This window comes from Mustela nivalis (assembly GCF_964662115.1).
Source record: "Mustela nivalis genome assembly, chromosome: 10".
Classification (NCBI taxonomy): Eukaryota; Metazoa; Chordata; class Mammalia; order Carnivora; family Mustelidae; genus Mustela; species Mustela nivalis.
In genome coordinates, this window is record NC_139029.1 from 83,045,072 (window position 1) to 83,106,019 (window position 60,948).

At 39.4% G+C, this 60,948-nt stretch overlaps 2 protein-coding genes and 1 pseudogene across 6 annotated transcripts in view; 2 read left to right on the top strand and 1 right to left on the bottom strand.

The window, feature by feature from the left end:
• The window catches only part of DBT (dihydrolipoamide branched chain transacylase E2), a 54,222-nt gene extending 49,057 nt beyond the window's left edge, over positions 1–5,165 (bottom strand). The window contains exon 1 of the mRNA XM_082686509.1: positions 5,083–5,165. Within this exon, the coding sequence (XP_082542635.1) occupies positions 5,083–5,133 (51 nt within the window). The 5' untranslated portion in view covers positions 5,134–5,165. The remainder of the gene's footprint in view (positions 1–5,082) is intronic.
• A 13,591-nt stretch (positions 5,166–18,756) lies between these two features.
• On the top strand, positions 18,757–44,701 carry RTCA (RNA 3'-terminal phosphate cyclase). 4 transcript variants are annotated; one of them, XM_082686521.1, is made up of 11 exons: positions 18,757–19,035; positions 19,124–19,224; positions 20,940–21,161; positions 26,369–26,492; positions 26,889–26,947; positions 28,310–28,451; positions 29,261–29,385; positions 31,361–31,419; positions 38,325–38,419; positions 40,613–40,717; positions 44,339–44,701. In XM_082686521.1, the coding sequence occupies exons 3-11, from the start codon at positions 21,043–21,045 to the stop codon at positions 44,438–44,440; spliced, it is 930 nt and encodes a 309-aa protein (XP_082542647.1). In that variant the 5' UTR covers positions 18,757–19,035; positions 19,124–19,224; positions 20,940–21,042; the 3' UTR covers positions 44,441–44,701. The 4 variants fall into 4 exon arrangements, with proteins under 4 accessions (XP_082542647.1, XP_082542648.1, XP_082542646.1 ...); XM_082686522.1 differs by having other exon boundaries at positions 21,003–21,161; XM_082686519.1 differs by having other exon boundaries at positions 18,761–19,035; positions 21,018–21,161.
• On the top strand, positions 40,729–44,325 carry LOC309842396 (large ribosomal subunit protein eL33 pseudogene; annotated as a pseudogene). Its single transcript has one exon. The product of its transcript is annotated as a large ribosomal subunit protein eL33 pseudogene (transcript).
• Positions 44,702–60,948: the final 16,247 nt, after the last annotated feature.

The following is a 60,948-nucleotide window of genomic DNA, read 5'->3' on the forward strand; positions in this document are numbered from 1 at the left end:
AAATAATCTTAAATCATGCATCTTAGTTTTACCTTAAGAGATAATCGTAAAGCAACTAATCTTTACAATATATATTTTATTTTTATTAACATTAACATTTGGGAAACATAAAACCTAAAGAAAATTGATAGCTTAAAACTTAGCAGATAGTGAAAGAATTCTCTTTCCCAAACCCCCATTTTCTGTGTCCTTTCTTTCTCCTTCAACTTCCACAATCCTGGCTCTTAATCAACAACAGAATGAAAGGTGTAAATCAACCTCCACTTCATCAGACATTCATAAATTTTAATTTAGGGCAATAAATGGAGGTTTTGAAGAATATGGGTTCACCTTGATATAAAGAAATGGTTTTTTAAAAACCTTGAGAGAAAATTAAACTACTAGGAAGTCCTAGCTTAAACAATGGCAACTTTTATTGAAGAACTACTAATTGGGCAAGGGAGGCAGGAATGCCTACTATGTGCTGGATACTTTAAAGGTCTTTAAATCCATCATCTTCTTTTTAATCTCACAATTACCTTCTGAAATAATGGGCACATTAGCCCTCTTTAACACATGAGAAACTAATGATCAAGGAGGTTAAATGCTTTGTCTAAGGTCACAAATAGCAAACAAATAGCAAAATTCACCTCTGAAACCAAGAAAATTTGACTCTGAAGCTGAGGCTCTTTCTCTCACATCACATTGTTATATATAGTAGAAATAATCCCTGCTTTGAATTTATGACCTAGCAGAAACAAATAAACACACACACACACACACATTCATGCATGGACATGTATGCTCTAGTTTTTTGTAATAAGTATAGGCAGTAGGCGTTAGAGGAACTTAAGCCGAGAGTTTTTTTGTGTTTTAGTTTGGTTTTTTAAGGTTGGCTTGATCTGGGAAGGCTTCCGGGGGAAGAGTTGTGGTGGGCCTTGCATTGTAAGTATTAATTATTAAAGAGCAGCAATGCACTTTTAAAGCAGAGGGAACAGAATAAACAAAGAACTGCTGCCAGAACTTGTCTCTCAGGCAGTGAGTTGCTTGATTTGGCTTGATCAAATTTATAAAAGTGTTGCAGGGTGCCTGGGTGGCTCAGTCATTAAGCATTTGCCTTCTGTTCAGGTTATGATCTCAGGGTCTTGGGATAGAGCCCCACAGGCTCCCTGCTCAGTGGGGAGTCTGTTTCCCGCCCCCCAGCTGCCCCTCCTGCTTATGCTCTCTGCTCTGTCAAATGAAATTAAAAAGAAAAAAAAGGAGGGGGGAGTGTTGGAAGTGGCTCAATGAGGACCGAATTATTGTTGAATATAACGGTCAGGCTAAGGAGTATGAACTTCTACACTACATATTATTGAAGAAAAATGACTAAGAAATTAATATAGTTGCAGTTTATTGGTTAGATTATAACAGGTAAAGCCAAGTAAGAGAGGAAAAAGTTAAGAAACTATTACAGTATTTGAGGCATGAACTACCAGGCTCCTGAAGTGATTTACAGTGGAAAAGGAGAAAGCAACATAAGTACAACAGGCATTATGTGACAGTGACTAATTAGACTAAGAGAAGACTAGACTAATTAGTGAAGCTGCTGAATGTAAAGATAAAAAAGCAACAGATGGGGCGCCTGGATGGCTCAGTGGGTTGAAGCCTCTGCCTTCGGCTCGGGTAATGATCCCCGGGTCCTGGGATTGAGTCCCGCATCGGGTCTCTCTGCTCAGCAGGGAGCGGGCCTCCCCCCTCTCTCTCTGCCTGCCTCTCTGCCTACTTGTGATTTCGGTCTGTCAAATAAATGAAAAAATAAAATCTTAAAAAAAAAGGCGGGGCGCCTGGGTGGCTCAGTGGGTTAAGCCACTGCCTTCGGCTCAGGTCATGATCTCGGGGTCCTGGGATCCAGTCCTGCATGGGGCTCTCTGCTCAGCAGGGAGCCTGCTTCCTCCTCTCTCTCTCTCTCTGCCTGCCTCTCTGCCTAATTGTGATGTCTCTCTGTCAAATAAATAAATAAATAAATCTTAAAAAAAAAAAAAGGCAACAGAAGGGAGAAGGAGAAAAAATAATTTGTCAAACTAAAAAGACTTTTTCTAGAAACAGAATGCAAAAAATAGGAAATGAAGCCAAGTTTTAGTAGATTCAAACAAGGAAATAAATAATAATTAAACAGGTAATTGTTGAGCATTCCTAAAGACAGGGATTGTGCTGGGCTTGGGAATTCAAAGCTAAATAAGCTATAGAATATAGTCCCTAAATTCAAGTTGCTTACACTTCATTACAAGAAGACAGACAAAATAGAAAAGCTCACTATTATTTCGATGGTAAATTCATCAAGAGTCAAATGCTCAGTGCAATAAGGGAGAATAAAACACAACGTAGTAAGACCTTGTTCATGATTTACTACACATATTAAGACCTCCTGTTATTTATACTTTACAACAGATGGAAAAAATAGACTTTTTACTGAGTTGTTCAACAAACATTTATTGAGTGTCTACTCTGTGCTAGGCACTTGGGATTAGAGAACAAAATAGATGAATTCCTTCTCTCATGGAATGTACAGTCCATACCTTCAAAGGAAGACAGTTGGGGCTCCTGTGTGGCTCAGTGGGTTAAAGCCTCTGCCTTCGGCTCAGGTCAGAATCCCAGGGTCCTGGGATCGAGCCCCACATCAGGCTGTCTGCTCCGCAGAAAGCCTGCTTCCTCCTCTCTCTCTCTGCCTGCCTCTCTACCTACTTGTAATCTCTGTCTGTCAAATAAATAAATAAAATCTTAAAAAAAAAAAAAGTCAAAGGAAGACAGTTAAAGAGTTGATCATGACATAGTGTTATAATGGGAAGAACAGAGTATTAAAAACAAACACAAAGGAGGAAACCAATCTACTTCGAGAAAGCAAATTTGAAGTAAGACCTAAGGGCTGAGTAGGAGTAATCCAGGACATGAGGTGTTATTACAGATGAGGACATAGGGAAAGAAAGCAAGAGTCTTTAAAGCAGAGGAAATACATGTGCAAAGGTCTGGAGTCTGAAGTTGAGAGAGGCAGTGTATTTAATTAACTGAAGCTCACTGTATTTCCAATGTAGTTCAGTGTGGGGCAAGGGTGAGGCAAGTGTTAGAGTCGGGGTTGGGGTGGGTAGGTTTCAGCAAGGGATGAAGCCTGAGAGATTTGGAAAGGTCCAGATCATAAATTGCCTCATAGTCTTTTAGATTTTGGACATTTTGTTTGAGGCAGTTTTAAGCAAGGAAATGACATTCTCAAATGTGTATCTTACTTTGTAAGATCACCCTGGTTACACTATGGAGAATGGGTTGAAGAAGCACCAATTGGAGGCAGAAAGTCCAATTAGGAAGGACCAGGAAAGCTGCAGCTGGGGGCAAGGTGGAAAATAATGACTAAATTCTGAAGTTGTATAGGCTAGAATCAAAAGAGAAACAGGTCTAAGGGTTTAGCTCTGGAAACTAGAATCTGATGTGCCTCTGAGGCATTAGGGTAAATGCTGTGAGATGGCTAAATGCTAACTCCTTCAAGACCCCCTGGGCTAACGGTGGCCATGTAACATAGTCCTGGCCAAAGTGTGGCTGGTACCACCCCCTCCCCCTTCCTCCCTCGAATATGAAGTTGTAGTGGCCCTCTTGTAACCATAAGGGAAAGGCCTCATGAATTGTTGAAATGACAACCCTGATAAGTATGAGCCACTTAACCAATGCCAGCTGCCATCTAGCTATGGGATGCATAGTTAGTTAATTTCCCATTTATTGGCTGGGTTTTTATTTCTTGCAGCTGAAAAATACCTACTATGTATGCAACTAGAGCTCTCCAGGACAGCTGGATATATGTGGGTCTGGAGTAGAGCTGGCTTGAAGACTGGAACTTTAGGAATTATCAGCATACAGACAGCAACTAAATTGAAAGAAGTGGCTGAAGTAGTTTGGGAAGTGCAGAGTGCCAAAGTCCTAGCCCTTATAAACACCAATACATATTTACAAGTCAGGCAGGAAAAACAGGAGATTTGGATGGAGTGGCCAAACATCTAGGAAGAAGAATAGTGGGAAGTGGTGTCACAGAAGCCAAGCAAGGAGACCTTTCAAGAGAGGCCAATACCTACCACGGTGTAAATCTCAAGTTACACAGTATCCCTTGAGAACTCCTCTCTGACCCACCAATACCCCTCCTATGTGTTCCTGTAACTCTATAATGTTCCATTATAGCACTTCTCAAGCTGTCCTAATTCTTTGTGGTAACTTTTTCTTCCCTGCCTTCCACCCCAAGGCTGTAATTAATCTGAGACGGCAGGGTTCTCTCATTCACATTTGCTTCGCGAGTGACTAGCACAGGACCTAGTACACAGCAGGCTCTTGACAGATTTTCTAAGCTCAGGGATCGACCACTGTAAGACCTTAGGGAAAAGGGATCCCAGAAGGAAAAACGCTATGCAAATAGGACGAAACACTATGCTTACCGGGATGTCAGGTGATTGGTGCTAAAGGGTTGTTCAAAGGGGAAAACTTCAGGGGAGATGGAGGTAGGTCGCAGCTATGGTGATAAAAAGTTGTAAAGATATGTGGCACAGACACAGGAGAGGAACACAGGTCCACAGAATGGAGCCTGAATCTCCCTGCTCCTTGGAGGCAAGGACCCGTGCTGTTACGGTTTGCTTTAGACTGTAGTTCCTCTAGACTGTAAGTTCTCCGAGTTCCTCTAGACTGCAAGTTCTCCGAGGCAGGGGTCGTGTGCTCAGTGTCTGGCACACAGTGGGTGCTCAATAAATGCTGAATGAATATATATCTCCATATCCCCAGCGTTTATCACAATGCCCAGCACCTAGATGGTGCCCAATGAAAGGCTATCGGGTGAAAGGCTAGATGGCACTGGGTGTAGATAAAGCTGGAAGGAGACGGAGTTGCGACAGAAACGCGGCCAGGTAAGGAGGGAGTGGGTCTCTGGACCCGTCCGCTCGCCACCTTCTCTGCCCTTCGTGTAGCATACATCCTTCCACTTCTCCATCCCACGTGCCCCGACCGCCTGGCTCTCGGACGACAAAGTAACACACCTCTCCGGGAACACTGGCGACAAGTCATTCCTTCCCGACCTCAAATCAGCCCCAAACCCCTTACCAGCCGCCCAGCATTCTGGCTCCAGGTCCTCAGCACACGCACTGCAGCCATCTTACCCGGAAATGACAAATGCTCGGTGGTTGTGAAGAGTTGTCTCGCAGGGCCGACCAATGGGGAGCCGGGAAAGGCACCTCCCCCTGAGCGGCCAATGGCGAGGGCAGGAACGAGCCTCCCACCCCACAGCCAACCAGCGGGCGGGGCGGGGCCTGAGGGAAACACGAAGGGGCTGAGAGTCCGGCACCGAGGTAAGAGAGCAGCGCTGGTGGGGAAGAGCTGGTTGGAGGCAGCTCGACGTGAGTTTCGGGGACAAAGTTGGGCAGGCCATGGCTGTGTCCACTAACCATCATCTTTTTTCATACGTGTAGTAGAAATGGAGACTGTTAAGGGAACAAAAAGGAAGATTATTACTTGGAGAGAGTTACGGTGAAGACCTGATGAATAGGAAAATACCCCCTTTCAGCTTGTATCGTACCTGCCTTGATTACAGAAAATGCGACGTTTCCAAACTTTGCAGCAAGGCTCTGTATCACTAATCGAGTCACAAGTCTATGCTGGGATCCTACCCAGTGACTGGTATTCCTTACTCCATTGAGGGTTCTTAGTGACCGAAATTGCCTTTTCAATTTTTTTTTTCCCTACAGAAGATAAAGGTTACCCTAACGTCTGAAATAAAGATACCAACATTATCTTTTCTTCTTAGAGAATGTTGTCAGATGCAGCTGCCCAGCATATACAATATATATCACAGACATATATAACCTTGATTTACTTGGCTCTTGGAGAATGTCAAATTCAGGTCAAGTTGATTGGGGGGAAAATATGAGATCAGAGTTTTAACAGTCAATCTTTCTCAGAGCAACTAGGACAACAATTACTAGAAACTCCCAGGATGACATTTGCATGGTTTTTGCCCTCCACATGAGAAATAAAATCTGTACAGATGTCTAAAGAATTAAAGACCAAAATATGGGAACAAAGACGTTTTAAATCCTCAATATTCAAGGTTAATAACTGGAACAAATTCTCAGTTATTTCACAAATTTGCTAATATTACCCAAACTCACACTTTTTTTTGCCTTTTTTTTTTTTTTTTGCTTTTCAGTATATTTCTCATACAAACTACTGTAAGCAATACATACGAATCATTACTTTTAGAACAATATCTGAAAAGTCAGAAGAACTTTAATTTTTTTAAACTTTCCAATTAACAAAACATTTTATAAGCACTATTTACTTGATATTCCCAATTGTGTGTGTGTGTGTTTTAAAAAGAAGATGTGGGCGGGGGTGGGGGGGCGCCTGGGTGGCTCAGTGGGTTAAAGCTTCTGCCTTTGGCTCAGGTCATGATCTTAGGGTCCAGGGATCGAGCCCCATATCAGGCTCTCTGCTCAGCAGGGAGCCTGCTCCCCCCCCCCCACCGCCTGCCTCTCTGCCTACTTGTGATCTCTGTCTGTAAATAAATAAATAAAATATTTAAAAAGAAGAAGAAGAAGATGTGGGGTGCCTGGGTGGTTCAATGGGTTGAGCCTCTGCCTTTGGCTCAGGTCATGATCTCAGGGTCCTGGGATCAAGCCCCACATTGGGAATCTCTACTCAGCAGAGAGCTTGTTTCCCCCTCTCTCTGCCTGCCTCTCTGCCTACTTGTGATCTTGCTCTGTTAAATAAATTCAAAATCTTTAAATAAATAAATAAAGAGAAGATGTAATAGCTGTGACTTTGAAGTGAATTATTTTCTTCCTAGGGCCTGTATACCACCTTCTTCCTCTTAACTTTCCCTTTATTTATTTTTTTAAGGATTTTATTTATTTATTTGACAGAGAGAGACACAGTGAGAGAGGGAATACAAGCAGGGGGAATGGGAGAGGGAGAAGGAGGCTTCCCGCTGAGCAGAGAGCCTGATGTAGGGCTTGATCCGAGGACCCTGGGATCATGACCCGAGTCGAAGGCAGACACTTAACAACTGAGCCACCCCTGTACCCCAACATCTCCTTTTCTAATCAAATATTTGAGGTCATAAATTTCTCTCACGGCACAGCTTTCAGCTGCAGCCCATAATTTTGGTGTGTTGTGTTTTCATGACCTGAGCTGAAGGCAGACACTTAACGACTGAGCCACCCAGGTACCCCTTAACTTTCCCTTTAATTCTACCTTCTTCCAAGGAAATACTTGGTTATTCTTTTTTTTTTTTTTAACCTTCTTTTGACCTCAATGGATTGAGTCCACATTCAGTATTGTGTGTGTCCTTATCTTTCACCATCAACTGTTATGCCACCTACTTACTAGTTAACCCGTTTGCTTGAGTTCAAAAGAAACTAAGAACCATTTTTCCCTTTTCCTAATTAATAAATGACTGATTATGACCCATCAGTTCCATTGCTAGGTATCTACCCAAGAGAAATGAAAACATATGTCCACACAAAGACCAGTACAAGAATAATGGCAATAGCATTGTTTTTAATAGCCCCAAACTAGAAACACTCCAAATACTCTTCAACAGGTGAACAGATGAACAAAATGTGGTATATTCACATAATAAAATATTATTTATCCTTAAAAATGACTGAAACACTTGTACATCTATGACATGGATGAACCTCAAGAATATTATGGGAAGTAAAGGAAGCCAGATCTGAAAGGTCATACATTGCATGATTCTATTCATATGAAATGTCCAAAGAAAACAATCTACAGAAACAGAGCAGATTAGTGGTTGCGTGGGCCTGAGAATAGGAGTGGGAAATGGCAAATGACTGGGAATGGGAAAAAGCTTTTTATGGTAATGAAAATTTCCTATTACCAGACTGTGGTGATGGTTGCAGAACTATAAAATGTACTAAAAATCATTGAACTATACACTTAAAACAAGTGAATTTTATGGTATATAGCTCAATGAAGCTGTTAAAGTTTGTGTTACATCGTATATTTACAAAGAATAATATAACATATTGGTAAGTCGCATATAGTAACAAAAACCTGGAGTCCATAACCCAATTTAAGAAATAAAAGCTTTCCTATTCTGGTGAAGGTCACACTCTCCCCTCCTCCTCTTAACCCTTCCTCTCACTGGAGGTAAATTATCCTGCATGTGTGTACAGCATAACTTTGTTTCCATATGTTATATATGAATCTCCAACAAAATCTTGCTTATCATTGCTTATTTTTGAGTTTTATAAAAATGTCATCAAATTGTATCTTTCTGCAACTAGCTTTTATGACTGTACCACAATTTACTTATCCATTCTCTGTGCAGTGAACATTTGTGTTGTTACCAGTTCTTTTCTATTGCCATTACAACTATTACTTCTACTGCTGCTACATACATTCTTTTCTCCTGGTACATGTGCAAGAGTTTCTTTACAGCAGTGCTTCTCAGATTTAATGCTCATTCATATCATCTGGGGATCTTGTCAAAATGCAGATTCCCATTCAATAGATCTGGATGAGGCCCGAAATTCTGCATTCCTAACAAGCTCTAGGTGATACAGTTGCTATTGGTTAGCCAATTACACTTTGATTAGTAGACAAGGATATATGCTTAAAAATAGAATTGTGGAGGGACACATGGCAGGCTCAAGTGATGGAGCTCTTGATCTCAGAGTTTTGAGTTCAAGCCCCATGCTGAAGGGAGAGATTACTAAAACAGACAAACAAACTTAAAAAAATAGAATTGTGGAGACTTGGATTATACTTATCCCCCACTCCTTTTTTTTTTTGAAAGAGAGCATGGGCGGGGAGAGGCGAGAGGAAATCTTAAGCAAGCTCCATGTTCAGCACCTACCCGAACACAGGGCTGGATCTCACGACCCTGAGATCATGACCTGAGCCAAACTGAAGATTGGCTGCTTGGCCAACTAAGCCACCAAGGCACCCCAAGATTATACTTACCTTTAACTTTACCCAAGATAGTGCTATATTGTTTCCCAACATGATCATGCAAACTACACAGCAGCTATTAAGAGATTACCCATTGTTTCTGATTTGATATTATCACACTAAAACCAAAATAATATTTTTCCAACATAGTAGTTGTAAAATGGTATCATGTTCTTAATTTGAATTTCCTGATTGTTAATAAGGTCAACACATTTTCATATATTTATCAATCATTCTTAAAGTGCCAGCTCATGTTTTTAGCTTTTATTCCCCACTATCGTGTGTATGTCTTCTCTAGATGATTAGTGTGGGAGTTCTTTATATATTTTAGATTGTGATGCTTTTTCATTTATTTGTGTTTTTGGTATCTTTTTCCTTGTCTTTGCTCTTTTATAAGAGTCTTTGGTGTACAGAGTTCCTCCTTTTAACATGGTTGAATGTATTTGTTTGTTTGTTTGTTTGTTTCCTGTATGGTTAGTGCTTTTTCTGTCTTAAGAAATACTTCCCAATTGGAGTAGCTGGGTGGCTCAGTCAGTTAAGCCTCCAACTCTTGATTTGAGCCCATAATCTCAGGGTCCTGGGATTGAGCCCCATGTTAGGCTTTGCACTCAGCATGAAGTCTACTTGTCCTTCCTCTATTACAACTCCACTCACTCTTTCAAATGAATAAATAAATAAAATCTTTAAAAGAAAAAAAAAAGAAATGCTTCCTTATCCAAAGTTCTGAAGGCAATCTGCTATATATTTCTTCACATTTAAGTCATTGTTGGTTTTGTAATTTTAAAATTGAAATATCATTCAGATACCATGAAACTCGCCCCTTTAAAGTATATAATTCAATGATTTTTAGTATATTCATAAACTTGTGTAACCATTACCACTATCTAATTTCAGAACATTTTCATCACCACCATGTGAAACTTCATACCCATTAACAGTAACTTCCTATTCTGGAATTCCACCCACCCCTACCCCAAGCTCCTGACAACTACTAATCTATTTCCTGTCTCCACAAATTTGCTTATTCAGTCATTTTATTTCATATAAATGTAATCATACAATATGTGTTCTTTTATGAGTGGCTTCTTTAATTTAGCATAATGTTCTTGAGATTCATCTATATTACACATTTATCAGTATTTTATTCCTTTTAATAGCTCAATAATATTTCATAGTATGGATATAGTACATTTTTGTTTATCCACTCATCAGTTGATAGACATTTGGGTTGTTTCTGTTTGGGAACTACTGTGAATAATAATGCTATGAACATTCTTGTACAAGTTTTTTTTTCTACTTTTTTTTTCTTGTACAAATTTTTGTGTGGACAAAGGTTTTCATTTTTCTTGGGTATATATCTAAGACTGGAATTGCTAGGTAGGATGATAACCCTATGCTGAACTTTATGAGGAACTGTCAGACTGTTTTCCAAAGTGACTGCACCATTTTGCATCCCCATTAGCAGTGTAGGAAGGTTCTGGTTTGATGCCCTCACCAACACTTTTTACTACTGGTCTTTTATTTTAATGTCATGCTACTGGGATGTGAACTGTTATTTCATTGGGGTTTTCATTTGCATTTTCCAATGACAAATGATGTTAAGCATCTTTCTATGTGCTTATTAGCCATTTGAAGAAATGTGTATTCAAATCCGTTATGCATTTTAAATTGGGCTTTTTATTTTTGAGTTGTAAGCATTCTTTATATATTCTAGATACTACACACTTCACAGATATATGATTTACAAGTATTTTCTCCCATTCTGCAGTTTGTCTTTTCACTTTCTTGATGGTATCACTGAAGCACAAAAGTTTTTAATTTTAATTAATTAAAGTTCAATTTAATAATTTTTTTAATTGTTGAAGCTTTTGGTTTCTCAGAAACCATTAACTAATCCAAGGTCAATGAAGATTTATATCCATGTTTTAAGAGTTTTACAGTTGTAGGGGTTGGCTCAGTTAGATCATGCAACTCTTGATCTCAGGGTCATGAATTTGAGTGCCACGTTGGTTATAGAGATTAAGTAAATAAAAATAAAACTTAAAAAAAAGAGTTCTACAGTTTTAGTAGATTTAAGGCTTTGATCCATTTTGAGTTAATTTTTGTACATAGTGTAAGATAGTTAAGTCTTTAAAACATCTTGAAATAGTTTTTATGTATGCTGTGAGATAGAAATCCAATTCCATTTTTCCCTTATGGTTAACCCATTGTTCCAGCTTCATAAACTGAGGAGTTTCTCTTTTTCCAAAGATCTGCCATCTCATCAGTTTAGAAATCCACTTCTGGGCACTATTTGTCACTACACCAATCTCACATTATCTTAATTACTTAGAAATTCAGGATTTTGAGATGACAGGTGCCTTCATCCTCATTCTTTTTAAAGTTATTCTTCCCTTTTTGTTCTTTCATATAAATTTGAGAATATGCAAATCTATCTCTTTAAAAAAGTCCCCAGGGACATTTGATTGGAATTTTCATTGGAACTATGTTTTCAATAATATAGTCCATTATCTTTTTCTTGTAAATCTTGCTAGACTTCCATCATTTGTTGAAATGAAGCCATGATGTGGGCATTCTTATCTTGTTACTAATTTTAAAAGGAAGATGTCTAATGTTTTACTATTACTTACTATTAAGAAGAATGAAATTTACTGTAAGGTCTTCCAGATGCCCTTAATCAGGTTAAGGGAGTTTACATTTATTTCTAGTTTTGACCTTGTTTAACCATGAATTATTTTAAATAGATCTTGATTTTTTTCAAATGTTTTTTCTTCATTTATTGATGAAATCTTAAGTTTTTGATAGATCATCATAACAGTTTTCTAATGTGAAACTAATCTTCAATCCTAACTTGGTCATAATATATAGTATTTTATAAACATTGTTGGATTTATTTGTTAATATTTTCATTGATGCTGGTACATTTAAATCAATCAATTAATTAATTTTTAAAGATTTTATTTGTTTATCTGAGAGACAGAGAGAGCAAGAAAGAGAGAACATGAGCAAGGGTGTGGGAGAAACAGACCCTCCACTGAGCAGGGAGCCCGACATGGGGCTCAATCTCAGGACCCTGAGATCATGACCTGAGTCAAAGGCAGACATTTAACCAACTGAGCCACCCAGGTACCCCTAAATTTATAAGTAAAATTGGTCTATAATTTTTCTTTCCCATGTCATCTTTGTTTGGTTTTGGTATCAACGTCAAACGAGTCTTGGGGCCCATGCACCCCAATGTTTGCAGCAGCAAACTATGGAAAGAGCCCAAATGTCCATCAGTTGATGAATGGATAAGTCTTCTATATATTGGTATATATATACATGGAATATTACTCAGCTATCAAAGAGACTGAAATCTTGCCATTTACAATGACATGGAGCTAGAGTGTATCATGCTAAGCAAAATAATTCAGAAAAAAATACTGCATGATTTCACTCACATGTGGAATTTAAAAAACAAAAACACGTGAACATGTTGGAAGAAAAAAAAGAGAGGGAGAGAAAGGGAATGAAGCAAACCGTAAGAGACTCTTAATGATAGAAAACAAACTGAGGGTTGATGGAGGAAAGTGGGTGGGGAATGGGCTAAATGGATGATGGGGATTAAGGAGGGCACTTGTTTAGGATGAGCACTGGGTGTTATATGTAAGTGCTGAATCACTAAATAAAATAAATAAAATATTTTTAAAAGAAACAAAACAAAAACAAAGTCATACTTGTAAAAAGAATTGGAGTGTCTTACTTCTTTTTCATATTACCTGGAAGAGCTTATATGAATTCATGGTCTGTTCTCTATATATGAATATCATCTGTTCCCAGAAAATTTGGGATATCTTGTCAGTAGAACACTGACGGCCTTTCCTGTTTCACTCTCTCCTTGAATTCAGTTAAATTTCTTAAATAGTTATAGTATAAGTAGGTCTCTATATTACTTCTCCTTCTATTCTTTTTCTTCAAGATTTTATTTATTTTTGAGAAAGTGCACCAAGCGGTGGGGAGGAGCACAGAGAGGGAGAAGCAGACTCTCTGCTGAGCTCAATGTGAGGCTTGATCCTAAATCCCAGGACCCTAGGACCATGGGATCATGACCTGAACTGAAGGCAGACCTTAACAGACTGAGCCATCCAGGTGCCCTGTTCCTTCTTTTTTTTTTTTTTTTTTTTTTTTTTTTTTTTTATAATATAAGTTCTCAGTGGTCTCATTTATATTTTTACAGTTTGTTTCAACCAAGATCCAAAAAACTACCACTACTTGTTTTCCCTGCACAATTTGCTTGTTGAAGAAAATGGGTTTATTTCTTGAGCCAGTTTTAGTAAGTTATATTTTTCAAAGAATTTGTCTATATAATTTAAGTTTCAAATTAATGGGCAAAAGTTGTTCAGAGTATTCTTCTGCTTTAAAAAAAAAAAAATAGGTCTGGGAAGCCTGGGTGGCTCATTGTTAAGCATCCGCCTTCAGCTCGGTCATGATCCCAGGGTCCTGGGATTGAGTCCCACTTGGGACTCCCCACTCAGTAGAAAGCCTGCTTCTCCCTCTCCCTCTATCTGTTTGTGCGCTCTCTCTCTGTCAAATAAAAAATACAATCTTAAAAAAAAAAAAGATCTGTTGTACCTGTAATTATGTGCTCTCTTTTCTTTTCAGATATTGTGCATTTGTACTTGCTTTTCTTGATCAGTCTTTTAAGAAGTTTGTCAATTTTATCAGCTTAAGGAACTAATTTATTTTGTAATTTATTAATTTCTGCCTTTGTTTTTATTAGCTCCTTTCTACTGACTGATTTTTTAATTCTTTTTCTGGCTTCTTAAGTCAATTTTCAGCCTTTATTCTTTAATAATAGTAATATCTAATGAAAAAATTCTTTTGAAGTACTAATTTCATTGCATTCTTTAGATTTTTGGGTCACCTTTAAGTATTTTAACATTTTTTTTTTATTATCATCTCTTCATTTACCTATGATTTATTTACAGGTGTTTGTAAATTTTATAAACGTACTTGTTCTTTGCTTGTTGTTTTGCTTGACCTCTTTGGGATGAATTTCTAACAAAATTACATTTTGGTTAGAAAACATCACCTGTAGGGGTGCCTGGGTGGCTCAGTGGGTTAAAACCTCTGCCTTCAGCTCAGGTCATGATCCTGGGGTCCTGGGATTGAGCCCTGCATGGGGCTCTCTGCTCAGCAGGAAGCCTGCTTCCCTTCCTCTATTTGTGCTTGCCTCTCTGCCTAATTGTGATCTCTGTCAAATAAATAAATAGAATCTTTAAAATAAAAAAAAAATGTGACCTGTAGATACAAGACTTTTGGATATTGTTTAGATTTGCTTTTTGACTTAGTCATTTTTATGTTTTATGAGTTCTTTAAGAAAATACATAATCTATAATAACTGCCCGAAGAATATATATATATATGGAAATATATATGTATATATCATTGCCATTAAATCACACTTATTTGTTGTTTTGTTCAAATTATCCTTATCTTTCCTAAATTTTCACCTGCTTGATCTAGGGCTTACAAAGATTTGAAGAGTTATATTTTCCTGGTGAATTCAACCTTTTATTTTGTAGCTATCTTTTTTTGTTGTCAATGATAATGCTTTATGTATTAATTCTAATTTATCATTAATATAGCTATATCATCTTTCTTTTAAAAATTGGCATTTATCTGGTACATCTTTCCATCTTTTTTATTTTCAACTTCTCATGATCCTTAATATTTTAAGTGTATCTCTTATAAATGGATTTTTTAGAAAGGTTTTATTTATTTATTTGTCAGAGAGAGAGAATACAAGCAGAGGGAGCAGAAGGCAGAGAAAGAAGCAGGATCCCCACTGGGCAAGGAGCCTGAGGTGGGGCTCTATCCCAGGACCCTCGGATCATGACCTGAGCAGAAGGCAAGCGCTTAACTGACTGAGCCACCCAGGAGCCCCTGGAATTTCTTTTTAAAAGATTTTATTTATTTATTTGAGAGAGAGAGAGAGAACATGAGTGAGGGTTGGGGAGGGGTAGAGGGAGAGGCAGACCCCCTCCCAGGACCTGGAGATCATGACCTATGCCAAAGGCAGACCAACTGAGCCACCAGGTGCCCCAAATGGATTATTTTTAAAAAGAATCAATCTTTGGCTTTCAACCAGAAAATTACTTTAAGTTTTACTTTTATTAGTTGTATACGTGAACGCATTTCTACTTTCTTGCTTTAGTGCTTTCTTTATATCCTGCTTTTTTATGCTGATTCAATTTTTCTTTTTTTAAAGACGGAAGTGTGTTTTCCACTTAGTTCATTCTTCCTTTCAGCTCATTTAGAAGTTATATACAATGTTACTTTATTGATTACCCTTGAATTTTAACTTGATACTTACCTTTATAAAAAAATTTTTTTTTTTTTTTTTTATGAGAGAGAGCATGGGAGTACATGAGGTAGAGGAAGGAACAAAAGGAGAAAGACAAGCAGACTTCCCACCAGGCAGGGAGCCAGTCCCAGGACTGAGATCATCATGACCTGAGCCAAAGGCAAATGTTCAACCAATTGAGCCACCTAGACACACTGTTTGCATACTTACCTTAAAGTCTTTAATCAATTTATGTTTTAATTCTATGCCCAAAGAAGATCTTAGGATTCTTTAAGTTTAGTCGTCCACCTCTTGACTTTTGCAGTCTGGTGTTATTTTATGTAATGCTTTTTTAGATAAACTGATATGTTTATAATTTCTTTTTCACTTTTCTTCTTACATATCTGAGTCAATTTTTCCTTTTTTCTTTTTTTTTAAAGATTTTATTTATTCATTTGACAGAGTGAGACACAGCAAGAGAGGGAACACAAGTAGGGGGAGTGGGAGAGGGAGAAGCAGGCTTCCTGCTGAGCAGGGAGCCTGATGGGGGGCTGGATCCCAGACCCTGGGAGCGTGACCCCAGCCGAAGGCAGACACTTAACGACTGAGCTACTCAGTTGCCTTAATTTTTCTTTTTTAAAGGTTTTTTTTTTTTTTTTTTTTTTTAATTTGACAGATCAAGAGAGCATGCACAAGCAGGGAGAGCAGCAGAGAGGGAGAGTGGGAAAGTTTTCCCACTGAGTGGGGAGCCCGATGATGCAGGGCTTGATCCCAGGACACTGGAATCATGACCTCAGCAGAAGGCAGAGGCTTACCAAACTAAGCCACCCAGGTGTCACTGATATAATTTTTCTTCTTAAGTACATCCTCTACTAAGTATCTTAAACTCAGTTTCTATGTATCTGGAAACTATTTTCTTCATCTCATTCTCATTCTTGAAAGATAATTTTGCTGATGACTCAATTCTATGTTGATGGTTACTTTTCTGTCAGCATTCTGAAGATATGAATCTATTGTCTTTTTTTTCCTTTTTTTTTTTTTTAAATATAAGTTCTATGCCCAATATGGGGCTTGAACTCATGACCCTGAGAGCAAGAGTCCCATACCCTACCTACTGAGCCAGAAGCCTCCCAATCCATTATCTTTTCTACTTCCATTGTTCTCTTGAGGAATTTGTTGTCAGCTTAAGTGTCTTTTCTTTGTAGATAATTGCGAAGACTCAGGATCTAACCCAACTATTATTGTTATGTCACCTTGGCATGTCTTTTGATTCCCTAGGCCTCAGATTCTTCTTCTTCTTCTTCTTCTTTTTTTTTAAGATTTTATTTATTTGACAGAGATCACAAGTAGGCAGTGAGGCAGGCAGAGAGAGAGAAGGGGAAGCAGGCTCCCTGCTGAGCAGAGAGCCCCATGCGGGGCTGGATCCCAGGACCCTGAGACCATGACCTGAGCTGAAGGCAGAGGCTTTAACCCACTGAGCCACCCAGGCGCCCTAGGCCTTAGATTCTTATTGACAACCTCACAGCTTCCAGTGAACATTAACACAGATAATGTATATGAAAGCATTGTATAAATGCTTACTATTATTTACTCTTGCCTGGCTAGTTTCTCCAATATCTTACCATCTTATTCACTTCCTCCTACATCTGGAAGTAGTTAAATGAGACGAATGGATCAGAGGCAGAATTTCATAGCAAAGTTAGAAATGAAGACCAAGGATCCTGAGAAGGTTAAGTTTCTGCAATAGGATCTAAGATGTCAAATAGGAGTAGAGCTTTACTATTCCATCCCCACTGCTACTGCCTTTCTTCAAATTCTTATTATCTCTTGGGACACCTGGCTGGCTTAGTTGGTTAAGCTTTTGACTCAAGATTTGGGTCAGGTCATGATATCAGGGTCCAGGGGTTGAGCCCCTGCCATCAGCTCTGCACTCATCAGGGAATCTGCTTGAGATTCTCTCTCTTCTCCACCTGCCCCTCCTTCTGCTCCGTGCTTACACACACACACACACACACACACACACACTCACTCTCTCTCTCTCTCCTTTTCAAATAAATCTTTAAAAACAAAAACAAAGACCCACCTTTCTACACTTGATCTCAGTCAAAAGGCCGAGAAGTGATCCCACCTTTCTTTAAAAAAAAAAAAATTCTTATCTTCTCTTGCCTAGATTATTATACCATTGTCATTTTTCTCTTCAGCCTCTTAGCCCTATTTACCCTCCACACATTGTCAAAGTCAACATTCTAAAATGCAAATATGATTACTTCCCTGATTAATGACTTATGGCTAGTCCCTGATATTACAGTGTCTCAGATTTGGTTAAGTATACAGAGTATGTGTTCCCAGAACATATCTGTCACAAAAGTGGCAGAATAATCTCTTAGGATTGGCTATTAGGATTAGGAAACAATGGTAGTTACATCAGATTACCCAGGTTCATGTTCCAGTCTTCTAGTTAACAACTGTGTGGACTTGCAGCAAAATTTTAATATATGCAGGTGTAAAGCAGAGGTAAAAACACTAAGTACTTCAACAGATTGTGAATGCATGCAGGGCATGGCACTCAAGCAAATGCCCAATGAATGTTGTCTGTTATTGTTGTGGTTTACCATATTCTGATTTGTGTGCCCTCCTATTTAACTCTAAGATTAGTATATGCTAAATATTATTTATATTACCATTTGAGTATAACGCTGTAATTGATTACTTCTCAGCATCCTAAATATACCTCCAGTAACCTCATGGCAGAAGTTGCCTTACTCTTCTTTGCTTACCTAGAGGCTTGCATATCATGGGATACTCAGTTACTGCAGGAACAAGCCACAAGCAGAATAAAAAAGCTGACTTTTTTTCTGCCATCGTCTGAGGTGAATGACGTTAGTTCAACTGTCATGAACTTGCCCTTGCTGTTGGACAAGGTGACATAACTAGTTTTTTAGAACATTATATTACTGATTCCAATTCTTCCTTTTCCCACCCATCCCCAAATAAATCATGCTTCAGAAGAGAAAAAGAACGCTATTACTACTACTAGTACTACTACTACTACTACTACTACAGTACTACTACTACTACTACTATTACACACAACCCTGTGACCAATGACGGGCTCAAAGGTATTAAAGGGCCGTCTGCAGAAGAGGCAAACCCGACCAGGGAGAAGGTGGTGTGTGCATTGCAGGACCCAGACCTTTCTTCCAGCTTCAGCTCTAAAATTGGTCAGCTCTGGAAACAGCAGGATCCTTGAGAAAAGAGATAAACACAGATGTTTGCAGAAGCCCGCGAGACAACCGGAGAATCCAGTTTGAGTTTCTTCAGTCTGCGTGTTTTGCCGTGCTAGGGGGCTGGTGTTTTCAAGCGACGAGTCTACTGCGCAGCCCCAGGGTGCCTGCCAGGCCGCCGCCGCATCTCCGGGAGAGCGTGGGATTTGACGGCATCTTTCGGGCACCGCCTCTATAAGCGCCGTGGCGCGCACGCGTACTGCCGCTGGGCCGGGAGATCCCGGGTCCCCGCGCGCGGAGTGTCGGGGTTTGTTTCAGCTGCTTCCGGTTTCCCGGGAGCCGGCGCCGCTTTCGTGCTTCCGCAAGCCCCCGCGGCCCCAAGCGGGGACGGAAGTTTCGGAGCTGCGGGGCCGGGGCGAGCATCTTTTCTTCCTCGCATTCCGGCAGAGGCCTGGTCGCTGCGGGCCGGACCGCAGGGTGCCCCCGATGGCGGCTCAGCGGGTGGAGGTGGACGGCGGGATCATGGAAGGGGTGAGTGCGGGGCAGGGCCGGTGGCGGAGGGAAGTGAGCTTCCCCGTCTGATGTTCTTTCTCTCCTCGCCCACCCACACCCTTGGCAGGGCGGCCAGATCCTGAGGGTGTCTACAGCCCTGAGCTGTCTCCTGGGCCTCCCTTTGAGGGTACAGAAGATCCGAGCCGGCCGCAGCACGCCTGGCCTGAGGTGAATCGGGGCGCTGGGGGGCGGGGCCGCGGGACTGGGGGATGCGGGTGAGCGAGCGCCGGGTGCGGGAGGGGGGGGCGGGCTGCTGTTTCGGGGCCTGGGGTTTGGGTCGCCCTGGGTGGCTGGGGAATTGGCAGCCCGGGTGTGATGCTTGTTAGAACCGGCCCCAAGGTTGAGGAATTTGAAGCCAACATCAATGCCCCGGGGCACCACGCTCCAGCTGGGGCGGTTAGCGGTAGTAGGGGCTGTGCGGTCTTGACAGCCTGAAGGGGCAAGTTGAAAAAATAGGCCCGCGTTCATTCTATATAGCTAAAGTTCTCTAGTCTTCTGATGAGTTGTCTTTTAAATGTTTTCTCCCGTCATTGCGCTTATTAAGTACCTGGAGAGGTTGCGGCAAGGGGCAAGAGGAAGAGGGTTCAGGACAGCACAGCCGGGAGGGCGGGAGGAAACCCACTTTTTAACCAGTGTATTCTCTGCTGCTGCACATTTTAGAATCCTAGCTCAGGCAAGGACCCTAACATATTATCCTAGCTTACATTCAGATCTCTAAGAAGTTACAAGTACAATCAGAATTACCAGTTGTGGACAAGGAAACACGTTGACCCTTGAACTTGTTTCGTTCTGTCTGCGAAACCAAGCGGGTCACTAGCTAAGTTTCAGGTATAGGCACCTATTAGAAGGGGACCCAGGTTGAAGCCAGACTGATTCCTTTGGACATTGTAAGAGATGAGCAATCTCTTGGTCTTTTATTTTAACCACATTTCCTTCTGAAATTATTAAAAGGCAGTTATTAATGTGTGCAAACATTAATTACCTTAGTCACACCAGTTGTTTGCAGCAATCAGTTTCACCAGAAGGAAAATCCAATTTATTAAGAATGTGTTAGGTACTTCATTAGTTTGCTAGAGCTGCCATAATACCAGATTGGGTAGCCTAAACAACAGAAATTTATTTTTCTCACTGTTCTGAAGCCTGCAGGTCCAAGATCAAGGTGCTGGCAGGGCTGGTTTCCTCTGAGGGCCATATGGGAAGATTCTTTCCGTCTTCTCTTCTTGGGTTGGAGATGGCCTCACTCTTGCTGCCTCTTCACATGGTCATCCTTATGTGCATGTGTACTCCTGATGTCTCTGTATATCCAAATCTCCTTTTATAAAGATATCACAGAGAATAGATTAGGGCTTACTCTAACTGCCTCTTTTCTTTTCTTTTAAGATTTTATGTTTAAGTAATCTCTACACCCAATGTGGGTCTTGAATTTACAACCCCAACATCAAGAGTCCTATGCTCTACTGACTCAGCCAGCCAGCCAGCCAGCCAGCTAGCCAACCAGCTGTCCCTTGTCTCTTTTTAACTTAATCACCTCCTTAAAGGCCCTAACGCCAAATAGAGTCAGAATCTGAGGTATTAGGAGTCAGGGCTTCAACATAAGAGTTTTGGAGGAACACCATTCAGCCCATAACAGGTTCCATAGATTATTCAATGACATGCAAGTGAGATGGGTGGCCCTGGATAGGTTTTCAGCTTTCCTCTCTGTATACTTCTTATTTGCAATAGTGCATCTATGTATGTGCTTTTAGCTAAAGTAAGTGGTTTGGAAGGAACCAAACGATGCCTTCAAACAGATAGTTTAGGTTCCTAAAAACTCAAAAGAAGCTCTGACACTGAAGATATGGCACTTGTTGTGGTTAGACCTTGCTCTTTTCTTGCCATTGCAGTTTTATAAATGGGTCATAAAATGTGGGGCTATGGGCAGTCTGAATGCACACGTTTTGATGCAGTATTATGACCTGAAGGCCTCAACATTTATCTGGACTGGAAATGATTCGAGATTTGTGTGATGGGCAATTGGAGGGGGCAGAAATCGGCTCCACAGAAATAATGTTTACACCAGAGAAGATTAAAGGTGGAATCCACACAGCAGATACCAAGACAGCAGGGTATGTATCACTTATCTTCCACTGAAGTACAGGTTTTAGAGTGAGACCTGGATTCAGGTGCAGGTACCACCTACCATTACTAGACAATTGCTTAACTTCTTTGGGCTTTATCTTCTTCACTTTTAAAATGGAGATAAAACACTAACCTTTTAGGGATAGAGATGATGTAGTTTTGGGTAATTGCTTATTAATTGTAGCTATTAAATTTAAATATTCCTTTGTGCATGGTATAGCCTGTTTGTTTCTTTTTATTATTTAGAAACGGACTGTTGGAAACTGACCAAGTTTTTATGCTCTGTAGTAAGAGTAGTTTTTGCATTGTATGTAGCCTATCTAGTTCTTGGCTTGCTGTTAATTATGGACCATATTCTGCTATTAGTCTAGGTATTTTTGTTGTCTTTTAATAGATACTTGTGCTACCCTGTTTAGAAATGTTTAGATCTGATCTTGGGGTTCCTCCCCCTTTGGAAAATGGATATTTAACAATTAAATGGAGCCTTTATCCTTTTCCAAGAATTCCTTCTTTTATTGATAACACACAGAGGGCACATTTTTTGTTTTCTGAGTTATTTGGCTTATTGCTATTGTAAACCATATCGTTTTACCAAAATCCCATTTTTACTGGGAAATTTGATAAAATAAGAACTAGTAATGTAAACCTGATGCTACTTTGTATCAGAAACTGTTTTAATAGATTTTGATTATTTTAGTTTATGAAAGTGTTTAGTGGGCACCTAGGCGGCTTAGTTGGTTAAGTGGTTAAGCGTCTGACTTTGGCTCAGGTCATGATCTCAGAGTCCTGGGAAGACGTCCTGAATCAGGCTTCCTTCTCAGTGGGGAGCCTGCTTCTCCCTTGCCTTCTGCCCCCACCTTCACCCTCCACCCCCACCTTGTGCTCTCTTTCTCGCTTTCTCAAATAAATAAAATCTTTAAAAAAAAAAAAAAAAAGAAAGAAAGAAAAAAAATATTTAGTGATAAGTGAAACTTGGGTATGGTGTGAATAGACCTCTCTGAAAAGGGACCTGCTGCCAGGCCTAAGGTGAGGTTTTCCGACGGAGAACTTTCTAAGGGCATTAAGGAATTTTGAGGTATCTTTATTTATAGCCAGCATGTTATTTTGGATATTCTCCTGTATAGGAAGGGGGGAAGTTCGATAGTTAACAAACTGTCTAAAGATTAAAACAGAATTACAGAATTTTGAAGCTGCAAGAGGGAAAGTAGAAACCATGTATTTCCAGTTCTTTCTCCACTTTGTGAATGAGAGAATAAAGAGCCTTTGGGGTTGAGTGATTTACCCAATGTCATGGAGTCAGGGACAGAACTAGATTAGAATGTAGGCCTTCTGGCTTCTAATCCACTCGACTATATGGGAAATGAGTTTAAAGTTGCAAATCCAGCTCCATTGATGGAACTTAAACTAAGCTTTTTCCTAGCAAGAAAACATATCTTACTTACTCACATTCTAACATTTTTATCTTACACTGTGATTGTAGTACCATGTGTTTTCTCAGGTGTCTACCCTTGTTTTTGCAATTTCTTACTCTCCTAAAGTTAAGGTTTTCTTTTTTTTAAGATTTATTTACTTATTTATTTGAGAAAGAGATGGAGAGAGCAAGATCACATGGTGGGGATGGGCAGAGGGAGAGGGGGAGGAAGAGGCAGACTCTCCGCTGAGCATGGAGCCCAATACAGGGCTCGATCCCAGGACCGCAGGATCATGACCTGAGCCTAAGGCAGACACTTAACCAACTGAGCCACCAAGGTGTCCCTGAGGTTTTCTTTACTATTCTTAGAATCTGATTTTATCTGTGGAGAGGGGAAAACACTTTAAATTTCGGTGTCCTCAGAGGGAATAAACACTGAGAAATTAAGTAGTATTAACCTTATGGTTTTCTGTAAACTAAACATTTCCAGGTTTTTTCACTTGCTCCTCACTTAACTCCTTAAGAACAGGGATTATGTTGTATATGTTTTCTCTTATAATACCTAATATGTTATGTAGTCAGTAAATGAAATGCATTGTCAGTGACAGAGACTGTTTATTTCAGTACATGGTGCGTTGTTAACATGAGAAGGTTAAGTAAAGGTCTGTCTTTTGGTATTAGAGGCTATGTCTAATCTGTACCACAGTCTGTATGAATGTGACAGTTCATGTAGATAATCTGACGAAGGGTTTCATTTTATAAAATACTGCATATTCTAAATTAATTTGTGTTATTTCTCACATTATTTTACTATAATGACCAGAGGTGAGTTACAGCAAGGATTATTTTCTTTAAACTTACTTCAGTGTAAATTATTCAGCTGTCAGTCTTTGTAAAAGATTATTCCATCATATCATAAACTCCATGATGGTAAGTACTGTATCTTGACATCTGGAACAATGCCTTGTGCATGGTAGAGATTCAGATGTAATTATTTAAGTATTTCTCGACCTCGGCTTGACTTGTATGTTTAACTATCTGTCATTGTAGAAAAGTTATTACAACTTAATTGACTCTATTTTCTTCGCTGTGTTTTTAGGCTTTAGCTATATTAAATGGATTTTTATAGATCACACTTTCAAGAATCCTTTTATAAAAACTATAAGAACAGTTTTATTTAAAAAAAATTCTTTTACTTCTATGCAACTTAAAGATTACATGGCTAATGAGGTGGATTCAAACCTTGATTTGCTGATGATTTAAGGCCCGTTTCTTCTATGAAATACTGTCTTTCCTTTTATTTATTTATTTGAGAGAGAATGAGAGAGAGCAAGCCTGAGAGGGGGAAGGTCAGAGCTTCCCCACTAAGCAGGGAGCCCGATGTGGTACTTGATCCTGGTACTCCAGTATCATGACCTGAGCCAAAGACAGTCACTCAACCAACTGAGCCATCCAGGTGCCCCAGAAATGCTGTCTTTAAGATTCAGGATTTCCTTAGTTACTGAGGTGTTTAGTTTTTGTTTTTGTTTTTTAAGTAAGCTCTAGAGACACCTGGGTGGCTTAGTCAGTTAAGCATCTGCCTTCGGCTCAGGTCATAATCCTGGGGTCCTGGGATCGAGCCCCACATCGGGCTCCTTGCTCAACAGGGAGTCTGCTTCTCCCTCTGCCTGCCGCTCCCCCTGCTTGTGTGCTCTCTCTCTCTCTCTCTGACAAATAAGTCTTAAAAAAAAAACTAAAGCAAGATCTACGCCTAGAGTGGGGGTTGAACTCATGACCCTGAGATCAAGAGTTGCATGTTTCCAAGAACCATAAGATACCTGGGAATAAACCTAACCAAAGAGGTAAAGGATCTGTACTCGTGGAACTACAGAACACTCATGAAAGAAATTGAAGAAGACACAAAAAGATGGAAGACCATTCCATGCTCTTGGATTGGAAGAATAAACATTGTTAAAATGTCTATACTGCCTAGAGCAATCTATAATTTTAATGCCATTCCGATCAAAATTCCACCGGTATTTTTCAAAGAGTTGGAGCAAATAATCCTAAAATTTGTATGGAATCAGACCCCAATTTGCTGAGGAAATGTTGAAAAAGAAAAACAAAACTGGGGGCATAACGTTACCCCAGTAAAGCCTGATTTCAGGCTTTACTACAAAGCTGTGATTGCCAAGACAGCATGGTACTGGCATAAAAACAGACACATAGACCAGTGGAACAGAGTAGAGAGCCCAGATATGGACCCTCAACTCTATGGTCAAGTAATCTTCTACAAAGCAGGAAAAAATACCCAGTGGGAAAAAATACAGTGTCTTCAATAAATGGTGCTGGGAAAATTGGACAGCTATGTGTAGAATGTAGAAGAATGAAACTTGACCATTCTCTTACACTGTACACAAAGATAAACTCGAAATGGATAAAAGACCTCACCATGAGACAGGAACCCATCAGAATCCTAGAAGAGAACATAGGTAGTAATCTTTTCAGTATCAACCACAGCAACTTCTTTCAAGATATGTCTCCAAAAGCAAAGGAAACAAAAGTGAAAATGAATTTTTGGGACTTCATCAAGATCAAAAGCTTCTGCACAGCAAAGGAAACAGTCATCAAAACAAAGAGGCAACCCACAGAATGGGAGAAGATATTCACAAATGACAGTACAGACAAAAGGTTGATATCCAGGATCTTCAAAGAACTTAAACTCAACACACACAAAACAGATAATCATGTCAAGAAATGGGCAGAAGACATGAACAGACACTTCTCCAGTGAAGACATAGAAATGGCTATCAGACACATGAAAAAATGTTCATCATCACTAGCCATCAGGGAAATTCAAATTAAAACCACACTGAGATACCACCTTATATCAGTTAGAATGGCCAAAATTAGCAAGACAGAAAACTACGTGTGTTGGTGAGGATGTGGAGAAAGGGGAACCCTCTTACACTGTTGATGGGAATGCAAGTTGATGCAGCCACTTTGGAGAACAGTGTGGAGATTCCTCAAGAAATTAAAAATAGAGTTTTCCTATGACCCTGCAATTGCACTACTGGGTATTTATCCCAAAGAGACAGATGTAGTGAAAAGAAGGGCCATCTGTTTCCCAATGTTTATAGCAGCAATGGCCACGGTTGCCAAACTGTGGAAAGAACCAAGATGCCTTCAACGGACGAATGGATAAGGAAGATGTGGTCCATATACACTATGGAGTATTATGCCTCCATCAGAAAGGATGAATACCCAACTTTTGTATCAACATGGATGGGACTGGAAGAGATTTTGCTGAGTGAAATAAGTCAAGCAGAGAGAGTCAATTATCATATGGTTTCACTTATTTGTGGAGCATAACAAATAGCATGGAGGACATGGGGAGATGGAGAGGAGAAGGGAGTTGAGGGAAATTGGAAGGGGAGATGAACCATGAGAGACCATGGACTCTGAAAAACAATCTGAGAGTTTTGAGGGGGCAGGGGGGTGGGAGGTCGGGGGAGCCAGGTGGTGGGTATTATAGAGGGCACGTATTGCATGGGACACTGGGTGTGGTGCATAAACAATGAATTCTGTTATACTGAAAGGAAAGAAAAAAAAAGTTGTATGCTTTACTCTCTGAGCCAGCCAAGTGTGCCCCCTCTTTTTCAATGGGTTGTTTTTAAACTTTAGACTTGAGGTTACATACCTGCCTTCCCAGTTGTCTGTGCTCGGCTCATTTTGATGTGTAGTAACACCATGTTCTTGAGACTTTAGAAAGAAAATGTGGCTAACCCTCTTTTGCCTTCTTAGGAGTGTATGCCTCTTGATGCAGGTCTCAATGCCCTGTGTTCTCTTTGCTGCTTCTCCATCAGAGCTTCGTTTAAAAGGTGGAACAAATGCTGAAATGGCACCACAGATTGATTACACAGCTATGGTAAGGACCTTTGTTGTTGATGAACTGAGATGATCTCTCATGTATTCTTCTGAATCTCTGTCCTCTATTTAATATATCCTGAGTGGTTTGTGTGCATACCTGTTCATTTTTTCATGGTGTCTAGTTCTTTTGTGGGAGAGGGTAACGGATTGTGTTTAGATTTTGTGTTGTATCTTAGAACAATGTTCATAGTGACCAATTAAATGTTAAACTTTTAATTTTGGTTTATATATCAGTTATTTTATTTGAAAAATAGAATTCTCCTACGTATTTTTGTATCAATATTTATCCATAGTGCCTTTTTGCCAGCTCAGTGCAGAGCACTTTTGTTTAATAAATATGCATGTTGAATCAGTGAATATTTGTGGTTTAAGTAACAATAAACCGATTTTTCAGGTTTTCAAGCCAATTGTGGAAAAATTTGGTTTCAAATTTAATTGTGATATTAAAATGAGGTAAGTTACTTATTTAATAGCCCTTCGACCCACTATTTATACTTAAAATTGTGGGAAAACGAGACATTAGAGAATTATTCTGGAATCCACTACTTCTTGTAGTAATTAGGAAATAGAGTTTGTAGGAAATAATTGTGCTTCCTGGGCTTAAAAACAGAAAGCAGCAGGGGGGCATGGGGCCTTGAAAGCAGCCACATATGGTGTTTGCTTGTTTCTAGGAAGAAATATTTTCAAGGGAATCGCTACACTGAGGGATCTTCACGTCTGGTGAAGATCTTACCCATGCTCAACACAGACTGAGTACTTTCTGTGTGCAGAAAGTGGATTAAGCATGGCAGGGTCATAAAAGGGACTCTCCTCCACAATGCAGATCAGTTATTTTCCAAAGAAACACATTGATTTTTCAGATTATTTCTCTCCAAGGCTTCCCTTCTGCCACATAAAAACAAAGCCTGATTTCTTCATGAGGCATTTAAGTGTGCTACAGTCTTGGTCCATTGTTCCAGTTTACCTTTCTAGCTTCATTCCCTGCACCCCCACCCCCCATGTATTCTAACACACGTTTACTTGCTTTTTAAACCTACTCTGCCTTTGGGCTTTCATTTCTTTGTTCATGTTTTTTCTCTCCTGCTCTCTTAAAAACTAGAAATCCTATATTTTTTCATAGTGTAACCTGTAATTTCTTGTGTGAATTGTCCATGGGTGTGTCTCTGTTGGAATTCATATTTGCACCTCTCTTGTGGTCTTCTTACAGCCTGATGTGGTCTAGTAGGTTGTCTTTGTGGCCATGTATTTATCAGATGGGGAGTTCCTTGTGTATAGGAGCGCTGTTACTCTCTTCTTTATGTTGCCAGCGTCCTCTATAGAATAAAGTGACACTCAGTATTTGAGTTACAGTTTTGTTAGTGTTTAGCTACTTCAGTATTCATCATATATTACTGAGGACCTCCTCCTTGCCAGATGTTATTTTAGGGTGCTGGAATATAGCAGGAACAAAACGGACAAGGTGCTTCTGTCAAGGTGCTTATATTCTAAAACAGCACAGTCAAAAAGAACTTTCTGCGTTGAGGGAAATGTTCCCTATCTTCCCAGTATAGTAGTCACTAGCTGCATACGACTGTTGAGCACTTAAAATGTGGCCGGTGTGACTTGGGAGCTGAATTTTAAATGACATTTAAATTTAAATGGTCACATGCAGTCTGTGGCTACCATATTGGACAGCACAGACTCAAAACATTACTTGGAAATTTCAAACATGAACTATATGTTTGGAGATCATTCACATGTTATTTTATTGTAAACGTTTAGCTTTATTTTTGTTGTACAAGCAGTTTATGTGAGTGTTTGTTATACTTTCTGTAGGGGCTACTACCCAAAAGGGGGTGGTGAAGTGATTGTCCGAATGTCACCAGTTAAACAGTTGAATCCAATAAATTTAACTGACCGTGGCTCTGTGACTAAGATATATGGAAGAGCTTTTGTTGCTGGTGTTTTGCCATTTAAAGTAAGTTGTCTGGAAGTGTATGTGGGTCTTGGTATTATGTCATAATAAATTTTGAAATTCTTGAAAGCACTCATTTTTTTTTTTGAGATTTTATTTTTAAATACTCTGTATGCTGAACATGAGCTAGAACTTAAACACTTGAGATTGAGAGTTGCATGCTCCAGTCCATGGGGTGCCTGGATGGCTTAGTTGGTTAAGTGTCTGCCCTTGGCTCAGGTCATGATCCCAGGGTCTTGGGATTGAGTCCCTCATTGGGCTCCCTGCTCAGTGGGGAATCTGCTTCTCCTTCTCCCTCTATGCTGTTTCTCATTCTCTCTCCAGTAAATAAATAAAATCTTAAAAAAAAAAAAAAAAAGTTGCATTCTCTACTGACTGAGCCAGCCAGTTCCCCCTAATGCACATAATTTTTTAATAGATTTTTTTCATTAAAAAATTTTCCTGGGGCGCCTGGGTGGCTCAGTGGTTTGGGCTGCTGCCTTCGGCTCGGGTCATGATCTCAGGGTCCTGGGATCGAGCCCCGCATCGGGCTCTCTGCTCCGCAGGAAGCCTGCTTCCCTCTATCTCTCTCTCTCTCTCTCTCTGCCTGCCTCTCTGCCTACTTGTGATCTCTGTCTGTCAAATAAATAAATAAAATCTTTAAAAAAAAAAAAATTTTCCTAAATATCTATGCTTTTTACTCTTGAAAGTCTAGTTTTTATATAATGCACATAAAAGTTATTAATTATTGTATGTTCCTTTGAAGGCTTGAAAATAATTGTCAAAATAATCATTAATTTCTTTTATTCTATTTTTCTGTCTTGCCACAATAGGTAGCAAAAGATATGGCAGCGGCTGCTGTAAGATGCATCAGAAAGGAGATTAGGGATCTTTATGTTAACATCCAGCCTGTTCAGGAACCTAAAGACCAAGCTTTTGGCAATGGAAATGGAATAATGTGAGACAATACACTTTTTCCTGGGTATTGATTGAGAGCTCTGAAATAATTATCCTGTTTAAGTGAAAGATCTGTAGTTTTTCTGTTGAAATAGTACAGTTTTAAAAATACATATTTTTAAGGACATTCCTACCTAAAACAGCAGTATTATGAATTAAGACCATTATTTTATTCAGAATTTTTCTCTGGGTATGGTTTGCTTTTCATTACGTTGTAAGAGTTCTTTCACTCTTAAGATAGCTCTTAAACTAATCAGAAGTTAGTCTTTGAAGCTGATCCTAAGAGAGGCATTTCCAGTTGTTTTTCTGTACCTCAAATGTGAAGTCCATTGACATGTAAATGTTAGATCTGGCAAAGATCTATTTAGAAAATAATTATATTAATTTAATTAGTTGTTATTGATTTAAATATAAAAATGCTTTAATCTTTTGAAGTATGAGAGTGTCTCTTATGGATGAAAAGTATCTTTCAGAGTTTCTATTAAAGGATTTAAATGCATGTCCTACATTTGATAGTTCTATCTAAAAACTATAAAACAGGGTACTTGGGTGGCTCAGTGGGTTAAGCATCTGCCTTCAACTGAGGTCATGATTGCAGGGTCCTGGGATGGAGCCCTGCATCTGGCTCCCTGCTTGGTGGAATGCCTGCTTCTCCCTGTTTCTCTGCTGCTGCTCCTGTTTATGCTCTCTCTCTCTCTCTCTCTCTCAAATAAATAAAATCTTAAAAAAAATAATAAAAGTAAAAACTAAAGCAAAACCAAACATTTCTGTAGAAAGATCTTTCCTTTTTTTAATTGAAGTGTAGTTGGCATTGAAGTATATATATAATAGAGTGATTTGACAATATGTTTTGCTCACCATGAATGCAGCTTCCATCTGTCACCTTATGATGCCATTGCAATACGATGGACTGTATTCCCTATGCTGTGCCTTTCATCCCTGTGGCTTACTCATTCCATAACTGGAAACCCTGTATCTCCCACTCCCCTTCTCCCATTTTGCCTATCCCCCATCCCTTCCACTTTGACAATCCTCAGTTTATCCTGTATTTATGGATCTGTTTGCGCTTTTGTTTTTTAGATTCCACATATAAGTGGAATTGTGTGCTATTTGTCTCTCTTTGTCTGACTTATTTCACTTAGCACACAAATGGCAAGATCTCATTTTTTATGGCTGAGTTAATACTCTACTGTGTATATACGTACCACATCTTCTTTAGCTATTCCTCTATTAATGGACACTTGAGTTGCTACTGGCTTTGTAATTAATTATTGATAGATATATACTTATTGCCCTTTTGTTAATTGTTTTCTGGTTGTTTTTGTAGTCTTCTGTTTCTCTTGTGTTCTTCTCTTGCTCCCTTTGTGATCGATGACTTTTGGTAGTGTTCTTTCTCTTGGTGTTTTCTTTATTTTCTGTGTACCAACATTTTAGTTTTGTGGTTTCCATGAGGTTCATATAAAACATCCTAAGTATATAGCAGTCTATTTTAAGGTAGTGGGAGAGCCTGAGTGGGGAGAGAGGCAGAGGAAGGGAGAGAGACAGATCCCAAGCATACTGCCCTGAGCTTAGAGCCCCATATAGGGCTTGATCTCATAACCCTGAGTTGGTGACTGAAATCAAGAGTCAGATGCTCAATGCACTGAGCCACCCAGGGGCCCCTCATAAAATATAGTATAGTAGAAATGGTATCTTTTATTGTGGATGGCAGAACTTCAAGGAGAGTCATTCCTTGTATGTAAATCGATTAGAATCTAGTGTGACTTCTTGTCAGAAGTGCTGAAGGATACTGATGCTCTGATGAAGTTGGACTATGCTAGTTGTGCCGCTCCCTATATAGAGAATTTCACTTTTGCAATTTACTAGATAGATCTAATTCTACATACTTATAAATAATCACTATTCCACTGTATTATATTTGCATATAATTTTAGAACATATCATAGATAGTAATACTTTTCTTTTTTCCTATATAGCATTATTGCTGAGACATCCACTGGCTGTTTGTTTGCTGGATCATCACTTGGTAAACGAGGTACAGATAAATGAATGGGGGTCCACAATTTCCAGTGCTAGTGTAAAATTTTTTAATTATCTGTTAGGATTTGAATGTTATAGCATGATTGATGGTAAGTGTAAAAGGATATGGTTAATAGATTATGTTTTAGAGTCAGTTAGATTTTCAGTCTTTCTCCTGACTTTATACTTAGAAAAATTTCAGTTATAGAAAGGTTGAACAGCTAATGAACATCCATCCGCTGTTCTCCAAGATTTATCAGTAGTGAACTTTTAGCTACAAGTTTGTGAATTTCTGAACTATTTCAATGTAAGTTGCAGATACTGTCGTACCCTTGAACACTGTAGTACGGATGTCCAGAGAGTAATACCTAAGTAATCACAATAGCATTTTACACCCAGAGAATTTGTTATATTCAGATGTAACCAGTTGTTTCCAGAATATTTTTTACAGCAGTGTTCTTGTTTTTTTTTTTTTGACCACTCAGCTAGTTGGTCATGTCTACTTAATTTCTTTTCTTTTCTTTTTTTTTAATTTTTAATCTTTTATTAGCATATAATGTATTATTAGCCCCAGGGGTACAGGTTTGTGAATTTCTATACTTAGTTTCTTTCCTACTACAAAATAGTTTCACCTTGCTTTTTCTTTCATGATACTGACAGTTTGAAAAGTCCAGGCCATTTTCTCATAGAATTTCCCACAATTTGGATTTGTCTGATTGTCTCATGATTAGATATATTCAGGTGAAACATTTTTAGTAGGAATAGGTGCATTCCATTGTATCAAAGCAGGGTAGGTGATAATGTCAGTTTGTCTTTTATTGATAAAGCTGGCTGTAATCACTTGGTTAAAGCAATGTCTTCCAGGTCTGTTGGCTATAAATCCTTTCCCTTTTTAAAAGTAATAAAGTCATCTGGGATAATACTTTGAGACCATTTGATTATCTTATTCCTCTACAGCTTTCATGCAGTGGTTTTAGTGTCTATTGGTGAATCTTCCCTGCATTAGTTATTACATTGGTGATTTCAAAAAACTGAATACTTTTGTGAAAGGGAAGTGTAGTTAAGATTTAGTATATTTGGGAGAGGAGATACGTGTATACATTGGATTGTAATATTTGAAGTTACTTTTGCCACTGAGGTCACTTCTCACTGGACTCCCTCTTACTTGTGTGGTAGCTGCTTACTTTATTGCTACTTTGTAGATCTTTAAAAGGTACTTCCCCAGGGTACCTGGGTGGCTCAGTGAGTTGAGCCTCTGCCTTTGGCTCAGGTCACGATCTCAGGGTGCTGGGATTGAGCCCCACATGGGGCTCTCTGCTCAGCAGGGAGCCTGCTTCCCCCCCCCCTCTGCCTGCCTCTGTGATCTCTCTCTGTCAATAAATAAATAAAATCTTTAAAAATAAATAAATAAAAGGTACTTACCCTTGCAGTTCTGTTTAAACACATTTATTACTGCCAAAAATTAAAAAATTTCAGGTAAATCATAGTCTACTCACTTGGTAGATGTAGATACCAGTTGGGTATCAGATCTTATCAACATAATGCAATAAGTAAAATCATAATGACATAATGAATATGACATAACTGAATTCTATGTAAAACTGCTATATAAAGTGTGATTGGTGGACCAGCAGCATATCAGCATTATCTTGGAATTTGTTTGAAATACGAGTTTGGGGGTTTATTTCATATCTATCAAATTAAAATCTCTGGAAGTTGGGCCCAAGAATCTGTTTTAACAAGCTCACTGGAGCCATCAGAAAAGAGGAATACCCAACTTTTGCATCAACATGGATAGGATTGGAGGAGATTATGCTGAGTAAAATAAGTCAAGCAGTGAGAGTCAATTATCATATGATTTCACTTACTTGTGGAGCATAAGGAATAACACGGAAGACATTGGGAGATGGAGAGGAGAAGGGTGTTGGGGGAAATCGGAGGGGGAGACAAACCATGAAAGACGGTGGACTCTGAGAAACAAACAGGGTTTTAAAGGGGAGGGTGGAGGGATGGGTGAGCCTGGCAGTGGATATTAAGGAGGGCACGTGTTGCATGGAGCACTTGGTGTTATGCGCAAACAATGAATCATGGAACACTACATCAAAAATCAATGATGTGTTGTATGGTGACTAACATAACACAGTAAAAAATAAGTAAGTAAATAAATTTGGGGAAAAAAAAAACAAGCTCACTGGATACTTCTGATGTATAATGAAGTTTGAGAAGTAGTGATCAAAAATACATTTAGAGTATGCTAATTTCTTGTTAGATATGGGGAGGAATCAACATGGATAGTGAACCACATTGATTCTTCCCTGTACCTAACAGTCTTAAGAAAGCAAAGATAATGGAAAATATAAAGCAGGGACTAGAAGCCCATGTAATACGTGATAAGTGCTGGACAGGCATTGAGTAGAATATGACTTCATTGGGTACCAAGATGTGCCAGGTAGTGTAGTCTATGGTCATAGTGGAAGAGCCACTGTCCTGCTTCTTGGCTTAGTCTGGCAGAGAAGATAAGACAAGTACAATTTTGCTATTCCCAGGGTACCATAGGAACACAGGGGAAGAACAGCTAATTCTCCTTTGGGGGATGATTGACTCCAAATCTGGCTTCTGCCATTCAGCGAGCCTCCAAAGGGTTCTGTAGATAAGTAGAAATTAGCCAGATGACAAAGTGAGCTAAGGAGGAAGGACATGGGAAGTGCTAACATAAAAGAGTTGTATTCTCTATTTGGGCAGTACAACCAAGTATGACAGGTACAGGATCTGGAGTGGGGGAGTGGAGATGAGGTTAGAGAGGTTAACAGTGGCCAGATGTTGAAGCACTTCATAGGCTGTGGAAAGGACTTTGAGTTTCATCATGAAAACATAAAGATTTTACAGAGGAATGTAATATCAGATCTTTAGAAAGATAATTCTGATAGATACTTGGAGAATAAGAAGAAAACCATTTTGGAGGCAGGAGAACAAGACTGTTGTAGCTGTTCAGGTCAGAAATGGTGAGGGCCTATACGAAGGAAAGCAGTGACTGGGACTAGAGAGGGGAATTCCGATAACAAGGGTATCAGGACGGGGAGTAGATATTTGGTGACCAGTTGCATATGGGAAGTGAGGAAGGCTAGCTTGGCTAGTTGGAAACACTTAGAAATTGTGATATAGGAGGTGGAGTTAGTTTGCCAGCGTAGATGATAGTTTTAGATATGTTGCATTGAGATTGTAAAGCGACCAGTACTCTGTTATCAGCAACACCTAGAATGAACTTTGCTGGTCAGCTCTGAAAAATGTCTACTATTCCATCAACACTTTTTCTTACCTTGTCATATGAGACCACTTTTACTTTGACGTTGTCTTTGGACAATACAGTTTCAGAGTGCACAGTACTTATTTCTAGAATTATAACAGAAGGAGGGAATAGATGATAGAGCAACATACTTGCTCAGAGTGACTGACTCCTGCTGGTGCTCTCCCTTGTTTCCAAGTAGGCATAGATGTCAAATGAGATGTCATTAGTTAATGCCAAGGCAGCTTGGGGTCTTATCGCTCAGCTTAGTTTGCGTATATATTTAAGGATATCAGAGAGAATGTCGTAGCTTGCAACGTTCCCCTTCATTTCTGATGGAGAAAATGTCCCCTTTCATTTCTGACTGAAATTAACCAGAACATTACCAGACCCTGAATGCTAATGTCTAAGAGTTATTACCTGAAGCAACATTAGCTGCTTGTTCATGCTATTGGTTGTGGTAGAAACAGTAACCTGTGAACTAGTCATTTTTCACTGTCTCAGTTACTAAAACTAATTTGATCTTTATTTCCTTATATATTGAGTGAGAGACTTAGCCTGGAGAATCTCTCAAGTCCTTCCAGCTGTAACATTCTTTGATGTTGTAACAAAAGTGAGGTTTGGTTTTGTGTGAGAATCCTGGGGCTTTGGATGGAAGCAGTGTGTTTTAACAGAGCACCAGACTGAGAATGAGAGGACGGAATATTCAGTCCCGCCATGATTCTGCATGGCAACTCTGGGCTCTCCTTTTCTGAAAAATGAGATTGGACCACTAGCTGTATGTCAGGACCTCTTCCAACTTTATTTGATGGCAGTATGGACAGGATATATTTTGTCTTTACATTGTTGTGTATTCTTTGCTTGCTCTTGTCTTTCAGTTAGTTATGTTCTTTAAACATTTTTTTAAATTTTAATTTTAATTTCTTTTTAGAGGGAGAGAGAGTGAGTGGGGGAGAGGGGCAGAGGGAAAGGGAGAGAGAGAATCTTTTGTTTTTTGTTTTTTTTTTAAGATTTTATTTATTTATTTGACAGACAGAGAACACAAGTAAACAGAGGCAGGCAGATAGAGAGGAAGGGAAGCAGGCCCCCTGCTGAGCAGAGAGCCCGATGTGGAACTCAATCCCAGGACCCTGAGATCATGACCTGAGCCGAAGGCAGCGGCTTAACCCACTGAGCCACCCAGGCGCCCGGGAGAGAGAGAATCTTAAGCTATATGCTCCATCTCACAATCCTGAGATCATGACTTGTGCTGAAATCAAGAGTCGGACGCTTAGCCGCCTGAGCTGCCCAGGTGCTGCTCAGTTAGTTATGTTTTTTGCTGTGGTGGCACAATGGTCAGCTAAGATGACTTGTGCCTCTGGTTAATCAGTCCCTGTTTCCTGCGTGTGGAAATTGCCCAGGTTAGAGTAAGCACTTTCCTTCCCTCCTTCAGTTATGTGGTAATTCGTGGTATCCCTCTAATGTCCTAAAATCAATCCTTTGACCTTCTCTTTTTAATCTATAACCATTTTGTAATATTGTCCTTTTTATAAGCTAGAAAACACCCAAATCATTGAATGTGAATTTTAATTAGCTGTTACAAACCATCAAAATTGAGACCTTTTTAAGAAATACCCAAAATACCAGATGATTATTTGTCCATAGAAAAGCATTAACATTTTAGAGGAAATTAGAGTTTTGCTCTTTTGTGTAGAATAGTACTAATAAGCAGATTTCTTATATATACTTCATTTTGTTGAGTTGCCACAGACCTCTAGTAATAGCTGGTAATGATGTAGATCCATTTGTACCGTTATTCACTATCAAGGTGGCTGGGTGAGAGGGAGTGTGAATGGCTCTGGGAAGTACTTCACCGCTTGGCAGAGAAATCTTAATAGCCCATCTGCTGCTCACTAATACTGCCAAGCCAGAAATTCTTTCCTTCTCCCTCATCCTCTGTGCACGCTTTAGCCATTCTTCAAGAACTCATGTGAGTCCTTTATGCTCCATGAAACATTCTCTAATTGTTCTAGAACCTATAATCTTTTCCTTTTCTGAACTTTCATTGGGGATATAGTTTATACCTTACAGCTTAGTACCTGCTTATCCTCTGATTCTCTAATATATGAGTATTTTCTTAAGTTGCCTTACCAAAGGAACCAGTTACTATTACTTAGTGGTAGGACACACATATTAGGTACTCAGTATTAACTTATTATTAATAGTTTATTATGAACCAGTCATGGTAATATAAATATTACCTCTAATACCTGTAACAACTTTGCAGCTTTTATCATCTCCATTTCCATCTCCACTTGGAAGAGGAAAGAGAAGAGGCTGAGTAGTTGAGATTCATACCACATGTTCCAAGTCACTTCATTCAGTTATGTACTTGACGGATGGATATTGTGAAGATATTTATTATATTATAGTAACCATTGTAAGGAAAAACAGTTAAAATTGTGAATATTCCACTTTTCTGGGAAATCTTACTGAAGTATATATGTAATCAAATGAATTTCCAAATATAAAATAGAAATAAAAACTAACCGCATTCTCATGCCTTAAAAAAGACATTTTTATTTATAGCCAGGGGCTTCTTCTGGTTTAAAGTAAATACTTTAAAAGAACATTTGAGGGGCACCTGGGTGGCTCAGTCGGTTAAGCAGCTGACTCTTGATTTCAGCTTGGGTCATGATCTCAGGGTCCTAGAATCCAGTTCTGGGTCGGGCTCTGCGCCTATCAGGGAATCTGCTTGAGGATTCTCTCCCTCTCTCCCTCTGCACCTCTCCCTGCTTGTTCTCTATTTCTCTCAAATAAATATACAAATCTTAAAAAAAAATCATTTGATATTCTACTACTTTTTACAGCCTTATTTTATATTCAGCATTGTATAAAGATTTGGGGCATGTGGAGAAGCAGGGAGTAGGGGATGGTGATAAATATTTTGTCTTATTTTCCAAATAAGATAATGCCTGTTTAAGTCTTAAAGTAATAAAATTTTACAGTATTTAATATGAGAATTTTTTTTGATATGAGAATTTTTATCTGTTCTTCCTTAGATGAAAATTAATTCTGACTTTTAAAAAATCCTTTAATTCTAATAGAATTGCCTGTAGATGAATTATAATACATATAAACTGCAAATTTTAAATTTTGAAGTTGAAGCATAGCATTATGGGATCATAACTTGGTTATAAATTGGTTTCCTAATTAATACTTTTATTTTTAAAAAATTTTTAAAGATTTATTTATTTTGAGAGTGTACAAACAAGAGGGGCAGAGGAGAAAGAGAGACAATCTCCAGCAGATTCCATGTTGAGTGCAGAGCCCCATGTGACCCCGAGATCATGACCTTAGCTAAAACCAAGAGTCAGACACTTAACCAACTGAGCCACCCAGTCGTCCCTCATAATTAGTACTTTTAAAACAGGGCCAAAGCAGCCTGGTTTTTCCTCCACTAGGTTCATTTAAAGATACAAATGATTTGCCTGTGCTAAGCTCCCAGAAGACTTAAGTATTTTAAAGGTCTTATCCTAAAAATTGCATTGGGTGAATGCAGAGGCCTAAAAAAATGTTATACCAGTGCTAACTGGGATATATTAATTCAACTTTTTGCCTCTTCATAATTTAGTTTTTTCCTGTCGTGTCTGTCCTAGGTGTAAATGCAGACAAGGTTGGAATTGAAGCTGCTGAAATGCTCTTAGCAAATCTCAGACACGGGGGCGCTGTGGATGAGTATCTGCAGGACCAGGTAAGCATGCCCGCTGGAGAGAAACCTTGTAGATCCTGAGCTTCATCATCATCCTCCTCCTCTCCGGTAGCAGGTGGTGCTTTTCCATCCACAGATTGTTTGGGCAGAGCTTCAGCCAGTCTTCTTAAACTAGTCAGCCTGTCTGCACCAAGTTGAATTAAGATACTGGGTAGCATTTCTGTCAGCTGCTTTGTCTCAGCATGGCCTGTAATGGTGGTAAAGTGTTTGCTGCCAGCAATGCCTGAACTTTAGGGTTGTTGAAGTGCATTACTGGGGGCGCCTGGGTGGCTCAGTGGATTAAGCTGCTGCCTTCGGCTCAGGTCATGATCTCAGGGTCCTGGGATCGAGCCCCGAATCGGGCTCTCTGCTCAGCAGGGAGCCTGCTTCCCCCTCTGTCTCTGCCTGCCTCTCTGCCTACTTGTGATCTCTCTCTCTGTCAAATAAAAAATAAATAAAATTAAAAAAAAAAAGAAAGATAAAGTGCATCACTGTTCCTTGGTTTGTGAACATATTCATTTCAATACTAGAGAAATTATTTACCCCTGACTTCTTTAAGGAGAACTGAAGTTTTTTATCATCTGCTGTAGCAGTTTTATGAACCACCCTCTTCTTTCGGTGAGCAGTTCCTTTCCCACCAATGCACACTTGTGCTTGCAGTTTGGGGAGTTTCTCCTGGCTCATGATAGTTTCTTTCATCTTGTTGGAGCGGAAGTGGGACCATGTGGGGAACTAGGGTTGAATTTCAGGGGGTCTCAGGTGGACCAGCTGAGATTAGATCTGAATATAAATTTTAATCATTGACTTTTGAAGACTAATTGGCATGTCTTAGTTCCAGTTTTTAAATATTCTGCAATTACATACCTCAAATTTCAGTTTTCAGCTTGACCTGGCTACAGCATTTGGCCCAACAGATCACTCTATCCTTCTTGAAATATTTTCCTCACTTGCTTTCTTTTTTTAATTTTTAAATTATTTAGAGTCAGTGGTGGGTGCAGAGGGAGAGGGAAAGAATCTTAAGCAGGCCCACGCCCAGGACAGAGCCTGACACAGGGCTAGATCTCACAACCCTGAGATGATCTGAGCCAAAATCAGATCTGAACCAACTGAGCCACCCAGGCTCAGTTGCTCCCTGAAACATTATTATCTTTCTTTTCTCCCTGGCTGTGTGTTCTAGTCTTTTGCTAGTTTGTTATTACTATTGTATTCATCTTCTCAACTTCTAAATTTTGGAGAATCCCTAGGCTCAGGCTCATGCATCTTTTTTGTATCTGTATTCACTTCCTCAGTTATTTTGTCCCATGTCACAGCTTACGTACCATCTGTATACAAACAATTCCCAAATTTATATCATTGGCTCAGGCTTTTCTCCTTAACTCCAAATTCATATCCCTTGCTCCTGTCAGTATTTACACTTGGATGTGTCATAGACCTCTGAAACTTAACATATCTACTTACATGGAGAGATACTGGTGAATGTTTCCAAGTAAGATCTTTTTATGGTCCACTGTCTTGATATATTTTCTTTTTTTCTACCACACTTTTTTCTCCTTAATCTCAAATTAGCAATCTGTATTTAAAAATATACTCTTCAGGATTTCTTAACCAGTTTTTTCTTTCTTTCTTTCTTTCTTTCTTTTTTAAAGATTTTATTTTTAAGTAATCTACCCTCAGCGTGGGGATTGAACTCACAACCCCAAGATCAAGAGTTGAATGCTCCTCTGACTGAGCCAGCTGGGTGCCACCCCCCACCCACTGCTTTAACTAGTTTCTTAAGACAATTTCCCTTGTTTCCAGTCTTTTCTTACCCTGGTGTACTCTGTACTCCCCGTAATTCTGTATTAGTATATTTATTTACCTGTTAAAATGTAATTTTAGAGAGTGGAAGAAGTTTGTCATATTCCAGCTTGTAGAGACAGTTGGTCTGATTAAATAGATTATTAGCTTTTAACTCTATATTTTATTCTTAAACAGTAATTTTAGAAAACCCATGTTAACAACTGCTGCTAAGCATTTCTGTACGATATCACAGACTGCAGGTGACACAGGTTTTTTATCATCTTCAGAATAATAGAAGTAGAAATTCTTTTAGCTCTTTTGATTTCTAATAGTATTTTCATGTGGTAGGGAGTAGAATTTTAACTCCAAATACTAGTAAACATGCAAAATTTTTCTTCTTTGTTCTTTTTTTAATAGCTGATCATTTTCATGGCATTAGCCTGTGGAGTTTCCAGAATAAAAACAGGACCAGTTACACTCCATACACAAACGGCTATACATTTTGCTGAACAACTAGCAAAGGTGAGTATTCCATTAGTGAGAGTAATTGATTTTTATTGTAGCCAGTTTTGAGTCAGGTTGTAATAGACAGAAAATTTAATGATAATCATAATTGCTGTCACTCACCTAGTACTTCCTGTGTGGTAGACATTGAGCTAACTCAGCAATTTACTTGCATCATCTTATTCTGCATAAGCACTTTATTATTTATTTTAAGATTTTATTTCTTAATTTGAGAGGGAAAGAGAGAACGAGGGAGCACAGTCAGGGCGAAGGGCAGAAGGAGAGGAAGAAGCAGGCTCCCCACTGAGCAGGGAGCCCAGTGTGGGGCTGGATCCCAGGACCCTGAGATCATGACCTGAGCTGAAGGCAGAGGCTTAACTGACTAAGCCACCCAGGCGCCCTATATTTACTTATCTGTAAGGATTCATTTACTTATTAGAAAGAGCACAAGAGCTAGGAGGAGGGACAGAGGGAGAAGGAGAATCTCAAGCAGTCTCCCTGCCAAGTGTGGAGCCCTACATGGGGCTCAATCCCCGGATCCCATGATCACAACCTGAGCCAAAATCAAGAATCAGCTGCTCATGAGCCATCCAGGTGCACTTCTGCATAACCATTTTAACCCACTGAGCCACCCAGGCACCCTGCATAACCATTTTAGATGGCTCTTTATTATTATTCCCATTTTCCATGTGAGTAAAGTAAGGTAGAGGGATTCAATTAATTGCTCAAGACTATAGTTTCTTAGTGGCAGAACTGTACTTTGAGTAAACCCAGGAAAGCATAAATCAGAGCCCACAGGTGGTACTGCCTTACAGAGTAAAGATGTTTTGGTGAGAACTATGAAATCAAATCATAGGGGATTTATAATTGGCCATAAACTTAAATATTTATATAATAATTTATATGTTTCATTTTCTTGTGATTCTGTGGTAGAATGGAATATTTGCTGAAATTTTCATACCAGTCCTCTTAACTTTTGTAAGACTAGATTTACAGTTTTTAGTGAAATAAGATTTAGTATTGTACCTTTTTTTAAAAAGTGACTTTTATTGTACCTTTTAAAAAAAAAAGTGACATGTTTATCTCATCTGGAATTAATATAATTTCTTTATAGAAAATTTGGAAAATAAGGGGAAAAAAGTGCCATAATTCCCTTTTGCTAGTAAAACCACTGTTGACTTTTAGGTATTTTCCCCTGAAAAGTGTTTTCTCTTTGTACTTTTTTTTTTACACTTAATGCACACAGCTTCATTTCTTGCCTTTTCCAGTAACTTTGCGTAGTTCCATTATGCTATAGTCTTTGTAATTTCATAAAGTGATATAAAATTTATAAGTCAGAATTTTATGAAGGTGCTGACCTTAAGTAGTTTTAAAAATTGTTAAGTCACACTGTTTTAAAAAAAAAAACACTATAAACGTGGACTAAGCGCAAAGTCACTGTTACCCTACTCTCTCCAGTTTATTTGCACGATTTTTAATAACATGGGGGCATAGATAAGGGGCACCTGGGTGGCACAGTCTGTTAAGTGTCCAATGCTTGGTTTTGGCTCATGTTTTGATCTCACGGTTGTGAGATCGAGCCCCACATCAAACTCTGCACTCAGTACAGAGTCTGCTTGAGATTCTCTTTCCTTCTCCCTGCCCCTCCTGCTTGTGCTCTTTTTCTCTCTCTGTTTCTAAAATAAATAAATAAGTTTTTCTGGCATCTTGGGGCCTGTGGAGGCCTGCTGGGAACAGGACTCCTCTAAAACGCCAAATAATGTCTGGAAGTCTGTGGTCCAAGGCCATTTTTGCTGGCTATAAGTGGGGTCTCCGCAACCAGAGGGAGCACACAGCTCTTCTTAAAATCGAAGGTGTATATGCTCAAGATGAAATGGAATTCTATCTAGGCAAGAGATGTGCTTACGTGTATAAAGCAAAGAACAATGCAGTGACTCCTGGTGGCAAACCAAACAAAACCAGAGTAATCTGGGGAAAAGTAACTTGTGCTCATGGAAACAGCAGCATGGTTCGTGCCAAATTATAAAGCAACCTTCTTGCTAAAGCCATTGGCCACAGAATCCGTGTGATGCTGTACACCTTAAGGATTTAAATTTAATGAGAAGTAAGTAAAGGTGTAGATTTGTTCTTTTGTAAAAAAAAAAAAAAATTGAAAATTAAAAATAAAATAAATAAGTCTTAAAAAAAAGAAAAAAGCTTGGATAAAATTTGGTTCAGTTGTAGGAAAAGGCTAATAGGAATTAAAAGCAAATTATATTTGATATCGAGAGATCGTTAGCTGTATTTTTTATTTTTTTATTAATGCTGTATTTTCATAATGCTGTATTTCCATTAATGCTATCTTTCTTTGTGGACTATGATCTCCTTGAGAGTAGGGACCAAGTTGTATTCATTTGATCTTCTGTTTTATAATACTTTGCATGCAATGTTATTTGAAGTGAGTACCCAGTGAAAAGTACTGTGACCTGGCATTTATAGCTCTGGTTTCTTTTTAGCTTTGTTGTCTTTTAACTGAGGGACGTTGGGTGAGCTGCTTTGTCTTTCTGTTCCTCTGTGCAGATAATTGATCTGTAAAATCAGAGACTGGTGCATAATCCCTTAAGACTCCTTTCAGCTCTAAATTTTTGTAGTTTTCAATATGTTTGTATATAGGTTAGAAATGGTTTCCTTGACTGTTCCTATGTTTCATGTTTATATAATGCTTACAGTGTGAGGAAATATTTATGCATATATAGTTACATAAATAATTTGGCTATATAGCTCAGAATTCAGTGTGTATTCTTTCAGCAATAATTTTCAGTATTACTGTTTATCAGTACACTGCCACATAAAACTGAAACTGGAATAATTTGTGAATATTATTATTTAACAGGGCCCCAGAGTGATGGTTTTCAAATGGTGTTTTATAGAATCCTAAGGTTTTAGGCACCCTTGAAATCCCTTTGCTACAAATTAAACCCACTGAGTTGTTTTGATTTTAATTGTTTTGTTAGAATGAACACAGTAGCTTTAAAAAAAAAAAAGTTTCCAGAATACAGTGATGGAGATTGTATATTTCAAAGCCAAACTTGAATCCGTTAGCAAGTCAGAAATAACACTGCTAAGCCAGTAAAGATGAAGAACCTCCCCCCACCTTCCTTCTCTGAACTAAATTTTTTTTGAATAGCATATTTAGGGAATAAAATTGGCAAGAAAAATTTGAGGGAAATTGAAAACTTGATACTTGACAAAATAAGAGAAGTATAAATGCTTCAGTGCCCCGTTTTAGAAAAAATTTAGGAAGTAGGCAGTGAAGGTATGTTACAGTTAACAGTTGAGATTTTAAAAATGATGATTGCCTAGCCTACAGACATCCTGGGATTTTGATTCAGTGGTTACGGAGTCGCTATACATTCTGGCAGACTATACATTCTGACAGAACTGCACAAGCATTATTTCTGAACAAGAGTCATGGTTCTGGAGCAAAACATTTTATATCCAGACTACTGAATTTCTCATGAGTCATTTGATCTTTGTGCCTCTAGCTGCTTCAATAAAATGAGTTAGATATTAATTACCTGACTTTTTAAGTAGGATTTGTGGGCTCTCCTTTCATCCCTCCTCTTATTACTTATATACGAAACACTTCTCTGGTTTCAGGCTAAATTCTCTGTGAAGAAATCAGAAGATGAAGAAGATGCATCTAAAGACACTTATATTATTGAATGCCAAGGAATTGGAATGACAAATCCGTATCTATAGGGTATTTGCCTTTTAAGTAATACCTCAGTGATGTATTGCACTAATCCATAAATACTAGAAAACAATGAATAAGAAGTAACTTATTAAAGAATCTGACATAAGCATGGAGATGAAGTACAGAGTGTTGTAGATTTGCTGAGAATTCTTCATCAAATTAATCTTACTTTGACTATCTCCTGAGATAAGGACAAGGAAATAAAAGAGCTGATGGATGTGTATGATAGCTGATTTCAGTATTAAAGTATTGAAATAGAACATTCATTCCACCTGAAGTGTGTTTTTCTTCTTATATAATAGATTAAGTCAGGGATGTAGATTTGGTCTGTAATTTGGATCTGGTTCTAATCACTTTACCAAAACCTTATGTAAAGTATGATGAGACAGCTTTTTGCATAAGTACTTGCTGTGTCAACAATAACATTTAATAAGCACTTTCTCATTCAGATTATGTGTACCTTCTTTACAACGGACATTTGGTAAATACTGATTTTGAATCTGTGGAATGTTTTAAAATCTAACAATGAGGATTGCAAAATTTGAACCCTAGTAAATCTGTCCAAATTTTCAGCCTTGTTATGTTTTTGTTAGGCTTTCAAAACATTCAACAGACTCAAAATCTAATTAAAAAATAATAGAGCACCTTTAGAACAGAGTGTGCCTTTCATCACACTCTATTATCTTATACCTAGTCGCCTTCCGCATTTAGATTACTTCCTGGTTGCTGCAGGCAGTTGAGGTTGTGACTTAGATGAAACCGGTTTGGTGTTATCAGCTAACTATACTGTCCTGTAATACAGTGAGAAAGTCTTTTAAACTTGGTTCTGTTTTGGACTTTATCCAGGGAGGATTAAAACAGAGTCCAAGATATGGATCCCGGGGATGGTATTATAATACATTCAGAAAGTGCTGAATTAGTCTGTAGAGAACAGTGTAATGAAAAACATTACTCAGGTGTCTATAATCATGATTATGATATCTGTGATTTGTGCAGCTTCAGATGATTGGGTTGAATTTGCTCTGAAGATATGATGATAGTATCAGTTGCTGATTATGTTGTCATGAAGTAGATGAATTTTATGAGCTCTTCTCTATAACAGATGAGGAGATGTGGAGTGTCTTTCTATGTTAGAGTAAAACTGTACTTTTAGTGTAGTTTTCGGAGGGATTGTGATAAATTTAATGGGTCTTTAGGGTACCATGACCCTTGCTGCTTCTGGCAAGGCATGTGACAGGGTTAAATAGGAGGCTGGAACACAGAAATTGGGAATTTTGGAGGCGCCTGGGTGACTCAGTCTGTTAAGCGACTGCCTTTGGCTCAGATCATGATTCCCGGGGTCCTGGGATCGAGCCCCATGTCAGGGTCCCTGCTTAGCAGGAAGTCTGCTTCTCCCTCTCCCTCTACTCCTGTTCTCTCTTGCGCGCCCACTCTCTCTCTCTGTCTCTAAGATAAATAAAATCTTAAAAAAAAAAATGAAATTGGGAATTTTATAATGAGAGATTTAAGGTCAGCTGTGTACATGATGAGATTATGATTAATCTTGGCTTCCATCGCTGTTTTTGAGCCTCAGCTCAGGTAAAATGAAGGTGGGATTGCAAAGAAATTTTTGCAAAGTCCTAGAAGTGATTTGAGTTTCTATTTATTTTTCCCAAAGAAAATTGTTTTTCTCTTTATTCTCCACTCTCATTGTTGGTTTTATTTTTTTTTTTCTTTTATAATCTTAATAATGCTATGCTCATTTTCTTTACTAACTGTTAGTTTGTTGTTGTCAATCACTCTACCTGTGTAATTTGATTTCTGTTGTTGTCTTGATGCCTTCCTGTTTTACCTATTTATTTATTTAAAGTTTATTTATGTTTTTAGTTCTCTCTACACCCAACATGGGGCTCAAACTCAGGACCCCGAGTCAACATGTTCTTACTATTAAGCTAGCCAGGTGCCCCCTTCTTGTTCTTTTTATATTTACTTTGCTTATATGCTATTATTCACTATCCATTAAGCTCCTGCAGTGTGCTAGTCATAGTGCTAGGCAGGGCTGGCAGTAATGTTGGGGAAGACAGACTGTTGTCCCTGAGTTGGAAGTTGTATTACTGTTTCTACTTCTGTGTTTTAAAGTCTCTTTCAGATATTTCTTTTTTCTGTTTTTTAAGACCTCTTAATACAAGTAATTTTGTTGATTTGGTGCTATATGTACAGTGGCGGTCAAGAATATTTTTTAAACCAGTAGCCTTCAAATGGCTTGAAGTTTCACAGAGCCTTCCCATGAATTTCAAGTTTGGAGATGACAGTAGTTTTTTGTTTCTAAATTTTTCTGTTAAAATACATACTTCCACCTAAAATTGAGTTGCCTGCTGTCAAAGAAGGACTTTGCAGGTTCTCCTTTTTAGCTTATTTCTCAAAACTACCATTTTACTCTTTACAAAAGAAAAGTGTATTTTTTTAATCCATCCTATTTTTACAACAATGCATTCCCCAGAGTATAAGAAAATCTCCAAGGCACCAAATAAAGGGACAATTTGAAATATTAGTCTCTGAAAATCCTATTCAAACTAAGATATAAACTTGCATCTTATTTTATATAGTTGCATGATTTTAAGTAAGGAGATGAAAGCATCAGTGTTTACTTCCTACAGATCAACCTTACATCTTTAAATAAAATATTTTTCTGACTGTTAGGAGAATATTTTCATTAGCTTTGCCAGAGGCTACTAGAAAGTTTAAATCTGTTTTTTTTTTTTTTTTAAATTTGGGGAGTTTATAGCTTAGTAGGAATTATCAGTTACTTCTTTGCTTTCTATTCATTCCTACCATATGGAGTGTATTTTAGCATCTCTACATATTTAACATTCTGTAAACATGCACATAATTATTAATATATAGATTTTTAGCTCCACACTTGCTTAGTAACCTGTTTTGCAATTGATTTCTGGTGAGCTCTGCTTCATCTCAGTACCACAGATACATGATCTAATTTTTTAAAAAAGAGCATCAATCTGGAGTGCCTGTTTGGCTCAGTCAATAGAGCATGTATCTTGGGGTTGTGAGTTCAAGCTTCACATTGGGCATAGAGCTTACTTTAAAAAAAACAAAAAACAAACAAACAAACAAAACCAACACCAGGGAGCCTGGGTGGTTCAGTCAGTTGAGTGTATGACTCTTGATTTAGGCTCAGGTTATGATCTCAGGATGGTGAGACCAAGCCCTGAGTCGGCATTGTGCTGAGTGTCAAGCCTGATTGGGATTCTTTCTCCCTCTTCCTCTGCCCCTCCCTCCTCTTTCTCTCTCTCTTTCTTTCACTCAAATAAATAAATCTTTATTTTTCATTTATTTGGTTTTATCTTATTGATTTATTTGAGAAAGTGAGACAGAGAGAAAAGTGCATGAGCAGGAGGAGGGGCAGAGGGAGAGGGAGAAGGAGGCTCTGTGCTGAGCTATAATCCTAATTCGGGATTCTATCCCAGGACCAAAACAACAACAACAAAAAAAATCTAGCAATCAATCTCATTAAGAGATCTACATCCATTAAATTTTACTTTTACATTCAAAACACATTTGTAATGCTTATCTTTATAGTAATATGAATTGTAATTAATCAAGCCAGGATAAATTTAAAACATTTTTAAGAGTCTTTTGTTCTCTGAATGTTTTAAAGGAATGCAAATTAATATGCATATTTTTATTGCAGAGAAATAGGACAAGGTGAACTTTTAAGCATAAAAATATAAAATTATGAGAGAATTGAAATGTGTTTCTTTTATTGGAGATAGTGGATATCAGTCCAGTGGACAAATTTGAAAGTGATGGAATAGTTTTATTTGAAAATGGCCACATTCATAAAATGAAATGAGATTTTTTTGCTATAACTATTGACACTTAGGATGAAAAATTTTGATGCCTAGGTAATTGGTAAAAGATTATTTCTCTGTATATCTCTGAGGGTATTTCCAGAAGAGATTAGCATCTGATTTGGTGAACTGAGTAAAGCAGAGGGTCCTTCCCAGTGTGGCAGGCCTTATCTAACCCACTGAAGACCTGAATAGAACAACAAGGCAAAGGAAGGTTGAATTCCCTCTGTGCATAACTGTTGGCCCCAGGTCATCAATCTTTTCCTGTCCTTAGTGCTCTTAATCCTTAGGTCTTCTCGTCTGGACTGGAATCTCCACCGTTGGCTCTTTAGCTCTCAGGCCTTTGAACTACACCACTGGCTTTCCTGGGTCCCCAGTGTGCAGATGGCAGATCGTGGGACTTCTCAGCCTCCATCTCTCTCTCTCTTTCTCCTTTGTACGTGTGTGTATAACATCTACAGTTTCTCTGGAGAACCCTGACTAATCCAACTGGTGTCACCAGAGCCTGTGAGTTTGAAGGAGGTATTCTCTTGGGGCTGATGACCAGATTTCTTTTTTTTTTTTTTAAAGATTTTATTTATTTATTTATCAGAGAGCAAGCATAGGCAGACAGAGTGGAAGGCAGAGTCAGAGGGAGAAGCAGGATCCCTGCCGAGCAAGGAGCCCGATGTGGGACTCGATCCCAGGACGCTGGGATCATGACCTGAGCCGAAGGCAGCCGCTCAACCAACTGCGCCACCCAGGCGTCCCTCATGACCAGATTTCTTAAGAAGGGGTACATTTTAGCTGGTGATAAGATGGCAGGAGCATTGCAGCTGGTAGACTCTCAAGGAGAAGGATGCCCCCAGACAGGTGCCCACGGGTTGGCCCCGCAGGTGAGGGAGCACAGTGGGGCAAGTATTCCTGCTGCCAAGGAGGCACTGCAGACTATGTGGCAGGGCCAGCTGAAGGGGACTTGGGGCCTCAGTTTGCTGCCACTGTAGCTGGAGCAATCCTGACAGGAACTAGAAGGAAGAGCTTTTTCTCTCATCTGTCTTCCATGCTCCACCCAGGTTTCCCTTTTGTGGAACCAAACCAGAAGCCAACAGTCATAGGAGTCTGGAAATTATATAATTTACATACAAAAACAGAGTTGGACAGAGCTTTGAAAGGTATACTTGGAGCTGAGAGACCTTAAATAACAAGATCTATCATTTTGGTCATTCATTATCCATTTATGTGTTTCTGTCTTTCAAGAACATTAATGTCTTTTTGCTTTTGCCTAGCAAGATACAACCATCCCTTCTACCAAGTTTTTTCCATCTTTTTCCTCAGAAAAGAGGCCCAAAGTCCCAGCAGTCACCATAGCAGTCTCTGAGTAGTGTTATTTTCTATTTTATTGAATCCCATCTGAATATTCTATAACATATAGAGTAAATTGTAAAGTTAGCCACCAAGAGCACTCCTTATTCAAACTAAAGAGGAGAAATAAGTAAATACATGTCAGTATATATGTGACAAACAAGGAAGAACATTTCCATAACTTCTACAGTCCTGTGTGCTCATGCCTGCTATACACTCTGTTTTCTTAACCCTCAAAGGGCATGGCATCCAGTCAGGGCTTTGTTCCTGGTGGAGGTCATCCAAAGCCTACCCTCCTTCCCAAAGGGTCTAACGCTTTTTGGCCTGTCTCATGTATTGCCGTAGTTTCACCATCGCTTTTACTACTACTGGCTTAGAGAATACTCAGAGTGCCTCAGAGAAGGTCTTGGGCTCCAGACATAGTCCTTCTGTGTGTCTAGTGTCGGAGCAGCCACTCAGTTTACCCTTAGTAATTGGGACCAATTGCCCCAGCAAAAGCAATGATCCCTCCTTAGTTATTTCCATAGCAGGTGAAGCTCTCCGTGGCCAGTGAAATTCTCATTTTCCAATTCTTTGGTGCCATTGTTGCGACCTCTGGCGAAAGCATTTTTCTCTGGGGGATGAAAACCTCTAACCCAGCAACAATCAGAGTTTCAGGGATGGGAAACAAAATTTGGGAGATTATAATGGACCATGATACTGGGGGAGCCACTCTCACTTCTACCTTTTATCCACATATCCTGGCTGTGGAAGGAAGAGTGTCGCATATTAGTCTCTGGTCCCAAGAATAGCCCACGTTCTATGGGATAGTACTTGAACTTTTCAGAGTGTTTTTTCCCAGCTGGCACTGTAACTGAATCTTCAGCTTTGTTGCTTCTGAGGAATGTCATACCTGGCAAGACCAGCACACTCTATGGGAGAGGTGAGTTCCCTGATCAGAAGCAGTATCGCATAAAACATGCGTAAGTCCTCAGATAGTCATTATATTTATCTCTTGCTGGATCACAGACTGTTTCAAAACTTAACAGCTTAAAACAACAAACATTATTTCATAATTTTTGTTTGTCAGGCATATAGGATCAGCCTAACAGGGTTGTTTCTGGCTCACGGTATCTCATGAGTTTGCAGTCAAGCCAAGCCACTGGGTGGAGCTACAAGCATCTCAAGACTGGAATGGAGTTAACATGCTCACTTTCAACCTCACTCATGGTTGTTGGCAGGCTTCAAACAGGGCTTCATTCAGTTCCTTGCCATGCTGCTTGGGCCTTCTTCCCACAGGACTTCTCACAACAAGGCAGCTTGTTTTCTCCATGTGAGTGGAGAGAGAGAGGAAGCAAGGGAGAGCGAGCAGAGGAAAGCTCCCCAAATGGAAGCCAAAGTCTTTATAACCTAGTCCCAGGAGTGCTATCCCCTCATTTCAGCCCTATTCTATTAATGAGAAACAAAGCCATTAGTGCAGGGGATACGAAGGGGCCAGGATGATTCAAGGACATGGAAAGCGGGAGGTGGGGATCATTGGAGGCCATTTTAGAGGCTACCTACAAAAGTCATGCTAGCAGAAACCCTGGCTCTTAGGGTTTTGGAATAGATAACTACTTTTTCAGAAACCACTCTTGGTTTGCTACTGGGTCCTGGTAGAGACTGAACTGATCTGGGACATTTGGAGATCATGTAACCTAAGCTAAGATGAACTGGGTGTTTCCTGACCTACCAAGATACAAGGTTGGTTGACAGTATCAGCAATCCAACATCAAGTAGAGACGGCATAAATGAGATTAGATGCACAGTGAGGTTAGCTCCTGAAGATAGAAGCTCGTTGCACGAGAGGTGGTTCAGCCTCCTGCACACCTACCCCTGCTACATGGCTGCCTCTTTCCCCAACCTATGACCTTGAAGGGGGATGGGTAGTTTCTGAGGAAGAAAAAGCTAAGGCCTCATATACAGGTAGTTTTGCACAATGTGTTGGCATCATCTTGAAGCAGCATCTCGACCCCATTCTGCAGTGGTCCGGTGATGCAGTATTGATGGGAGATCCTCCCAGGGCACAGAACTTGGAGCAATACGTTTGGTTGTCCATGCTGTCTGAATTGAGAGATGGCCAGAAGAATTGATAAACTGATCATGGACAGTGATTGGCAATTTGGCTGAAATGTTGAGAACTCAGAAAACAAAGATTTGGCAGATGGTAGCAAAAACGATAAGGGGAGAGGCACGTGGATAAGACTTCCAGAATGACCATAACGTGTGAAAAAAAAAAAATTGTGTCCCACCTGGATAGTATGCAAGAGAGCAACCACAGTGAGGAGACTTTCAGTACCTGGGCAGACAGAGTGAACTGGGCTGTGTATGACAGTCAGCATTTTTCTGCAGTTGCCTTAGTGCTTGCTCAGAAGCCACAGTGGTGAGGGTGAGGTGAAACATGGGCCTCGCCAAGGCTGGGCCGGCCATTCTCACTGCTGAGTGACTAACCTGCTGAGAGCAGAAACTGACACTGGGCCCTCTAGACCGTGCCTTTCCCCCAGAAAGACCAGAAAACCACCTCGTGGCAGGTTGATCACAACGGATGCAGCAAATTGTCCTCACTTGGAAGAACTTACTCAGGTGTGGATTTGCCTTCCCTGACCACAATGCTTCTGCCAGTATAACTGTTCCTGTACTAATGGAAGTTTGACAAAATATTGCTTCTGACCGAGAAGCTCTTTTCTAAGTCGTCCTTACATTACAAAAAGGCAGCTTTCTTTAAAGAAGGACAGAAAGAAAAAGAAGAAAGGAAGAAAAGAAAAGAAAGAGAAAAACGAGAAGGTAATATGTCAAAATGTTAAACTGTCTAATGGCAGTTAGGGTAGTATGTGTATATATATATATACACTATATATATACACACATATATATATGCTGTTTGTTTCCATTTTTTCCTTTTTTCCATGTGATGTATCTGGAATAATACATTGAAATAAATTATAAAGGCCACTGAAGATATTTTTTAAACTGCATTCCTGAAAGATTGGTTTCCTGACTAAGAAAGGATTAGTTGGAGCCTACTCTATTTTAATCCTGATTTCAGTGCTCCTGAAAGAACTGAAAGCCACCCAGGCCCAGACTGCTGCAGTCGGAGCCAATGATATTTCTCTATAATCTTAGTGATTCTCAAACTTCTGTAAACATAAGCATCTTCAGAGAGACATAAAATGTGAACTCCCAGTCCACCCTCCTGTTCTGGAAATTGGGTAATTCTGGGAGGGACCTAGGAAACTATATATGGTTGACCCTTGAACAACTCAGGTTTGAATTGCACAGGTCCACTTATACACAGATATTTTTCAATAAATACAGGACTAAAAATGTATTTTGTTTTCCTTATTATTTTCTTAATACCATTTTCTATAGCTTACCTTATCGTAAGAATGTAGTATATGATACATATAACATAAAAAGTATTTGTTAATTGACTATTTCTGTTATCAGTAAGGCTTCTGGTCAACAATAGGCTATTAGTAGTCAAATTTTTGGGAAATTTGTTATACCTGGATCTTTGACTGCATAGGAGGGAGCCAGTGTCCCTAACCCCATTCCCACCCCTGTTGTTCAAAAGTTAACTGTATTTTTTAAAGGTTTATTTAATTTTTTATAATTTATTTATATGAGAGAGAGAGAGAACAAGCAGGGGGCGCAGCAAAGGGAGAGGGAGAAGCAGGTTCCCTGCCGAGAGGGGAGCCTGATGTGGGGCTCGATCCCAGGACCCTGAGATCATGACCTAAGCTGAAGGCAGACACGTAAGTGAGTGAGCCACCCAGGAGCCCCAAAATGTTTTTTTTTTTAAAGGATTTTATTTATTTCTTTGTGGGAGAGGGAGGGAGAAGGAGAGAGATAATAATAAAAAATAATTTATTTTTAATAAATAAATATTAATTATATGTGAGTGGGAGGGAAAGGGAGACTGACATCAAGCTGACTCCACAGGGCCCTGGATGTGGGGCCCAATCCCACAACTGCAAGATCGTGACCTGAGCTGAAACCAAACCAGCTGAGCTGCCCAGGTACCCTAAAAGTTAACTGTATTTTTAAAAGGGACCCCAGTGAGTGATCCCTGTTTAGGTGGTTCCCATAATATGGTTTAAAGAACACTGCTTTGGATTTACAGGAGGCTCCAAGGCTGAGGAAAATCTGGGAAGAATTCAAGTAGGACTGAGGGGAAATACAGGTGCAAGTTGTTATTCTGTTGTCAACAGGATCAGATTCCAGAAACACAAACCAAAATCCTTTTTGCCTTTGGTTAGCATTGATTCAAAATGTACGCGTCATTGCACTCACATTACCAGTCTAGTATACAGAACAGGTCTCTATCTGCATGAGAAAGGCTACACAACAGAATGGGTGCTGGTGTCAGATTGCTCTTTCATGACCCTATCACAGCTCCCTCCAAAACTGGCGGAGACAAGCAGATCTGAGTTTGAACACTAGCTTCATCATTCTTCATTGTTACTTTTGGGTGAAATGACTAAGCCCTCAGAGCCTTGGCTTTTCCATGGGAAAAATATCTTTGAGCTTTTTTAGAAGTATGACTTAAGTTGAAATATGTAATCATTCTAACCTTAAGTTCTTTTATAGAATAAAGAAGACAAGAACCTCAGATATTCTCTTCAGCTCTAAAATTCTTTGTATGTTTTACTAGGATCCTGTTTCTGTTATAAACTAAGTGAAAACACGCAGGTGATACTTGCAGAAAACAAAATGTTGAGGTAAAGGTCATGAAAATAACCTTGGGCAGAAAATTTTAAAATAACCAGTATATTCCTCAATTGAATGATGATGGATAAGGCAATGATTACTAAAGGTGAAGTGAGACTTCATGGCGAACATGAAGGGTTTCCCCAACTGAAGGCAGTCTTGGGCCTGCCCCCTAAGGACTGCTTATCAGATGAATTCTGTGAATGTCCTCAGGGGACTTCCTGTCATGGAGAAAGAGTGTCCAGTGATGAGAAACTGGAGTTCTGTCACTGTGACCCTGAAGTTAGTGGCTCCAAAGTGGGGTGTATGAAGAGCTGATGACGCTAAATTCCTAAGGAGCCTTTGAGCTAAAATAGGGCATGGCATCTCATCTCACTCCTGATGTGTCTCAGATTTCCCTTCCTTGCTGTCACCACCAGAGAATACAAAGCAGAAAGATTTTCCTGTCAAGGACCAGGATCCTGGAATCCAGCCTTTTCCCACTCTCCCTTACTCTCCTGGCACCCGCCTTGTCCACTCCAACACACACTGTTCAGATTTATGTAGACAACTGGCATTTATCGCATAATGGGGATTCTGAAGCACAAACACGCCATAGCTGAGATTTTTTGGTCTCAAGTGCACTTTGTATCATTCAGTTGGCTTTGTATAGTTATTAAACCTCCCAGTTATGCATGCTGGCCAAACAGATTCACAGGTTTAAAGTATTCAGCAGAGAGTCTTTATGGCATTCCACTTAGCCAAGTGGCCTCTGTGAGGACCCCACCTTTGAGAGTATGGTTGTTCTGATAGCCCTTTTGCCCTTTCCATTCCGTGTGCCTTTCTATTTTGTGGAAGACTTTCTCCTCACTCTGAGAGGTAACAGATAGATGGCATCACTGAGTCAAGGAGAAACTGAGAGTGAGTACGTAAGCCAGGTTCAAGAAAAGGCCAGGAATGAAGGGCAGTAGAAAATGGTGAGCTACTCTCGAATCACAGAGTGAGAAAGAGTTTGTGAGAGTCAGGGGTCATGGAGCAGTTACAGCTTAAGCCAGGAGGGCACTCAGAAAACCACACAGACAAGAAGACCTAGAAACTGAGCTGAAGTCTACTGCAGAAAGGAAGCACCATATAGTGTTTTGTTTTTGTTATCTCATGGAATTCTTGCTGAATGAGGGACCTAGTTGACATGCTCTGCCAGACAGGCTGATCCAAAGCAAGGCTGAAAAACTTAACCTTGCTCTCTCTGAGAGAATTGATTCCATCCTGTTTGTGATCCAGATCTATACCATTATTAATTCTAATAATGTGTCTGAGGATTCGTTTGTTATATTATCATATGTCATATTGTCTGCAAGTAGTGGAAATGCCTCCTTCCTAATCCTTTTTACCAATATGTTTTAAGCAATTATCTGTTGAAAAAGGATTAGCATGAATCTGGTTATAATATGAATAATAAAGAATTCGAGACTTCTGTTATAAGGCTCCATCAATATAGACAACTGTTTTCCTTCTTTTTTAAGTTAATTATTTTTTTTTAAAGACTTTACTTATTTATTTGTCAGAGAGAGAGAGAGAGTGCACAAGCGGGGAGCAGCATGTGGAGGAAGCAGCAGGCTCCCTGACCCAGGACCCTGGGATCATGACCTTAGCTGAAGGCAGATGCTTAACCAACTGAGCCCCCAGGCGTCCTGCAAACTATATTTGCTCCTACCAAGATGGAGATCATGAATGGTCATGAACTTGTAGCCTAAAAGGTTCTTTAATAATTAAGTCTCGAAGACTGTAATTTCTGGTTCTGTGAAGTCTCTTTGAAGTTATTAAGGCAAACTAACAGCAGGAATGATGAACACATTTCCCATAAAAGAGAAGCAGAGCCTGTATATTTATTTAGTATGTATGTATGTATTTAGTTAGTTAGTTAGTTTTAGAGAGAGTGCATGCACACAGAGGGCAGAGGGAGAGGGAGAGAGAGAATTTCAAACAGACTCTGCCCTGAGCTCAGAGTCTGACCTGGCCTCGATCTCATGACCCTGGGTTCATGACTGGAGCCTAAATCAAGAGTTGGATGCTTAACCACCTGAAACACCCAAGGTGCCCCAGAAGCCTTTATAAATTGGGACCAAAGTCTTAAAGATAAGGTTTATTGATATTTCCATTTTCTTTATCCCCAGGTGGCTGCTGAATCAGAGCCTAAGCTTCTAGCCCCACCTAAAGTGGATATTTTGACATATTAAATGTATCTTCTCTTCAGCAAGCAGGACTCTAGTTCTTGGACTCTACCAGTTGTGGGGCTGCTTATGTTGGGAAGAGGCAGGGGAAGAGAATCAGGGAAACAAGCTAGGGTGGGCAGGGCAAGTGTAGCTGGAAAGCAACTCTTGAGTTTGGTAAAGATGGAGGGAAAGCAAACAGTGAGGATGCTGACTTTTCCATAAGCATTACATTTTGGGAAAACAGCAAAGTATAGCAAAATACAAAAATAAACTCATCCATGGTTCAACCACCACCAGGACTTAACATTTTTATAGGAGTATTAAAATAGAGATGGATAAGTAAACATTTTAAAAAATAAAATTGGGATCCTAATCAATATAGTTGTGTCTAACTCCTCCCACCCCCACGTCATTGATAAACTTTGAACATTTCCTCATGGAAGTATACATTCCTTGAAAATGTTGTATTCAGAGATGCCTGGGTAGCTCAGTTGGTTAAGTGTCTGCCTTTGGCTCAGGTCATGATTCCAGGGTCTTGGGGTCAAGCTCCACATCAGGCTCCCTGCTCAGTGGAGAGCCTGCTTCTCCCTCTCCCTCTGACTGCTGCTCAGCCTAGTTGTGCTCTCTATCAAATAAGTAAATAAAGCTTTTTTTTTTTAAGATTTTATTTATTTATTTGGCAGAGAGAGATCACAAATAGGCATAGAGGCAGGCAGAAAGAGAAGGGGAAGCAGGCTCCCCGCTGAGCAGAGAGCCTAATGCAGGGCTTGATCCCAGGACTCTGGAATCATGACCTGAGCCAAAGGCAGAGGCTTAACCCACTGAGCCACCCAGGCACCCCATAAAGAAATCTCTTTTAAAAATGCATTCAAATCCAATAATCCAGAACAGAACCAGAGTTCACCAAACAGGACCAAGGTGACATCTAGGCCACAGAAGAGTCTAATTCCCTTGGGGTAAGCCGGTCTAGAAAAGATACCAGAGTAGCAGGGATGAAGGCTGTATTGTTGTTCAGTGGACGTGGAGTCTTCCCAGGCCCCACCCCAAGATGTTGTAAGAAACTGGAGCTGCTCCTTAAAAAGAGACTCTGTGTCCTTGTCCGTCCTCTGGGTTTATTCTTCCCTGAATGAAAGTCCTAGACCTGAGACAAAGGCACAGCTTTTCAGGTAAGGAAAGAGAAAACAAGGAATAAGAGAAAAAGAATAAGATGATGTTGAAGGAAAAGAGAAGTAAGGAAAGAACCACCGTAGAGGAGGGGGTGAAGCCCACCCTATAGACTTTTTGCTTATTGTTTGCTGTAAGAAAAGCAGGTGACAATGAGAAGAATCTTGGTAACCACTGGAAAACTGGGTGGTTTTGCTCATTCTGACTTTGTTACAGAGTCTGCCCTAGAAACTTGAACAGTAAAAGTCATCTTTCCTTCATGTAAATGGGAGGCAGACTAAAGTCATTGAGTCATAATGGCAAGTAATGATTCTCATTTCTCGTGTCCAAGTCTGCCTTCTTTCTATAGGAACAACCCTATATTTTCAGTCATCAGCTCTGCATTTTCATTTTAGTATGCTGCTTCAAATGCAATTTGAATAAAATTAAATTAATTGTCCTACCTCTGTCCATCTTCCCTAATTTTTACATTTTATGGGTTTTTTTTACTTAAAAAGACATATCTTAAATCATAAGAGACTCTTAATCTTAGGAAACAAACTGAGGGTTGCTGGGGGGCGGGGATGGGGTGGCTGGGTGATGGACATTGGAGAGGGTATGTGCTATGGTGAGTGCTGTGAATTGTGTAAGACTGATGAATCACAGACCTGTACCCTTGAGACAAATAATACATTATTAATTAAAAAAAAAAAGACATGTCTTACGTATCTGTGTTGCAGCTAGATGCTATGTGAGGCACAGGCTAAGGAGAAGCCTCTCTGGTCTTGGGATTTACAGCCAGTTGGTGGGGGCATGGTGGGTGACTGGGGAGACACCGTAGAAGTCAAGCCACTAAAGTGTAATTATGCTGTGGGACCAGAAATTATCCTGAACTTCTGAGTATAATCCACCAATAAACATCTTCCTCTCCATCTCTCAGCCCTAGTCTGAGCCCTGGACGCTTTGGCCTGGATAACAACATGGCTTTTCTGATGGTGTCTCTGTCTCTGAGTTTTCCTCTCAATCTAACCCAGCACCACTGCCAAACTAGTCTTGTACACAGCTTTCAACAACCTCAGTGAGTGTGGAATCAAGTTTATATTTTTTCCACCAGTTCTTGAAAGCCTTGTGACTTAGCTTCATCAAGGCGAACCCAGGACTTTCTGTCTTGTCATTGTGGTATCTTCTATGCCCTTAGAAATACTATTGAAGACTTGCCAGGAAGAATGACGATTGAGATGAAGCCATTGGATTTTGCAGCAATGAAATTATTGGTAACTTCCCAAAGTAAAATATCTTCATAATGATTGGATCAAAAGCCATTAACAGATGTTTAAAAAAAGAGAGGGATCAAGAAAGAGATGCACAGATTGTAAACTGTGCTCAGAATTTTGGCTGTGAAATAAGAAGGAAACCGTTGTTAAGTGTTTTGGTCGTCAATAATGAACACTATATTCAATACAAAACTTAGAGGACTTTTTAATGAAATGTTTCTCTTCTTCCTGTCACATACAATATATCTGATTTGGGGCGAAACTTCTTGTGATTAAAAATGGCTTTCAGAAAATGTAGCTACAAAATAAAGTTAATACTAATGTAAGTAATAAAAATAGAAAACACTTCGGAGTGCCTGGCTGAGTCAGTAGAGTATGTGACTCTTGATCTCAGGGTTGTGAGTTCAAGTTCCACATTGGGTGTGAAGATTATAAATAAACAAACAAATAAAACACTTAAATGGTGCTTACTATATGCCAGGAAACTTTCTTAGTGTTTTTATATGTATTAATTTATGTAATTCTCACAATAAGCCATTGTAAGAAATGAAGAAATAGATTAATGAACTTGCCCAAGGCCACATAACTAGTAAATAGCCATGATCCAAACCTAGATGCTATGGCTCTATAAGCCAGCTCTTGAATACTTTACTGTACTGCTAAGATTCAGTTTACCTCCCTGCATTCCTCTGATCCTCTCAAGGCATGGTCTGTGCATAGTGTTCTTGGTCAATGAAGCCCTAGGAGCTCAGGAATGAGTTCAAGTTCCCTAAACTTTTCATGCTTAAGTGTATATATAGAATGCTTTTCTATTGTCTTGCATGACTAACTGTTATTTTGGATGAAATTGAAAGAAGTTGACCAAGAGCCCATGGAAAACCTGAAAGAAGTGATTTCTGGGGCTGACTTAGGTAGGCATAAGTTGTAAAAGGAGATTTTGCTTAGATGCCTTCCTCCTTCCCCTGTGACTTTGGCTCCCAAACCAGTGCCAGACTGTGGGGTTCTAGCATAAGACAGTTCTTTTTTTTAAGTGTGAGCTCTACTAGGCTCAAAGTCATGACCCTGAGATCAAGAGTCACATGTTCCACTGACTGAGCCAGCCAGGTGACTCTGACAATTATTCTTGAATGTTGTGAGATCTCAGCAGAAGATAGTGCCACCTATTATTATGCTTTCACAAGAGTATTTTGGAGAAAAGAGCATTTTCTGGTAACGACCAGCACACCTTTCCCTTTAGGTAGGAACACAAAGGAGTCAAAAAGTTGGATAGATTCAACTCTAAAGAAAAGAAAAAATAGCAAGTTATTTCACTGAATTCTGTACTAGTTTCTATCCTGGCAGGGATCTGAAAGGACCATGGGTTTGAGAATTTCTTGGATTTCCTCATCTTTGTAACACCCTCAATGTTTTTTGTTTGTTTTAGTTTAGCATTTTCCTCTCAACTTCCCTAATGTTAACAGTAAAATCCTTATAAAAAGAAAGTTCTTGTGTTTTTCTTTGAGGGCAGCAAGGTAGAGATAGAGGGACCACAGTCAATTCCAAATTTTGTGCCATGAGATAGGATCTTAAGAAATAGTGTAGAGAATGTCTGCAGACAGGGTCCAGTGCAGGGTAAACATGACAAGCACTGAAAAATTCTCTGAATCCAAGAAAGAGCTAAGGTGGAGGGGTAGAAAGATAGTCATGGAACTTGACTTGCTATTAAAAATAGCACAAAAAGAGCATACACGTCAAATGCATATGGAGAATGCCTAAGGAAAGTGTGGTACAGTCATACAGTAGAATAGTATATAGCAGGAAAAGGAATAACCAGTGAATTACTGCTACATGGACAAATATCAAAACAGCTCTTGAGTTGAGAAGGCAGGTCACAGAGACATGCATCCAGTGTAATTCCCTTTATGAACGTTTCAAAAACATGCAAAACTATACTTTTATTTTATTGGGCTACAATAAATTCTAAGTTAATGGGAGAACTCAATTTTTA

Coding starts and splice junctions, on each gene's coding strand:
- RTCA (XM_082686519.1), top strand. CDS start 18,991: ATGGCGGCTCAGCGGGTGGAGGTGGACGGCGGGATCATGGAAGGG. Junction 31,420..38,324: donor ATCATCACTTGGTAAACGAG/GTACAGATAAAT, acceptor TGTCTGTCCTAG/GTGTAAATGCAGACAAGGTT. Junction 40,718..44,338: donor TTGCTGAACAACTAGCAAAG/GTGAGTATTCCA, acceptor CTCTGGTTTCAG/GCTAAATTCTCTGTGAAGAA.